Source organism: Nannobrachium achirus (genome assembly GCF_963921795.1).
Source record: "Nannobrachium achirus genome assembly, chromosome: 14".
Lineage (NCBI taxonomy): Eukaryota > Metazoa > Chordata > Actinopteri > Myctophiformes > Myctophidae > Nannobrachium > Nannobrachium achirus.
In genome coordinates this window covers 64,211,147-64,283,235 of record NC_137821.1, presented here as the reverse complement: position 1 = coordinate 64,283,235, position 72,089 = coordinate 64,211,147, and the positions used below count along the sequence as shown (strand labels likewise).

General features: G+C 42.0%; 1 protein-coding gene across 1 annotated transcript; it reads left to right on the top strand.

Annotated features, from left to right (window-relative positions):
• Nucleotides 1–22,709: 22,709 nt before the first annotated feature.
• Nucleotides 22,710–46,919, top strand: LOC308297715 (uncharacterized protein). The gene is made up of 10 exons (XM_080741270.1): nt 22,710–22,801; nt 26,926–27,111; nt 28,763–28,859; nt 29,949–30,052; nt 33,010–33,093; nt 34,625–34,692; nt 35,696–35,785; nt 41,688–41,742; nt 43,874–44,062; nt 45,465–46,919. Exons 2-10 carry the CDS (start codon nt 26,995–26,997, stop codon nt 46,320–46,322), a joined length of 1,662 nt encoding a protein of 553 aa, XP_080597396.1. The 5' UTR covers nt 22,710–22,801; nt 26,926–26,994; the 3' UTR covers nt 46,323–46,919.
• The last annotated feature ends 25,170 nt before the right edge of the window (nt 46,920–72,089 follow it).

Genomic DNA, 72,089 nt, shown 5'->3' with positions numbered 1-72,089 from the left:
CAAAACTATTATCAGAGGTACAGTGGGACATTGTTAGTTGATTCCAATTGGAATGGTGAACAAACCTATGAAGGAGGTTTTTTGGTTAATGCTCAAAGTCTAGAGAAATCGTCTAAAATATGTACTTGTAGGCCACTTTGGAGCTATATTACTCCACATTTCCACTGTAAAACCTTACAAAACTATTATCAGAGGTATATTGGGACTTTGTTAGTTGATTCCCATTGGAATGGTGAACAAACCTATGAAAGAAGTTTTCCATAGAAAGTCTATATTACTATATTATTACTATATTACCTGTAGGCACTTTCTACAATAAAACCTTAAAAAATTGTTATCACATGTACAGTTGGATAATGTGAGTTGATTCCAATTGGAATTGTGAACAAACCTATTGTGGAGTCTTTTTTTATTTTATTTTCAGATAAATTGTCTAAGTAATATATGACAGACAGACAGACAGACAGACAGACAGACAGACAGACAGACAGACAGACAGACAGACAGACAGACAGCCAATGCCTGGTTGGTTGTTTAAGTTGGCCAAAATCTGGCCATATTTTCCTAAATATGGAGATGACTGATGTCTCACATCATAGATGTCTGATGTCATAGACCACATGAGATTGACACAATAAGTCCATATATGGGCATTCCCAGATTTGGGCTTAATATTTATGACACCAGGGTACTTCATATATGTGCATAAAAGAGGGACAAGGACGGAATTCCCTTGCAAGTGTGAATCACGCTGCGGCAAAGGACAGCATTAATTTGCAAGGGTCTTGGCCGTAATGGTTAGATAGATAGATAGATAGATAGATAGATAGATAGATAGATAGATAGATAGATAGATAGATGTCAAATATCATGAATATTCAAATATCATGACTATTCAATCAAAATGAGGTCACTGATTTCTTTTTTTCTTTTTTTCTTAAGTTGCTGTCAATGATTAGCCAATTAATTATTATTATTATTATTATTATTATTATTAGGCCTACTATTATTGTTGGATTATAGTATGAGGTAAAACCAGTGGTACTCACATTCATTACTTGAGTAAAAGTATAAATACTGCAATATAGAAATACTCTGTTACAAGTAAACTAGACCAGGTCAACCTGGTTGTGCCAGACCCCCTGTCTGTCATCATCATTTATGACATCATGCCTTTTGTAGGCATGTCATCATCATGTCATCATCATATATACCCTTTATATAGAAAAGGGACAGACCGACATTTGCTTATGTAGGCCTACCCATTTCATGGGTCTGGCAAAAATCAAAATGTACTTGAGTAAAAGTACAAAAGTATTGGAATAAAAGTAAAAGTAGAAAAAGTAAAAATAGGCCTACTAATGTTTGAAAATAGCAGATCTACAAGCTGAGAAAAAAAAATACTCTGGTAAATTAAAAGTACTTGAGTAAATAATTAGTTACTTTCCTCTGGGTAAACCCATAGAGTTATAGGGTAAACCGTAGAGCTGCTTTGTGTTGATAAAACACTCAAAAGATACATTATGTATCTTTCAGGACCATTGCCTGCTTTCGTCACAGCCCCAGCGAGCTCCTACGGTAATTACACTACATGATGCGCAGCGAACTTTGATCGTCGGCTCACTTCACCTCCCGTTTTGCAAAGTCGGATGGCTTCACTCCAGTCTTAAATTGGCACTTTAGAAACGTGAAGTACCTCTATACACTTAAACTTTATGTTAGTTTGTTTACAGTTGAGTGAGAAAACAATGTTTTCACATTAAGTTAATCATCTGGGGACCCCCCAAAATAATTGGGGGGCGTGTGTGATGTGATGACATCATCAAACAATAAAGTCGACTTCAACTCTAACTTTTTACTGAGTCGAGTCGACTTGCAAAAATCACAAGTCGTTGTTGTATTCCACAGCTGTCTTTATTGAGTGACACGTCCACTAAATTACTGTGTTTAAATAAAAGTCCTGTGTAACTTCATAACATTGAGCCAGCTCTCTGCTCTCTGCCAGTTATTTTCACCGTAAGCAGGTTCCATGCATCACCCGACAGGCTAAAATATCTTACCGTCTGTCGAGGTGCTTCCTCCTCAAGGGGAACCATGTGGTGCTCCTTGTGGTCAGTGTCAGAGCACAGCAGACAGATGCACATCTCTTCATCTCTGCAGTACAGCTCCAGCATCCTCTGGTGCTTCTGACATATCTTCTCTTCCATGTTCGCCAGCGGCTCCACCAGCTGGTGTGTCCTCCAGGCGGCCACGCTGTGGTGAGGCTTCAGATGTGTCTCATACATCGACGCGACACAAACGAGGCACAACTTCACGGCCCTGAGTCTCCTCCCTATGCAAAGGTCGCACGCCACCTCCTGCCGGGCGTGCGTGGGGGGACTATCATCAGGCTCCTCTTTCACTTCGACCTTTCTCCTCTTTGTCCGCGTGGCGATCTCCTCCGCGAGCGAGTTTGTGGAAACCTCTGGCCTAGCGTGGAATCTTTTGTTGCATTTGAGGCACTGGCACGTCTCGCTGCTGTCCCAGTGCTCGCCGATGCAGGCCTTGCAGAAAGTGTGTCCGCAAGGAGTGGTGACGGGGTCGCTGAAGACCTCCTGACAAATGCTGCACTCGAAGCGCTCCGCTGGCAGAATGCCCAGAACGTCCAGCGAAGACATTGCTGTGGGAGTGAGACAGAAAAGCGTGAGAGTACGAAGTGTACAGAACCAGGCCAAGGTACGGCCTCTCAGCCGTACCTTGGCTGAGAGGCTGAGTGGTTCATTTAAGCAGCACCACCTGACCTAAGGCAAACTGATAGGATATATGCACAGCAGCCATGTCGGAGAGAAGTTGGGTCTCTTCACACTTCCTTCACAGGTGTAACCAATAATACTAACTAGAGGTTCGGGCCCTTACATTGTACTGCATAGTTGTGTACATGTAGTGAGTAAGAAAGGTGTTGGTTTGAGCAATAGCGTGAGTATGAATGATGCATAGGGTGTATATATATATATATATATATATATATATATATATATATATATATATTGGGCAACAGCAACATTCAAAATGTGAATAGTCTCTATAGCAGTAGTAGTAACAACAGTGTAACCTGTTTTATGTAAAAAGCAGTGTTGTAAAGTAACTAAGTTCATTTACTAGTTCATTTACTAAGTAGGCCTACTGTACTTAAGTACAATTTTGAGGTATTTGTACTTTACTTGAGTATTTCCAATTTCCAATACTTTTACTTCTACTCCACTACATCTCGGATCCAAATATTGTACTTTTACTCCACTACACTTATTTGAAAACTTTAGTTACTAGTTACTTTGCAGGTATTAATTATAATATTATAAAACATAAATTATTACACTTTAGCCCTATTTTATACCGTTGCTATTTGAGAATAGCCGATCTACAAGCTCACAGCACATCGCATGTACTTTTACTTTTGGTATAGGTACATTTTGATGCCAATACTTTTGTACTTTCCAGACCTTTACTTGTAACGGAGTATTTCTATATTGCATTAATGATATTATTGTAAAACATGTGAGTACTTTTTTTGTTTGAATATTGTCTTTGGATCCATGTTGTTTCATACACAAGGGGTAGGAAAGTGGGACTGAGTTACTAGGGCCCAAGGTGGAGGGGTCCTAGTATCTTTAGCTATTGAAAAATAGCAGATATACAAGCTCACAGCGCTTGTATATCTGAGTGCCGCACTGCGAGCTTGTAGATCTGCTATTTTTGAAAAGTCGTGAAAATGTGCGCAAATCTTTGAATATATGTATTTTTTAAGTGAACATTTGTAACTCAAATTTTGCTTCTGGGGGGTCCCTGGAACAAAATATTTTTAGATGGGGGCGGGGTCCTTCACATGAAAAAGTTTGAGCATCACTAACATGGAAACAAAGGTTTCTTGGCACACATTTTCACGATTTTATATAGCAGATCTACAAGCAGATCTACAAGCTCGCAGAGCGGCACTCGGTGCCGCGCTGTGAGCTTGTATAGACTATCTGCTATTTTTCAATAGTTAACATTCATGGGGGGCCCGCAGTGAATCCTTGTACCCAGGGCCCAGAATTTGGTGTGACGCCCCTGCATACAACTACTGTACATTGTGCAAGTAGGCCTACAGTAAGGGCAGGGGAAGCAGAGAGAACACAGGCCCAAATCTGAGCTTAATGCCGTGAACATTATGCATAATGAGTACTTTATTACATTTTGATACCGATACTTTAATACTTTTACTCAAGTAAATATAGAATTTCTGACTTTTACTTCAGAGTATTTCTACATTGCAGTATTGATATTTTACTTAAAATAAAAATGGAGTAGGTCTACTTTTTCCACCACTGCTTACACAAGCTTGCCAGTGGCATCAGTTCAGAAAAAGCTAAGGTATGGCAACATGGTGTCTTGCACGCGAAGGCGCGCGTGCAAGACACCAGTCATGTTGCCATACCGTAGCAACAGGCATGATACATTTATTTTAAGAAGTAGGCCTACATTTTATTTCTACGGTTTCTTGGGCTGGATATGGCAGCCTGGAGTGGTTGTTCAAGTGCAGCTAAACTTGGCATGTTAGTACACGAGCCACAATTAACAATAATGAATTGCACCTGTGCAGCTGACTTGCAGAACCTGGGAATATAGGCTAGCATTGTGTCAAGATGGGGAGAATAAAAGTGTGGAGAATATAATTATAATACCTTGTTAAAGTGACCTTTTTGTAAAACTTTCCATTTCTAGTTATTTTACTGTGATTTAACAACATAATAACCAGAACAGATAGACAAAGAGACATTCATGGATTTATATTTAAAAGTAACTTTTATTTTCCCCCCTGGACGCAGGGTATGGCAGCTGCATATCCCTGCCATACCCAATTGACGCCCCTGGGTACCATACCATGGACTTAGTTTGACAGGCAAACACAAGATGTGAGGTGACTACACCCTATATGACTCACATGCATGTAACCAGACGCCTAACTAAACACATTTTAAAGTCTTGCAAGTTCATCAAACAAACCGGCAGTGGTTCTCAACCTTTCCAGGCCGTGACCACCCCAAAATAAACATATTTGAACTGGGGACCCCCCCAAAATAATCCAGTTTGAACTGGGGGCCCCACACCCTACAGTAGGAGTTGAGGCATTACATTAGTGACTCGGTTCCACAGATAAATATTGTGAAAATACCCGATCTACAAGCACCACAATGTTAACGTCTTTCTTATATTATTTGACAATTTGGTATTTTTTATAGTAGTTTGTTGATTACTTTTGAACGTCTTTTTTTCGATTATTTTTTATTGTAATCACAAATATCTTAAAAGTCCTTAAATTGACACTTTAATGTCATGTTAGTAGCTAGTAATGCCACCACCAACCCGACATTCATCAAACATTGGTTGGTTGGTTGATTGATTGATTGATTGATTGATTGATTGATTGATTGAATACTTTGTTTGTGGTTTGCATAGGAAAAGATACAGTTTCATGAGAGTACAGTTCACTGGCACAAGGTCAACTAAGATCCTGGAGATCCTCAACTCATATAACAATTTGTTATAAAACAGAAACAGAAACACACACACACACACACACACACACACACACACACACACACACACCCAGAGAGAGAGAGAGAGAGAGAGAGAGAGAGAGAGAGAGAGAGAGAGAGAGGAGAGAGATACACCTACCTTTGATTGATTGATTGAAGGCTTTATTAGAAGTTTGCATAGGAAAATGTACAGATTCATGACGGTACAGTTCACTGGTACAAGGTCTACTAAAAGGAGATCCATGAAAAGACTAAGCTTATTTCAACAGGAAACCATTTAAGTATCTCATATAACATTGAATGACAGACAAATAGAACACAGTACTATGCAGTAGATATGTAAAGAAAAAGGGGAAAAAAAAGAAAAGAAAACAGTAAATCTAAACAAACAGTAAGTATATACAAGGAATATACAGTAAATCTAAACAGACAGTAAGTATGTACAAGGAATATACAAGTATACAAGTATATACAAGGAAGGGGCAGGGAGGGTAGGGTTGGGCTAGGTTTTTTACCAGTTGCGAACGGCTGCTGCCTGTAAGTGGTTTTTCAGGGCAATTTTAAAGGATGCTAGTGATCCACACTCCTTTATGGGTAAGGCATTCCACATTTTTGTGGTATAGCAGAAGAACGAGTTCGACCCTTTCTTTGAGTTGACTCTGGGTTGAACGTGATCTGTGGCACTGCCTCTGGTGTTGTAATTATGGACATCCTTAACGTTTATAAAGTATTTTGACAGGTACTTGGGTATCATAGTGGTGTAGTGTATCTTGTACACCAGGCCCATTGCAAGTTGCTGTACTCTGTCATCTACTCTGAGCCACCCCACTCTTAACTGGTGAGTAGCGGTGAGGTGAGTCTGATAGGGAAGGTTAAGCAGGACCCTAATTAGTTTATTTTGGGCTGTTTGGAGTTTAGTTTTAAGGGCTTGTGGGGCGTCACGATACCATACGTGGACTCCGTAGTCAAAGAGGGGCTGGATTATTGCACCAGCTATGGTCTTCAGTGTGTTGAAGTTGACCATTGGGGCGATCCTCTGTAGGAAACAAGTTCGTTGGTTGATTTTTTGTATTACTTTTGAAGTCATCTTTTCGCTGGAAAGATTAGCTTCAAGGATACATCCTAAGTAAGAGATTTCGTTTTTTCGTGTTATGACCTTGTCACCCACTTTGATTGTGAAGTCATCTACCTTTTTGAGGTTATGATTTGATCCAAAGAGGATGGACTCGGTTTTTCCCAGGTGAATTGATAATTTGTTGTCGTTAAGCCATGTGCAGATCTTACTCAGTTCAGAGTTAAGTGTCTTTTCAACCTGCAAGTGGTCCTTGCCCGAGACTAGGAGAGCCGAGTCATCCGCGAACAGGAACAGGTTGCAGTCGCAAGCAGATGCCATGTCGTTCACGTATATTAGGAACAACAGAGGTCCCAGTATGCTACCTTGAGGAACACCACAGCTTACTGGGAGGGGGGGGGACAGGGTTCCGTTAATCTCCACCACCTGTTCCCTCCCCACCAGGTAAGATTGCATCCAGCTCACTGCTGCGCTGTCAAGACCGATGGCTTTTAGTTTCTCAATCAGAATAGCATGATCCACGGTGTCAAATGCCTTCTGGAGGTCCATCATGACCATGCCACTATATTTGCCCTGATCCGCTTCGCGTTTGATTTGGTCAGTCAAATAGAGAAGGCATGTGTCAGTGGAATGGGATTTTCTGAATCCAGATTGGAACTCGTAAATCAGATTATTCTCATCGAGATATCTTGCAATCTGTTCGTAGACTATTTTCTCCATGACTTTGGATATGGAGCTAAGAATGGAAACGGGGCGGTAGTTTCCAGGGTCTAGTTTGCTACCTTTTTTGTGCAGGGGGGTTACTTTTGCTAGTTTGAAGTCCTGGGGGACATGACCCTGTTCGATGGAAAGGTTAATTATGTGGGTAATGATTGGAGCAATGGTGGCGGCTGAATCTCTGAGAAATCTAGCTGGGATTTTATCAAGGCCTTGTGCTGAGGTAGGGCGCTCAATTTTTTAAACACTTCATCAGTTGTCACTGTGGAAAGTTTAAAGCTGTCTTTTTTGACGCCCAGTTTTTTGTAGAATTTTTTAACAAATTCTTCACCATACCGCCCAGATGGGGCGACCAGTCTTTCGACCAGTGAACGGGCTGTGGTGGTAAAGGTTTTGTTAAGATGGGTAGCCACTTCACCTTTGTCAGAAATGAGAGCGGCGTCCGTTTTGATGTTTTTGTTGTGGCATATGGTTTTTGATTTTAAGCCTAATTGGTTGTTAAGCAACTTCCATAGGTCTCGTGGTTTGTTTTTGTATTCATCGATTTTGTCGTCGATGTAGTTTTTTTTGGCGGATCTAACTAGGGCGGTTGTCTGGTTTCTAAGTTTCTTGCATTGAGCAGTAAGATGTTCAACGTGGATTTTGAGGCCAGGGTTGAATTTTTTACTGAGCTTTTTGCAGCACTTTCGTTTTTCATCGTATTTTTTGTCTCTGAGTTTAGCTGATTCTGCAATATCTGAGTTATACCATGGCTCTTGGCGGGCTTTAACCCTGGTGGTATTCAAGGGGGCCACGTCGTCTAGAGCATTGGTCAATTTGGTTTTAAAACCACACCATGCTTCTTCGACATCTGTACACTGCAGCTCTGGGGAAAAGTCTACACCCGCTAGTTTGAGATTAAAAGCCTCACTGGAGTAGTTCTTCAGGCTTCTAGCAACGACAGTTCTGTGGCCACTAGCCTTGGGTTTGTGTATTTTTCGGGTAGAGTAGATCATATAATGATCACTAAGACCGCATACAATAGCCCCGCTAGCGGTGACTTTGGACTTGTCAGTGGTTACGACGAGATCTATGAGGGTTTGAGAGTGCTCTGTCACCCTGGTGGGTACTGTGACAAGCTGAGTGAGGCTGTACTGATTGCATAACACATCAAAGGACTTGAACATGGGTGCTTCTTTACGCAAAACATCCACATTCCAGTCGCCCAAAATGTGATACTCAGTACCGTCCACCTTTGCTAAGCTCTCATCAAACAGCTCAAAGAAATCATTCTGATCAGGTGGTCTATAGACAGCGCATATTAGTATGTTTTTTGCATGTTCAAAGATTACCTCAATCCATACAGTTTCAAGTGAACTGTGGTGTAAGTCTGGACGGGGGATAAAATTGACATCATTATGTACATACATGCAAACTCCGCCTCCATACCTGTTTCTATCATTCCTGATTACAGTATAGTTGGCAATTTCAATGCTAGCATCCGTAAACGAGTCATCAAGTTTAGTTTCAGAGAAGGATAAAATCTTTGCCTTACCGTCATGAAACATTCCCTTAATTTGCTCCAGTTTTTTGGGATTCAAGCTATTGATGTTTAAGTGGACTAGATGAAGTCCTGGTTTTGCAAAAACAACAGAGTGCATGTTCTCTGTAGTGATCGAGCCATCGTCGGAGCTGGGGGGCTCTTTGTCTACGACCGAGACAGGAAAGTTTGTCGTGGGGGGGAGGTGGTCATCATAGTCCGGTTGTAGTTGAGACTGAAGTGGGGGAGCGGTGGGGGTGGGGGTGGTGGGGAGGTCAGGTTCCTTTGTTGACTGAGAGCTCAAACAGGAGGAGATCCATGACTTTTCGACGGCACGGGGGGTCGGTGTCGCGACGCAGACAGCTTCAAAGCCAAGATATGCCGCCAGCCACGACTGATCACGATCCCTGGGGGGTGGCGGGACCAGCGGGGGGGCATCCGGCTCGACGGTCATCTCCGGCGATCCAGCGGCCGCTAGCTGGGCACCAGCATCCTCGGTGACGGGGGGGGGGGGGGGGGGGGGGGTCGGGACATCCAGGTCAACGTCGGCGCTGTTGTTATCGGGCGGCGGCTCGGAAACCACGGCCGCGAGCTGGTTGTTATCGGGCGGCGGCTCGACAACCACGGCCGCGAGCTGGTCACGAGTAGCCTCGATGTTGGAGCTTTGCTGTAGAGAGCCGGGTGGGCAGCCACAGCACTCGTCACCAGTAGAACCCGTATCGATGTTTCCTCCGCTGGGGTTCTTTGTCTCCGAAAGCAGCTGTAGTTCTCTCGTGAGACGGGCGGCAGCTTGCCGAGTGACCACCGGACCTGGATTAACCTCAATATCACCAGAAAGAAGCAGGATAAAGTAAATGATGGACCGTCTGTCCATTCTGCCAATCTGGGGCTTGTTCTTAGTCAGCAGCAGCGTCCCAAGGACAGTCAGTTTACCGAAACCGAGATGTTTTGGCTCCGACCCGACGTGGAGGAAAAAAAACACTGCGTGATTCCTCTCCATCCCGCACATAATTCTCCGTATATACAATTATGAGCGTTCCGTGGTGAACTGAGACACGAGTCGGCAAACCATACAAGAAACAATAGGAAAAAAAGAAGAAAAAGTATCCCTCCTTTCCATTGTCCCTGGATTCTAGCTTGGTGGGACGGAGCGAACGAAAAAAATGCGACCGCTCACGTTGACTGCTGCTCTCATTTGACGTTCAGGGTCGTTTGTGATGTCAGAGACTTATTGTTTTAAAGTTAAAGTTGCTACAAAGCCAAAAACTCCACACAACATGGGTGTGACTGTGAGCGGATGCTGTCTGAGGAGATTAAACATCTCCAGAGGGTGTGGCTAAGTGACATCACGTTGCTGAATGGAAACCTAAAGAAATTCCCTTACAGTTCCTGTGAAAAAGATTTATTCAAATGTAAAGACCACATTTTCTTCTAACTCAACGCATAAAACAGACCAGTTTAATTCAACACGCAGTCAATAAAACTAACGAACAAATTATACTACATTTAAACATTTATTTTCTTCGCAATTCCAGTTTAGTACAGGGGATAATGTTGCTATCAGGAGAGGGAACACTGGACATCTCTGTCCGGATGGGGACACAAATGCATCCGGAATCAATGGGGGGTACGAATGCGACAAAAACAAAAAATATATAACTCCATGGCATGAGTAATCAATAGAAATAAAAAGTCATTGGGGGTGATCTACTCCTTCTGTTCACGTACGCACCACGCACATTTGCATATCTTTATCTTAATTTTTTTAATGAATGTCAATCTCCTGTAAATGTGATCATTTAAACCCATTAAGACCTGATGCCGATTCTAGAAATGTCTTAAAATCCTAACAGTTTTCTGAAAAACTAATATTTCGATATCAGTGTTACTTTTTCAATATTAGGCCTATATGTATTTGGCCACGGATCCCTATAACTATCTCAAAATATTTCGTTCCAGGGACCTTCAGATGCAAAGATTTCAGTTAAAAAAAAATATATAGTCAAAGATTTGCATAAAGTATATATCTACAAACTCATAGCGCGGCTCAAAGTGACGTGGTTAAAATACAAAATTACACAGACACTTTGATTGATCGCTTGAATACATTATTTGCAGATTGGAGAAAAAGAGGATTTTAAACGCTAGAAAGGAATCAAAAAGAAAAATATGTACAGTGCTTCAAATTCAAATTCGAGACAACAAATGTATCTTCATATAGACCAAACACAAACAGACACTTTTGTTTTGTTTAAATCACAAAAGGTGGTTTTATAGAAGAGATAACTAAATGTTTTGTTGTTTTTGTTTGTTTTCTATTATGTGCCAACTTAATTATATATATATATATATATATATATATATATATATATATATATATATATATATATATATATATATATATATAATCAGTATTATGAATTCATGCTGGCTAATTCTGACATTGTGTCATACTGACATGAGGGCCTTTTTTTGTAATGTTGAGATTCATTGACCTCTGGCGCCCTCTATTGTCGTTTGTGTGTCATAGTAAGGTTTGATTGATTGATTGATTGAAGAATTTATTAGAAGTTTGCAATAGAAAAAAGTACAGTTTCATGACAGTACAAATCACTGGTACAAGGTCAACTAAAAGGAGATCCTAGAAAGCCGAGGCTTATTTACACAGGAACCACACTTTAAGTATCTCATATAACATTGAAAGACAGACGGATAGAACATAGTACTTTATCTAGGATAATATCAGTTTCAAAAGCATAACATCAAATACAAAGGCAAAAAAGAAAAAAAAAGGGGGAGGGGGGAGCATGCGGGCTTAATCTATTTACAAGTCACGGGTAGCAGCTGTCTGAAGGTGACTTTTCATACCAATTTTGAAGGAGGCTAGGGATTTGCTCACCTTTGGGTTGTAAAGTAGAGGTATTTTTGCTTTCATGACTCAACTAATATATAAACTGTATTACTGTAGGTCCTTCTTAGGGACACTGCTGGGATGTTACTGACTAATTTGAATATTTATTACAATGACTTTTTTTTATATTTGAATATTAATATAATTTGAAGCTTTGCAACCATTGTCTAATAACTACACACTGAAGACACTTTGAATTAAAATAAATTACATTTAATGCAGAGACAAATTACAACCAAGGTTTATCCAAGGCGACTTTGCGCAATCTCTTAATGTTGGATTTGTACATTTTTAACTGATCTAAATAAAAGGCCTGGTACGATTCCAGGCCTGGCGAGCAATGTGAAGAGGGGCAGACCTCCATTCAGAAACACCCCCACTTAGAAACATCCCCATTCAGAAATGCCCCCACTGAGGTTAGGGTTAGGTTTAGGTGACACCTCCATTTAGAATAATGGAAGTCAATCTTCTGAATGGCAATGTTTCTGAATGGAGATCTGAGATGTGTAACCATCCAATAGGACTGGTCGTAGTGTCCTTGAGCAAGACCCCTAACTGCTCCATGCCCCTTGAAACCAGATTTATATGATTGATTGATTGATTGATTGAATACTATACTTTTATATATTATTATATTATACTTTATTAATAATTTGTAAGTACAGAGGTACAGTTATAAAATAGTGCTATAAAAGGAAAAAGCAGACAATATAGTCTCATTGAAATGGTTAAGAAATGTGCTGCATTCCAATTAGAGAATCTTATACCTAAAATTCAGTTGTGAGCTCTTTCAGTTCATTCACAAATTCTTGCAGTTTTTCAACTTCCTGTCTGATTGACAAGACAAATCTCATGGTCTCCGATCTGATGTTTGCTTTCTCCAGATCAGCATTGGGCAGTAACTCTGCATCAGAGTCGGCCCTACCCGTTTCACGTGCAGCCTCAAACGCCTGTGCCTGCCGGATGTGGTGGATTTCCTTGGCATCCATGGCGATGAAGAAGACATCGACGGCGATGAACAAAGCGGACAGCACGCCCGTCGCCACCTCGGCCACACGGACTACCCTGGCCGCCTGGGCGGCTACTTTGCCCAGTCTCCCCACTTGGACCAGTCGGACCAGCTCCGCAATTCCACCCAGGCCTCTCCCGGCCCTGGCGCCGATCCTCGCAAAGCTATGCGCGCCACTCTCTGAGTCGGGCAGCTCTTCGTTCTGCCTGAGCTCTAAGGCCTGACTGATTTGATGAAGAGACGTCACCACCGACTTCATGTTCTCGCCGAATTCCTTCATGATTTTTTTGATGGCCTGCCGATCGCTGGACTCGTTCACCATGTTGGTGATGTTTGACATGCCGGCGGTGGCGCCGCCGGCCACGGCCACGCCGACCCCGACTCCAGTGACGATGAGAGAGGCTCCCAGGGTGAAGGGGGCCAGGATGAGACCCACGATGGAGGTGATGCCTCCTGCTGCTCCGATGACCCCTCCTGTCAGGCTGCCGATGGTGGTGCCTTGGTGCACTCTCTCCAGACCATCAGCCAAGGTCTTCAGCTTGTCCAAGTTGGCCTCGAGTTCTCCTACGGTTGCTTTACTCTGAGAGGGGGAGAGAGGGAGAGAAAGGGTTGCTGTATAGACCCTATTCACGGCCCGCCCACGCACGCGCACTCAGCGAATTTCTCAGCAACTTCCGGTGCTGACATCAGCTTTGGAGGGTAAAATAAAACAGAAATTGCTGGACTTAAAGCCAACAAATCATTATTTCGAACGGTAAAGTAAATTATAGCGCTTTGTGCCTTTTATCTTGTTTTCTTGATCATGCTAGCCATATTTTATACATTACCTTTCGGAAATTGCATTAAATTTGCGATTTCTGTGTTAACTCTATGGGATATTAGTCGTTTTTCCCCTTCAACCGTGACGTCAGCACCAGGAAGTTTCGTAACGTGAATTCGGTCAATAGGTGAGAGGATTGAAGGGGCTTTGACAGAGACAGCAAGACTGGGACAAACCTTTCTCATGAGAAAACTCAGGATAAAAGGCCTTCCCAGGATTTCACCGGCTGCAGGCCTCGACTCAGGGTCTCTCTGGAAGATGTCGTTCAGTAGTTCGTGGAAGTCTTGGGAGAAACCCTCTGGGAGCGTTGGATATTCCCCTCCCAGTGTTTTGCTTGCAGCAGACTGTTTGGAAATGACAGTTAAACCCATTTAGACCTGAGGCCGATTCTAAAAACGCTTTCTAAATCCTTGGTTTTCAGAAAATCCTAGATTCAATGTATACATTCCATACCATTATTATTTATTGTAGCCTACAAATTGAAAATCCAACAAATTTGAAATGCTAGTTTGTTTGTTTCACTCTTAAATGTGTTGTCTGTGTGAAGTTTTGCTTGAGTTTGCATACACTAATAATGAGAAAATATTTGTCAATTATAATAGGTAAAGGTAGTTTTTTTTTTTTTTTTTCAAATCAAACATTATCCCAAAACATATTATGAATAATTAAATTGAAAACATTCATGGTCCACTTACTGCCAAATCCAGTGTGCAAAGCTCATACAGTACACAGCCTAAAGACCAGATGTCACTGGAGGGCAAAGAATAATAATAAAGTCAGTATTATTTAATATTGCCCAAGTCATTTTCTCTTTAGCAACAAACTATACATTTCCTTATTTTCTTCCTTGGTTAGTCTACACCAGGGGTCTTCAAAGTTGTTCATGCCAGCAAGGGCCCTTTAGATGAAACGGGGACCCCCACTACATATTGTATACAATTATGTTGCAGATTAAACGTTTTCATAGACTTCATAGATACTGTAGCTTCATAGACTTGTTTGACAGCACTATACACTATCATCAGTGTATGTTGGATTCATGTTTATGTTTATTTTCACACATTTAACCGCTTAAAGGGATATTTCACCTTCAAAAAATGTTTGGTAATTTTATCATCTAATCAGGCTTTTATGAACACCCTGAACAGTTTTTAATTTGCTTGATTCAATATTTAGATATTTGATGTAAATGTTACCAGGCCCTCCTCCTCCAGGGCTTCTCCCCATACACACCCACTGTAACTTCAAACTACATTTTAACCATGATAGATGAATTAAAAATAGCCATTGAAGAATCAAAGAATACTTTGATACTAGTAATACTAGTATCAAAGAATTATTAAAAACAGTTATTGAAAAAACACAGTCTGCTCACGTATTAGGAGGCTAGTATGAGTCACCAGAAAAAAAAATACCGGTAACTGGTGTTTTTAATGAAACTATCATGGTTAAAATGGAGTTTGAAGTTACAATGGGTGTGTATGGGGAGAGGCTCTGGGCGTGGAGGGCCTGATAAAATTTACATCAAATATCTAAATATTGAATCAAGCAAATTAAAATCTGTTCAGGGTGTTCATAAAAGCCTGATTATACGATAAAATGACCAAGTTTTTTTTTTAAGTGAAATATCCCTTTAACCAACAAGCAATACTTTACATACAATATAGGCCAACACAAAACCTCTTTGCAAAATATAGCCGATCTACAAGCTCTACAACGCTTCTTGCTGAGAGGCATTGTGAGCTTGTAGATCTGCTATTTCTGGCTGAGGTTCTCCACAGAATAAGGATGCCATACAAGGGATTCATGTACTGTCCTATCACATAACGATTTGGCCACCCCCACTGTTGTAACTCTGAGGACCCCCTATGGGTCCTGGACCCCCTGTTGAAGACCCCTGGTCTACACTGTTAAAAACATAAACAGATCTATAGACCTCTGTACCTTTTGGCATCATATCTGCCATCTGTCAAAGTTTCAGGACTTGAATATGGAGAAGTGTTGACAGCATCAAATCTGTTTTGGTTAATTGGAAGGTAGTAATTAAATCTATGAATAGATACTTTGATCATTTAACTGAATGGTTTCGTGAAATTATGTTTCTAATTCAACATGTACAATACCTCTCACTGAGTTCTCCAAATCCTCCCAAACATACGGTTCCAAATTCTGTGAGGAGTATCCTCTGAGACATGACAAAAGAGAAGGCTGTGAAATCATATCATGTCACTTGTTATAGCATAGCTTCACCTGTCAAGGATCCAACCAGCCGAACTATACACCACAGTAGACTTTAGTTTATGCACCAACTGGCGGGGTTAAATTGTGTCGACAGCTGAATAAAAATCAACAAACAACTTGGCACGAGTTTAATTCCCTCGAGGTGTTTGAATAAAGGTACAATCAAGGTGGCAGTTAGGGAGGGGTCGTTTTTTATTGAGGGGTGTTACTGGAGAAAATGTATAAGCCCTTTTATAAAATGCCATGACCCTCCCTCTCAATTGGGGAAAAAATCAGTGACCCTCCCCAAGCATTAAAATAAAAAAGATTGACCCTCCCCTACAACATGGCATTTACCACAGTAAAATTATGCCTATAAAACCTATATTATTATATTCCTAACCAGTGGCGAGAACAGAACAGAGATTTTTTTTCTTTCTTTCTTTTTTTACTGTAAATCATTAGGATTTTTTTTATGGTTAAAAAACGGGTGCGGGCGGCAGCAGCAATGAACAATAATGAATAGGCTAATATAATGCATTGAGATCCCAGCTGCACTTCATCCCAAAAACACATTTCCAAATATAAACTAACACACCCTCCAAACTAAAGTAACACACAGTGAGTAGCCTATAGTGCTGCTAGTGTAAAAGTCAACGTGGACATCAAATAAAAGGTGAGAAGTTCTCACAGGTTGAGAACAGGTTATTTGACATCTAGGTAACAGATTAAACAGTTGACACATGTGCACAACAGAGAGAAGGCTTGTAACTGCTGCCATTCATTTTGTGCTGTTGATTGCCTGTCGTCAAATCTGGGTCAAATGCGCATTTTCAACGAGCGGTCGTTAATTCTTTTTAGCACCTTTTCACTTTTTACTTTAGGGAGGGGGGATACAGTTCTGACAACCATTGTTTCTGCCTTACACAGCTCTCCATTGTTTTAGGAAAATAAATTGTAGTATAAACACAGCCACTTCAGTTCATTCACACTAACTGCAGTGACTGTGGGGCATTTCCAGGGATGGCACCCAGGGTTTGTCATTAAATGAAGCAGAAGGCTGTTGACAATGGTTGCATAAGTGCCTGTACCTCTGGAGCCATTGTTTGCTTTTGAAAAATTGCATGACCCTCCCTTGAATTCAAAGTGAAATCAGCAGACCCTCCCTAGGACTGAAATTGAAATAGCATGACCCTCCCCTATTTTCCTCCAGTAACACCCCTCAATAAAAAACGACCCCTCCCTTAGTGTCCTGTACACCCCCCACCCTCCCGGATATGTAAACTGAAACGGCTCAAGAACGTTTTGGGTACATTGTCTAGAGTCCAGACGTTCCTGTTTTACAAGTTTTGCTTTGATGCGTTTTGGAAGAATGCTCTTCCCCACTGTGATCGGGCATTGAATCTAAACAGGTTGCTCTTGCCTTCCTAAATAAAGGGCACTTCCGTTCCGGCATTCTTCTGTTTTGTATTAAATCGATTATTATTTCTGATTGAGTTTTGCTCACATTCTTTCTATTTTGATGGTCAGGGCACATGGCCTGTAGTATTCATGACCTTTGGGTTGGCTTGGCTGTTCTCTCTGTAGGTACTGTGTGTACACACAGTGAGTGCATGTGTGCGTGCGTTGCATGAGTGCGTGGTACCTGGGGTGAGAGATCTTTGTGGAGGAGTTCTCTTTCGTGAATTGCATTCAGAGCCATGCAAGTCTGGACAATCCACTGTAGTATCTGTTAAGAAAGTATCAAGAGCATGAATATCTGTGTAACAGGGCTGCAAGGAAGTTCATTTTATATTTGCAAATAGGTTTGTAGTTGCATCCCCTACAATACAGTTCTCTTGGGTTTATTTTGTCAATGGAAATAATAAGTATTTCATGTCCACGCTTACTACAGTAGCTACAGTAACAGGCCTATGTCACATAATTGATTTATTTATGTATTATTCTGTCAGTGTCAGGCTTAACGCTACTGTAACACTAATACTAATCACTAAGCCAGCAATACATGGATATTCACTCAAAGATCCTGCATATGGTCTTTGTTGGGTGGAAATCATTACAGTATGTCCAAGACAAAATTCAAATTCAGAAATAGCAAAAGTAGCAGCTCGACAAGCTCAAAGTGCGTCCTTCGCACCACGTTACAATCTCCTACTTTTGGTGCTTTATTGTGACGCTGCAGTATGATGATGAAGTAGGGCGTTAATCTATGGGGGAAAATATCTAAATCAATAAAATGAAATATGGAGACAGGAGATTTCGGCCAGACAGCAACATTCTATCTACTACAGCAGGGGTTCCCAATTTTTTTTTGTCTCAGGGCACCCCATCAATATTGTTTTAATCCGAGGCACCCTACATTATAATTTTCACTCCCAGTACCTTATATTTATAGCATATCTCGGGTGGAAACCTTGTATGTCCTAAACCGTATAAAATGTACTAAACCAAAATCTATAAAATGTACTAAACTAATTAAAACAAATGTACTAAACCAAAATCTATAAAATGTACTAAACTAATTAAAACAGCAGATCTACAAGCACACAACGTGCTTGTAGATCTGTTTTCACTAGTTTTGTGAGACGGTCTTGTATGATGAAGCAGGGCTTTGCTTTACCAAAAGACTTGGAGATACAAGGTTTCTGCCCGACAGTGATGATATTTTAGTGATTATGTTGCGAGGAAACCATTGAGATAATAGCCATTTTGGTTAGAACAAGTGTCCAAATAAATTCCAAATATTATCAAATTATCTTGCGGCACCCCTGGACTGCCGTCATGGCACCCCAGGGTGCCCCGTCACCCACTTTGAAAACCCCTGTACTACAGTATGTGTCATGGAAACAGCTAGTTTACCTGGTCTTCCTCAAATGAACCTCCAGACCTTTTCTGTTCCTGAATCTTTTGAGCCAGATTCCCACCCAGGCAGTGGTCCATCACAATGTAGAGACAGTTTCCATCTAGCAAAACCATTTTTGAAAGACACTCATTCACTTTTAACATTATGCACAAAAGTACTCAAATTATTTACTTGATATAAGTTATACTGCAATGCAGAAATGTTACAAGTAAAAGTCGAGGACTCTATTTTGATTGTCTTAAAGGGGAAGACCACCCATTTTCAATATTGAACTATGTCATTAATATACCTTAGAGGAGTTGTGTGGAAATAGAAAAAAAAGTCCCCCCCCCCCCCCTTCTGTGTTGCCTAGAACTGGAAGATTGATTTTGGGGTTTGTATTGTAAAGTACAACGGTGTGATGTCATCAAGTTGTACTTTACCATACAAACCCCAAAATCAATCCTATCCAATCCAATCCAAAGCTGCACGTCGGAAAGTCAGAACTCTCCGATGAATATTTCGGTGGTTGGAGACAGTATGGACAGGCCGTTAAGTTAAGGCATAAGAGCTGGTACTTAAGAAAATCAAAATACAGCCCCGAAGTCAAAGTTTACTTGCGTAAAAGTACAAAAGTATTGGTATCAAAATGTACTCATGTAGATTTTCTCATTTCAAGTTTTCAAAATGTATAATAATCTTTTGACAATATGGGATCTACAAGCTCACAATGTGTCACGTTTGTTGCTTGGCTGTTTTCAAATGTCCGAAATGTATAAAGGGCTGAAGTGGTTAATGTATATTTTGTAATAATCAAAATCAAAAGGTTTTCAAATAATTGTTGTGGAGTAAAAGTATAATAATTGCCTCTGAGATGTAGACGTAAAAGTAGGCCTACAGTGATGAAGTATCTATATCTATAATATCTATTGACAGGACTTCTATTCACCAGTGGATCTTCCATATAGAGGTTTATTTCATGCAGTTAGTTAGGTTATGAGTAGCAGAGCATAAGCAAGCGGCGGTCACTTTTACAACACTTCACACCAACAAAATCCCTTCTCTCAGTAGGCAGTAGGTCTTGGCCTCCCTTCTCTTCCAGCTATTTCTTAATATTAGGCAATATTATCCATCTTGTGATGAGGTCAGATGGATATCTGCACGTGATTTCTAGGTGTAACAAATTACATCAATTTCCCCATAAGTTCACTTTAACCTAGTGCAGGGGTAATGAATTGCATTTTTATAGTAGGCAACCTTATAGGCACAGGTGCCAACAATGACACAGTGCAGGGTGATCACTGGCACTGACTTTCATCATAATTTTTCTGTAACTCCACTGACACACACACACACACACACACACACACACACACAGACACACACACACACACACACACACACACACACACACACACACACACACACACACACACACACACATAATGCATAGTGCCAGTAAATGCGGTTTAATGCTGTATTAATTTAGTTTCATGTTGCAAATGACACATCGTGAAAAGCTCAGGTCGTTTGGAAATACGCTTTGGATTGTATTAGCTTTCCTGATATTTTCCAAAATATGTGTAAAAACTGTATCTGCCTCTCAAAATTCCCATTGGTAACATAGAATTCAGATTTATTTCAGCTGGGTAGGCCTACAGGTTGATGCTGAGTGCATCTCTCCATTCCGACATCGACATGTCTCCATTCCGACACTAACCCTATCTCTAACCCTAACCTTAATCTCAATGGAAGTGTTGCCACTCCGACAATAAGAAATCACTGTCGGAGTGGTGACATGTCGGAATGGAGAGCGCCCCCCGTTGATGCTTTAATTGAATAAAATGTAAGCCTACCCTCCTCAAAGGATTTTTCATAGCTCACAACATGCAGATGGTTTGCATCTTTAAGCGTATCAGTTTCAGACTTGATCTTCTGATAAGTATCATCAGAAACCTGTTGATTAAAATGTGATGAACATTACTTCAGGCCATAACGTCACAAATATACTTTTTCGTCCTAGTTTGGACAAATTAATAAATAATATAAACATTGAAGGTGCTGAATGAAAATTATCACACAGATAAACAGAATCTGCATTCAAAAGTTCTAAACTTCAGATACTATTCAATGACACAATACTAGGCAACTCAAGCATCTTTATTTTATTTTATTTCATTATAATTCATCTGTTCATTTTTAAGACACACTTCTTACCAGTGCAATGAAAAGGACAAATTCAAGTGGGAATTAAGATAACTAACTAATAAAAGGAGCAGTTCACCCAGAAAATGATTTCCCCCCCCCTTTTTTTGTCCTTTAAGCTGGTTAAGTAAATTAATTACCCCTCATATTCAGAGGATAAGGTGCAATGGAAATATCACTCATGAAGAGAGAGAATTTATTTGTATATTCCTTTAACCCAACTTGAATAATAATATTGTAGATGCAGCTGTTACAGTAGCAATATCAATCAACTATGATGCATTGTATAGAAGAATAACTGGAGGAACCAACCTGTGACATTTTGATCTCTCTGATGATAAACTGGTCACCTTCCTTAGAAGTGGCAACAACTCCTGTCTCACCAGCAGACTGGACAGTGTATCCCTGCCTCTCATACACACTTTGAGTTTTCCCCATCTCGATGTCAGCTGTACCAACTTAGTTTCTGAAAGGCTAACTCTAAATGTGTGCGTGCATCTAGTGTGTTTATACTTACTGTAGTGTAAAATTCACTTTCACTTTCCATTCTTCTGCTACAGCTGGATGTCACAACAGGTGAGAAGTCCATTATCTCTGCCAAACAGTGCCATAAATGACTTGGCACCAGTGGTGGAAAGTAAGTACATTTACTAAAGTATATCCTACTTAAAGGGGAAGACCACCCATTTTCAATATTGAACTATGTCATTAATATACCTTAGAGAAGTTAGAAATAAATAAAAAAAAGTTCCCCCTCTTCTGTGTTGCCTAGAACTGGAGGATTGATTTTGGGGTTTGTATTGCAAATCACAACGTGATGACATCACACCGTTGTACTTCTGAAAATGGGTGGTCTTCCCCTTTAAGTACAATTTCTGGATTATTTCCAAATTTCAATAGTTGTACTTCTACGTTGCAAATAGTTTTAATTCACTACAATTTTTGGAAAACTTTAGTTACTAGTTTCTTTGTAGATTTTAATTATCATTACAGGGACAACTTTTTCACAATAAGGGTTCATCTATCGTTTCTATCGTTTTAGGGATTTTAATGATTTTGAATTCAGTGGGTGGGGGCATACGTACTAATATGGGGGCATTACTTACTAATATTGGTACTTTAAGTAGGCCATTTTGATAGAAATACTTTTTTACTTTTAACTCAAGTACATTAACATTCCAAACTTCTACTTGATTGCAGTATTGATATTTTTACTTACTTGTTCTCACAGATAAATATTGGGAAAATAAATGATTAGTCTATTAATTATAATTAAATAACAGGTGGGCTAGATAAAATAAGTAGAATAACGGACCATGTTTTACAGGACAGGGTCGACTGCGGTGGTGTAAAGTAGCTACAGTAAGTACATTTACTTGAGTAACTACTCACTACTGCACTAAGCAGGCTACAATGTTGAGGTATTTGTAGGCCTACTTTACTTGAGTATTTCCAATTTCCAATACATTTACTTCTACTCCACTACATCTCCGATCCAAATTTGTAACTTTACCTCCACTACATTTATTTGAAAACTTTAGTTACTAGTTACTTTGTAGATTGATTATTATTGCAAAACATACATTAAACATTTCGGCATTTGAAAACCTTTTCTTATTCCCACATAACAACTCAAAGTATATTAATGACATAGTTCATTATTGAAAATGGGTGGTTCTCCCCGTTAGGTATTTCTACATTGCAGTATTGATACTTTTATTGTACAAAATCATATAAAATGTGAGTACTCTTTACCACCACTGGTCTTATTGTGAAGTCCACATTGAGTATACAGGAAGTCCTGGCTGGTGACACGAGATCAACTTGACGCTAAAGGGAGGAAAACAGAGCAGACTCAGCAGAGGCTGGACTCGGGATTGAGAGACTGAACTTGCTCAACTTTACATGTCATGTTTACCATGTGAAAACCCGTGAGTAATAATAATACTAATACTTACATTCTGGTCAGAAAATGAAAGCAAAGTTGCAGCTTTTGTGGTTGTCTGTCTGTCAGTGTGTATGCATCCTGCACGTTAATGTTGCTTTGTCAGGAAGAAGCTGTTCCTGTGTTGACAACACTGAGGCTATACTATATTGTTCTACAGAACGAATTCACGACATGAATTCATTATCACATTTTTTTTAAGAACTTATTAGAAGGTTGCATAGGAAAAAAAAGTACAGTTTCATGACAGTACAAATCACTGTTACAAGGTCAACTAAAAGGAGATCCTAGTAAGCTTTTTGGCTTATTTACGCAGGATGGCATTGGTCCGAAATCTCATTGTTCCTACATCCCATTAGTCGGAATATGGTGATGTTAACCTGGTGATGTAGGACTAATTAGATTTCGGACTTATGGTCAGTCCCCTCTCAGGATAACATTGAAAGACAGACAGCTAGAACACAGTACTTTGCATAGGGAATTGTCAGTAACAAAAGAAGGGAAAAAAAGTAGTCATAAAACATAAAACAGTAGTCATAAATGTCAAGGGAAAAAGTAATAAAGTGAAAAGGTGAGATATTTCCAAAGGAAAAGGGGAGGTAGGTATGGACTTAGTTTAGTGGCGAAGAAATAACACAACATTGCTCCCCTACTCAGTGACACTGAACATAAACAAGTGATACTGTGAATACCATACATGATTTGTTAAGTATGTTAATTACCGCAAATGATAGCCCATGCACATGATAGCCTATGTATGTACAGCATGTTAATTGGCTCAAATAATATGTACTTATTCGAACATGTGGCTTACACTGTATGTCAAGCAAGCCCCAATAAAGGGCAGATAATAGACAACATAGTCAGGGTGAGAAAGAGTGACTTGTCACTTAATGATGACAAACATGAGGAAACATTGTTCAGGAGCAGCTGATCTACAAACAAACACTGTGACTCATTGCAGAGGGTTAAACAATCACACATGTTTGCACAGCTTATCCACACAGACAAAAAAGTTCCTGAAACAGTCATGCAGGTTCCTCAGGCTCACTTCTCGAACTTTTTTTAATTTCAGTGGCTCCTATAACCAAACTTTTCAGGCCTTGACTGAATGACAAAATGATCATATTTGAACTACAGGGATCCTCCCTCCCACCTCGACAAGTTGAGTTGAGGCATTACATTTAGTTTGAATCTGTTCCACAGATAAATTGTGTGGACAAAGCTCACAAAGTCTCACACTGCTTGGCGTTTTGAGCTTGTAGATCTGCTATTTTCAAGATTTTTGCCTCTTTCTCAGGTAATATTGAAAATTGAAAATGTTGGTCTAGCCTTCCCTACCCTGTATTAGGGCATTCACAAATAGTGATTTTTAGTATTCGAACTATTCGACCTATTCGAATAGTCAAATATTCGACAGGACTGGCCAAACTGTTAAATATTAAGTAAGCAAGAGGAGAATATTGTGAAAATAGACGATCTACATGCTCACAAGGCCTCGCGTTGCGAGGCCTTGTGAGCATGTAGATCGGCTATTTTCACAATATTTATCTGTGGAACCGAGTCACATTAAATGTAATACCTACAATTCCAAGTGCTTGTCAGGGTGGGGGTCCCCAGTTCAAATATGTTTATTTTGGGGGTCACGACCTAAAAAGATTTGAGAAGCCCTGGTATAGAGCATTAACAAATTCATCCACCAGGGGCATTGACAATCATTCTTATGACTTCCTATCTAGCCAAGTTTTATAAACTATATATATTTTTAAAGAGAAAACAATAAAAATAGAATAGTGACTTTGATATTCGAATATTTGAATATTTGGTGAATGCTCTACCCTGTACACACTAGAGTAGTACAGGTCAGGTTCTACTTCCCCAAAGGTCATCCTCCCCATTTGCCCGATCAAATGAATGTTAAATCCCACGTCTAACTGGCGAGTAGCGACAGACACTTAGAAAGTCTAATCTGCCTGTCAGAAGGGCTTTGTAGGCGTGCCCAAGCTAGGTCTGATTGACAGCTTCCTCACACTCCCTATTTTTGTTTTGCTGCAGCTCTGGGTAGGGATGGGACGATATGAAAATGTCATATCACGATTATTGTGACAAAAGAAATCGCGATGTACGATATTATCACGATAATCAAACTCCATTATCTTGGGGCGGAACATTTGCCGACGCGTTGTGAGCTTGTAGATCGGCTATTTTTTGGAAAGGCATTTGATAGAGCGTGAAAAAAACACTGTATCAAGTACGTATATTTTAAGTACCTTTTACCAATTACAGAGGGCTTAAGTGGTACCGGATACGCAGCTCGGCAAATAAAAGGTGAAATGATCCCAGTGCATGACGGAGGACGATATCACGATAAATTAAATCTCCACAATACGATTATTGTCAGTGTTTTTTATCCCGATAAACGATAATATCGCGTATCGTCCCATCCCTAGCTCTGGGCAGGCCTGTCTTTCACCCCTCCTGTTTTTTATGCAAGAACTCCTGGGAACTCCGATTAGGGCAGGCCCAATGACCTTGTTGTGTTAGGATTATCCTGGGCTCTTGTTTTCTGTACATTTGTATTATTTTGCCGACATCATAAAATACATTGTCAGCATAGATCCACTCGCCTTCAACCTGACTAATGTGTAATCAGCAAGAGTTAAAGGGCCAGTTCACCTCTGGGACAACCAAATCTTATTCTATTGTTGTTTGGGACACGATCAACACAATCCTGAGTTATTTTTTTGTGTTCAATCTGTGTTTTGAGATATTTTATTATTTCAGCATGACTGGTGATGCATTTTGACCCAAACAACAATAACATAAGATTTGGTTGTCCCAGGGGTGAACTGGCCCTTTAACTGAAAACTGTCTAACAAGTTGATAGGTATTAAAGTGGCAGTTGCTTCATGTAAAAGGATCTGGTGCCAGGGTACGCCATAAGAGAAGATCATAGTTGCTGAATTAGATTAAGTACATCCTTCTAGTACGGTTCTCAAGGTGGATTTCAGGGACTCACTAGGTTCCTTTATGGGGGTCTAAATTGACCCTTACAAGCCTGTAACTTTGACAGTGTACAAATGGACCCTGACAGGTCCATTTGGTTCCATTTGTACACTGTCAAAGTTAAGGGGAGACCTCACCTTCACATGTCAAAGTTTGAGAAACACTGTTCCTGTACAACTATCTATTACCAGTGGTCTTTATATATATATATATATATATATATATATATATATATATATATATATATATATATATATATAATATATATTGTATTTTCAAAGATTTGTAACTTATGATCTGAATAGTTATTGTTATAGACTATGTTACTTAAGGCCATTTAGGCCTAGATTTGTTGAATGCTTTAACTATTGAAAAATAACAGATCTACAAGCTCACAGCGAGTGCCTGCGAGCTTGTAGATCTGCTATTTTTTTTTAATCATGAACATTTGGGCAAATCTTTGAATATCTCATTTCTAAAGTGAAGATTTGTACCTCAAATATTTGCATCTGGGGGGTCCCTGATACAAAATATTTTGAGACGGGGGTCGGCGGCCAAATACATATAATTCTAGGGGTCCTTGACATGAAAGAGTTTGAGAACCACTGACGTAGAAACGTGTTTCAAAACAGAAAAATAGAAGGATTTAGAAGACACTTATAGAATCAGGTCAAAATCGTGTCAAAATTCAAATGTTCGTGATTTTTCAAAAATAGTAGATCTACAAGCTCTACAAGGTTGTAAATATGCTATTTTTCAATAGTTAAAGCATAAAATAATAATGCATACCCAGTCTAAATGGCTTTATATTGTCAGCTACAACGTTTGAAACTGTTCCTTGAATATGTACGACAGACTCGATGTGAGGTGTGTGTTTTAGTCTCACACTGTGACTAATCTCTCAAGAGCTCTGCAAAAAAAAGATAGCATTGTGAGTCACGTGGCCAAAACAATGTGATACTGCCTTGACTTGCACGACCAGTTATGGAAAAACAACCCGGAAACAAAAGTGAAACTTAACTCCACACACACACACACACACAGTACATAGAAGCAGCAGTTCCACGGCATAATCTCTTCATCTCTTTTGATTTGGATTCACAGGCAGGTTGGTTAGACAGACAGACAGACAGACAGACAGACAGACAGACAGACAGACAGACAGACGTCGACATGGGCCAAACGCAGAGCATCTATGACCAACATGGCTACAGCGTCCAGTCCAACACGCCGGATGGGACTGTGGCCACTTCCAAGGAGGGTGACGAGGTTGTCATTAAACAGATCAAGGTAAGCTATAAGCTCACGGTTGTATGTATACAGTATCTTTCAAAACAACATGCCTGTTTCAGTTTCAGTTGTACCTTTATTTATTTATCTATTAATTCATTTATTTACAAGAACCCAATTCTACAAGTGCCTTCCTTAAAGGTGCTATAGTCAACTTTTTCTTGGAAAAACGGATGCTAAAATAAAAATAAAGTTTCGAAAATATTTTATAAAAAAATAAGCTTCATAAATGGGTTTCAGTTAAAAGATTACCAGAAAAAACGTAAAATAATGATAAAATAATCATTTTGGCCATTGTCAGACTGACACTTTGTTTACATTCTAGTCTACTAGACTAGAATGTAAACATGTAAACAAAGATGTAAACAAAGTGTCGGCCCGACAATGGCCAAAATGATTATTTTATCATTAATTTACGCTTTTTGAGGTCATTAAACACATAAAGCTTATTTTTTTGTAAAATATTTTCGAAACATTTTTATTTTAGCATCCGTTTTTCAAGAAAAAGTTGACTATAGCTCCTTTAACTAAATCAGTATTTCTTACACTTTCAAGATACAAAACAAATGTTAAAAAAAATAGCCGATGCACAAGCTTGCAGCGCGGCATGAAGTGACGCACTGTGATCTTGTAGATCTGCTATTTCTAATAGCCAACGCAACAATCTAAAATGACACGAATGTTTTTTTTAACACCCTTTCAACAACAATGTATTGACAAATAAATAGCCTAGTTACACTTATCAATGTATTGAAGCTGCAATCTGTACAATTCAAACCCGGGTGTCTTGCTAACATGTTGACATCTATATGACTGCCTTCTCCTTGGAGAGAAATTGAATACATTTTGACTGTTCAGGCAGTACCACTTGACAACCAGTAGGGGTCCTACCAGACTACACAATCTTCTTTTTTCAATGGAAGCTCAGGGAGACAAACTGCAACCACCAGGATTTGCTCCATTTAAACCTTGGTTCCATTGATGTTCATTGATATTTGATCTGTTATTTTGTATTTTAGCATACAGCAGCTGTCAGGTTTTGGAGTGAAAGTATTCAGTCATTCAATTCATCTGCATTCGTCTATAGCAGGGTTCCCCAATTAGTTTTCCCCAAGGGCCGAATCATGTCTAGGGTACCAAGCCGAGGGCCACAACATTGCAAAGGGCGACGGTGGCATTCCCCCTACTCCAGCGACAGTTCAGATATCGTTGTCGGGTGAAAATCTTGTATGTCCAAAACCGTTCGTTTTGCATTTATCATTTTAAAAATGATTTAAACTAGTGAAAACAGCCGATCTACAAGCACACAACGCCTCGCAATGCGAGACGTTGTGTGCTTGTAGATCTGCTGTTTTCACTACTTTTGTGCGACGGCCTTGTATGATGAAGCAGGGCTTTACTTTGCGAAAGAACATACAAATTTGGAGATCCACCCGACAACAACGATATACTAGTGTTGTTGCTGCTCTTATACCACCATTATTACTGGGGTTGGTGGGGGCCAGACAGTAGCACCCCGCAGGCCGCAAATGGCCTGCGGGCCGCCTATTGGGGAACCCTTGTCTATAGCAATAACATGTAAAGATTGTGCGGACAATTGTTATGTAAACCCCTGAAATACTGATGCTGATGATTAAACCATACTCAACAGGTGTCCAGCACGGCGTATCAGGAAATAGTCTCGGAAACTGATGCACTTGAAAACACGAGCCATCCACATATTGTAGGCTACGGGAAGTCTTTTGAAGGTAGGAATGGCATTTATTTACCATCTTCAAACCAGTTCTCTATTCTAATGTATGTATATGTTACAGTTAGTTTGAGAAACCAGTTAGATTGGGAAAGGAGCGCTTGTTTTTGTTCACCTGGATGTGGAAGAAGCCCATGTCTCAGTGGTAGCTGGTGAATGCTAACCTGGTGAATGCTACTATGCCTAAGCCTAACTCTAACCTCAGTAAAACTATGCCTAAACCTAACCCTAACCTCAGTAAAGCTATGCCTAAACCTAACCTCAGTAAAACTATGCCTAACCCTAACCCTAATCCTAACCTCAGTAAAACTATGCCTAACCTAACCCTAAACCTACCCTCAGTAAAACTATGCCTAAACCTAAACCTCAGTAAAACTAGGCCTAAACCTAACCTCAGTAAAACTATGCCTAATCCTAACCCTAACCGCAGTCTGCTATTTTTGAAAAATCGTGAAAATTAGAATTTTGACCCGATTTGTGTCTTTTGAATCCTTCTAAGGTTTTTTGAAACACCTATGTTTCTATGTCAGCAATTTGGCTTAGCCATCGTCAAAGAAAAGGTACTTTTCACTTAACTGGAGCTCAGTTAGTCTGTTCTTGAGAGACTACTATGTCAGTGGTTCTCAAACCTTTTCAAGTGAAGGACCCCCAAAATGATATGTATTTGGCCACGGTCCCCCATCTCAAAATATTTAGTTCCGGGGAACCCACCAGAAGCAAAATTTGAGTTGCAAACGTTCGCTTAAAAAATATTCAAAGATATGCACACATTTTCACGACTTAAAAAAAATAATAGCAGATCCACAAGCTTGTATATCTGCTATTTTTCACTGGTTAAAGCATTCAATAATTATTGGCCTAAATGGGTTAAGGTGAGGACATGTAACAAGTTACAAGTTATGGCCTCAACTGTACTAACAATTGGAAGTGATGTTGACTGCTTCTAAACACTTTCAAGTGGACATCCTTATTTTAAATTTCAAATGAACAACACCAATGTGGGCCACCCTAAACTAATACAAAATGGTGCTTTAAAAAAAAAAAAAAAATCAGTTACAGTGGTTTGTTCTTCTTTTCTTTTGGACAGAGGGAGACTGCCTGCATGTTGTGATGGACCACTGTAAGGGAGGGAATCTGGCTGTAAAGATCCAGGAACAGAAGGACTGTGGAGGAGGATTTAAGGAAGAGCAGGTAAAGACTGGGTTGCGTAGTGCAGATAATCGCTAAAATATAAGGTGCTGGGAGTGAAAATGAATATACTGTAGGGGTGCCTCGGATGAAAACAATATTTATAGGGGTGCCCTGAGACAAAAAAAGACTGGGTTGCGTAGTGAAGATAATCGCTAAAATATAAGGTGCTGGGAGTGAAAATGAATATACTGTAGGGGTGCCTCGGATGAAAACAATATTTATAGGGGTGCCCTGAGACAAAAAAGTTTAGGAACCCCTGGTGTAGTGTACTGTAGATCAGTGGTTTTCAACCGCGACCCCCAAAATAATCATATTTTAACTGGGGACCCCCCCACCCTGACGAGCACTAAGAGCTGAGGCATTACATTTTGTAGAACACGGTTCTATTGTGAAAATAGTAGATCTACATGCTCACGAGGCGTTGTGAGCATGTAGATCTGCTGTTTTCACAATTTCTGCCTCTAATATTTGACAATTTGACCCATGTTTAATTTGTCATTTGACTCATTTTAAAATCTCATCTTAAAATTTCACTTTAGAATTGTGCATATACCCTCTATACACTCAGTGTTGTACCCGAACGCGTTCAATGAACGATCGTTCGTGAACACGTTCATATTTTGGGCGAACATGAACTGAACGCTCTTTGTTTCCGCTTGATGAACGTTATTGTCGAACGCGTTCATTCTGACGTCCGTGAACGGCGGTCGTCGGCCCGTTCAGCCCGTTCGTGCGGCGGTCCGCGGTCGCCTGTCCTCTCGTCTTTCTTTGCATTCACATGCTCCAATAGCACCCAGCTGCAGGCTCGCAGACCTCGCGGATGGGACGTTGATATGAGCGCCTGCCTGAGCGGTGCTGTCTGCAGCTGTGTGCTTCTCTACATGAAGCGCTGAGTCTCCTCCTCGTTACGTTGTCTCCCACCCAAGTAAAGCGTCACTACACTTCGTCGTGTGACGTGTGTTGCATGCCAAAATAGCTGATCTGCAAGCTCACAACGCATCACATCCACGAGACAACGTGAGCTTGTAGATCAGCTATTTTAGCCAACGCGGACGGTTAGAAACGTCTGCCTTCACAATAAGGGTGAGGAGAACTGGGCACTGGGCACCTAAATAGTGTGGGCACCTCAATGTTAAGTTGGATGAAATAATTGCTGTGTGTGGTTCTATATAGGGCGGGCTGTGTCAATAAATAAAAAATAAAAATAAAACGTTTGAATAGCCAAAAGTATAAAAATATTATGGTTAAAAAAAGAACGAAAAAGAACTAAGTTAGTTCGTTTTGAGGAACCATGAACTTTAGTTGTAGAATTATGAACTATGAAATGAACTAGTTCATTTTAGAAGTTTTGAACTTGAACTAGTTTGTTTTGAAAGTGAACTTTCCAAACACTGTATACACTTTATGATTGTTTGTTTACTGTTCAGTCAGAAAACAATCTTGCACATTAAGTTAATCCTCTGGTGACCCCACAAAATAGTTTGGGGACCCCCCTGGGGGTCCCAACCCACAGCTTGAGATGCACTACTGTAGACAAGTTGTTCCCAAACCTTTTAGCTCAAGACACAAAAGAACAATTCTACGTTTGGGACCCAAACTAGTAAGCACGCCACGTTGTGAGTTTGTAGATCTGCTATTTTCACTAGTACTTAAACATTTATCGATTTAAATTTATGGAGATTACTGGATTTTATTTTATTTATAAAAGGGGGGGGTTTGGATACATACTGAGAACAGTGAATGTTGTTGGTTATTGCTGGCAACTAAAAAAAACAATAGTACTAGACTCAAGGCCATGATAAATCGATTAGAGCCCGGCTACAGGCTTTTAATGGACTCTGCTTCATGTTGTGACAACAGTATCTGTAGCCATGGCCACGGTTTTCAAAGTGTGGTGTGCTGGGGAGGCTATTGGAAATGAGTGGGGATTATTATTATATTATTGTCCGATTATTATTATTTGTTAAAGCTATATTTCACAATGCTATGGCTGTTTGGGGGGGGGGTCCTCTGCATGGAAAGGTTTGGGAATTGCTGGTATAGAACAGGGGTTTTATAAAAACTGCCAAAATCGAATAATATCGTTTGATTTTGTATCGAATCAGCAGTGCCAAAGAATCGATTGTATCGATACTACCTACTTGTGCATTGTATTTAGCATTTTTAAAAATATTCTTTTTAAAGGAGGGGTTTAATTACCTTTCCTTTCCATATATATACACTGGTCTATCGATAAATGTGTGTAATCTCTGGGTTCATGTCAAGGTGCAGGTTTGTCAATATACAATGTCCATGTATTTGCACATTATTACAGTGTTTACTTATTTATATGCATAATACATGTTTCTCTTAAAAACCTGCACTATCCACACCTTTCACACATATTTAATTTCTTTGCTAAATAGTTACTATATCGATTTTAAATCATTGAATCGAATCGTATCGTATCGCCAAGAATGAACCAATATCGTCCATGTATCGTATCGTCAACCATGTATCGTGATATGTATCAAATCGCTGTTAAAATGGATCGTTACACCCCTAGTAAATAACTTTTTCATCCACGGCACCCCTGAATTACACTGTTAATTTTTAGACTCTTACATCCTATTGGAGAAATATCCGTATCCATCAGAACTGACTGAAAATAACGTTATACTTGACGTTTAACCACTTGAACCCCAGCATGCCTTTTCTGGGGGGAAGGTTCACCGAAAATAGCCGATCTACAAGCTCACAACGCGCCACGTTGTGACGCGTTGTCGTTGTGACGCATTGTCGTTGTGGCGCGTTGAGCTTGTAGATCCCCCGGGTGCCCCGTCACCCACTTTGAAAACCCCTGGTATAGAATACCAAACCCTTGTTTATTATTACTTAAATCATTTTTTTTTTTAATAACTAAATGTTGCTTCTGGGCAGTTTGTATCCAGAGTCCTGAATGGTGCTTTTCTTAACAGATACTACAGTGGATTGTCCAGACGTGCATGGCGCTGAAGTGCATTCATGAGAAAGCTCTGCTCCACAAAGACCTCACACCCCAGGTACAACTCCCATTTACACAACACTCTACAGCAGTAGGCTGGGACCCCCAAAATAATCATATTTTAACTGGGGACCCCCCACCCTGACGAGCACTAAGAGTTGAGGCATTACATTTTGTATAACACGGTTCTATTGTGAAAATAGCAGATCTACATGCTCACAACGCCTCGCGTTGCGAGGCGTTGTGAGCATGTAGATCTGCTATTTTCACAATTTCTGCCTCTAATACTTGACAATTTGGCCAATGTTTAAGTTGTCATTTCAGAGGTATTAAAAAATCCTTAAATTGTCACTTTAGAAATGTGTAGATACCCTCAATAGAGGGTATGCACGTCCACTGGGACCCGCCCCCTAATCTAGAGTGGCAAAAGATTGAGCAGCATGGAGCATTGGAGTTTGGAAGTGCTAGTTGCAAATCACTCAACGGTCCTGCATACCACCTGTTTCTAAATTGCACATAGTGCAGGAGGCAGCAGGATGTTGTGTTGTTGAAAATGAGCGCCTCCAAACTCTGAAAAATAATCCCCTGCACAGAATGTGTTGACAGAAAGTAGCTCATAACATGCCTATGGTGGATTTTTATGAAACAAAAACATTGCAGATAGAAAGAGGATAATTCAAGCTTTCAGTACAGCTGCAATGTTGGTGAGTTTAACTTTGTTTAATACAATCAGAAAGGACTTTTCTGTTTGGATGTATGGGCTGTCAATGGCAGAAATTAGTGTTTTGCCACTCATTAGGCGTTCCCACTTAACTTCCAGCAACAGTGATGTCACGCGCATACCCTCTATACACTTAGACTTTGTGTTGGTTTGTTTACTGTTGGGTGAGAAAACAATGTTGCACATTAAGTTAATCATCTGGGGACCCCCCAAAATAATTTGGGGACACCACTGGGGGTCCCGACCCACAGGTTGAGAACCACTGCTCTACAGAAAGGTGGCTGACACACAGTTTCATACTTTCACATTCATGTACAGTGTAAGAAATGAGCTCTAGAAAGGAGACGGTCCCGCCGTCGGTAGTCCTGTCGCCTCACAGCTAGAAGGTCCTGGGTTCGATTCCCGCTGGGGGACACGCTGGGGGCGTGTTCCCCCCTCCGCGTCATCAGCGCACCACTCCCTAGGTGGGGTGGGCAAAATGGCCTTTCTTTGTGGAGTTTGCATGTTCTCCCTGTGTCTCCTAGGGTAGATACCCTCACAAAAACATGCAGTAAAGCCTCCCTCTGGCCAGTCGGGGTGCCTGATGGAGGGGAAAGGAAATGGTTGGAATAACGTGTTCCTTCCACGCGCTACGTCCAACCGGGGAAGCTCCCCTGGTCAGGTGATAAGAAGCGGCTTGCTCACTCCTCATGTACTGGCGTGGCAGAGGGAGAGCAGAGCCCAGGATTACAGCTTAGGCAATTGGCACTGGGTGAAAAAATGGGTTACAAAAAAAAAGTAAATTAGCTCTATGAAGTGTATTTGTTTTTACATTTTAATACATTCTTCTTCTTCTTCTTCTTCTTCTTCTTCTTTTTGCAATTCCCAGAGGATACTTCTCACCGAATTTGGAACCATTTGTTTGGGAGGATTTGGAAAACTCAGCGAGACTGAGAGGTATTAATGTACTTACAAAGCTATTTAGTAGGTCGTTTGCCTAAGTCATCTATTTGACTTAGGCAATCATGAGATCAAAACGGATTTAGCTTAAGTCGCTTCATCTGCCTTTATCTGCCTAACTCTACTCTCCTAACACTGCTGATTCATCTGCCTTATTGTCTATGTTCAACTTCTCATCAGAATGATAAACTCAGAAATTAGTTTTGCTTGTAAACTAAAAAAAACTGTAAAAACCTATGTCAAAAAGTGGTTGACTGACCTTGACAGAAAGTGATTTTGGAATGTAAAAAAAAAAATCTGATTGGCTTAGGACATAGGCAATAATCCACAATAGCTCAGCAATGTTAAGAGAGTAGAGCTAGGCAAAAAACGTCAATTTGACCATAAAGTGATTCAGGCAATTATGCTATGAGGCTAACCAAGTGATAAACACATCTACTTAACCATTTAAGGGGCACGGTGGCTCAGTGGTTAGTGCTTCGCCTCACAGCTAGAAGGTCCTGGGTTCGATTCCCGCCGGGGGACGCTGTGGGTGCTGGGGGCGTGTTCCTCCCTCCGCGTCATCAGCGCCCACACCCTAGGTGGGGTTGGCGATAGTGCCTGTCTGTGTGGAGTTCGCATGTTCTCCACGTGTCTCCTAGGGCTGATACCCTCACAAAAACATGCAGTAATCCTTGTCTCAATAATGCCTCCCCCTGGCCAGCCGGGGCGCCTGATGGAGGGGAAAGGAACTGGTTGGAATAACGTGTTCCTTCCACGCGCTACGTCCAAACCAGGGAAATCCCTCTGTCAGGTGAAAAGAAGCAACTTAGACTCCTCATGCATAGAAGGAAGCATGAGGTCAGTTCGTTGTCTCCCCAGGCGCGGCAGAGGGAGAGCAGAGATCAGGATTACATAGGCAATTGGCACTGGGTGAAAATGGGTTACAAAATCATGGGATAAAAATTAAGAAAAAATAAATAAAGTGCTGCCTTCCAATGAGCTGTTATTCTTCCAACAGAATGGATGCAGCAACTACTCACTCGCAGGATGCTGGCTTAAGCTACATAAGTCCCGAAACCTTGCAGGATGGCATATATGACGAGAAAAGGTACAGAGGACCACACCATAGATCTGTTACGTTACTCACTTGATGTCAACTCTTGTACTGCCATTTATATGATTTTATAAGGATCTAAGTTTGTCTTTTAATGCCATAACATTAGCTTACCTTTGCGATTGTATTAAAACATATCCATCCATTGTTTCCAACCGCATTTTTTTGTAAAAGCCCAGTGTATCCCTCATCGTGTTGTAAAAAAAGGGGGAAAAAAAGGCAAACGGGCGCTTCCGTTCCAATGAACGAGGCTGATGTTTGTCCATCGGTTGCCCCAGTTGTAGACATTAGTGGCGTTTCCATAAAGCCTCTTAATGTGCATTAAGCCTTTTGCGCTTAAATCTTTTTATGGAAACACTTCAAAATTCGAATAAACTTTCATTTTCCGCAAAAACTTTTATCCGCTTGGAGGAGGTGGATTTTGAGGCTTTATCAAATAAACTAAATGTGCATTTGTGAATGGAAACGGGTCAGACAATAAATGCGAATAAATTATGTGTTCTGGTCCATATCGTCCTCCTATAACACTTTACCCCGCCGCTTAATTAACGTCCATTGTATAGCGTTAGCCTACAAAACAAACCGGTTGTTACACACGGAGTGACCCTTCGTCATCACACTGTGTTGCGTGCCAAAATAAAAGTGGCTGATCTACAAGCTCACAGCAGCTCGCATCTGCGACGCTGCAGGATGAGTGTGAAGCGAGTCACACTGACAGCAGTGCTGACGTCTCTCGGTCTGAAAAAAAATCAGCCCCTATCCCAGCTCTGTGCAAGCCCGTGGGAAGTATTTACAGCACGTCGGTCAGACGGACCCATGCAGGATCTCCCAAGAATCGCATTTCATCAGTTTAATGGAAACAGGCTAAATTCGCTTTGTCTTAATAAGCATTTCTGATAATTCGCTTCCCTAATTCGATTTTAGGCTTCGAAGTTTATGGAAACATGGCTATAGAAATACAGAAACTAGATCCAGCCATAGAAATGGAGGAGAAAAGTGATCCCGCAGCCATTTATGTGCGCTCCAGATTTGAGACTAGCGTTACGGGAGCTGCTGCTACTGTACACACCCGCGCCACCCCTCATCTGCTTACAGTGCTCAGACAGGTAAAAGAACGGACCAGAACTCATAATTTATTCGCATTTATTGTCTGACCCGTTTCCATTCACAAATGCACATTTAGTTTATTTGATAAAGCCTCAAAATCCACCTCCTCCAAGCGGATAAAAGTTTTTGCTCGTTATGGCACGGAGGATAGAGCTGGGAGGATTAAAGAACGAGCGTTCGTTCGGCGGCAAAAGAGTTAACACTTCGATTTTCACACTCCAAAGTTGCTGAATGGTGCTACATCTCAGGTCCTGCTACATTATCTCACCAGTGGCGTCAGTTCAGAAAAAGGTAAGGTATGGCAACATGACTGTGAAGGCTGCGTGCAAGACACCAGTCATGTTACCATACCTTAGCAACAGGCATGATACATTTATTTTAAGAAGTACTTTCTATTTTTTCCCCCCAAAATGTCTATGGTTTCTTGGGCTGGATATGGCAGTCTGGAACAGTTGTTCAAGTGCAGCTAAACTTGGCATAATATAGTAAACGTGCCACAATTAACAATAATGAATTGCACCTGTGCAGCTGACCTGCGGAACCTGGGAATATACTATTCTGTCAAGATGGGGAGAATACAAGTGTGGAGAATATAATTATAATATCTTGTTACATTTTGCATTTGTAGTTATTTTAATATAATTTAACAACATAACCAGCAAAGATAGACCCCTGGACCCAGAGTATGGCAGCTGCATACCCCTGCCATACCCAATTGATGCCCCTGATTATCTCACTCCCTGTACAACACCCAAAGGCTCAACATTTTATGTTGTAAGCAGTTGAACCCTAGCGTCCCAATTCTGGCCATGCCATTATGTGAAAATCTTTGATTAATTAGATGGGGAAGATAGCATATCTACAAGAACATCAGCCAGTAAAGGCTATTTTCAGGGAATACAGTATATTTGGTGTAGAGGGAAAGGGGGAGGGGGCAGACTGACTCCGAGTACAGACACCTGGCAGACCCCAGTCAACATACAGTAGTATATACGTCACCACCTGTTGTGAGCTTATAGATCTATTTTTGTCAACTGTCCCCATTTATGACATGATGCCCAGAATATGCCCAGCAAGTGTTCACGTGGATATATCACTTTCAGGTGTTGACACTAAGGTCTCATTGGCACTTGCCAGTCGGGCAAGTACAGGTCATGTTCTACTTGCCCAAAGGTCATGCCCACTTGCCCGAAAAGTATTGTCCATTATAAAATGATAGGTAACATTTGAATTGCTGTTCAATTTAACACTTTTTCTGGGGCTGTGTGATAAAAAAAATGTCATACCTCCATTTTTATCCAAATACCTACATAGCTATGATTGAATATGACTATGGGTTCACAGTTCACACTTTTTTTATTTTCAAGTCTAGCAACAGTGAAAACAGCACATTATAGCTAGGGATGTGAAAAAAATCGAAAATCGACTTGAAAATCGACTCATGCTCACCGCAACTCCAAAAGTATGAGTCGAAAAATCAAAAAAAGTTTTTTTTTATTTTTTATTTTTTTATTATTATTTTTTTCAAAAGTTTTTCCCCCAAAAATGTTTTAATCGCTTGTTCGTTATAAGCGTCAATGTTTTCCAAATGTGAGAGGACCTGTGTGTGTGTGTGTGTGTGTGTGTGTGTGTGTGTGTGTGTGTGTGTGTGTGTGTGTGTGTGTGTGTGTGTGTGTGTGTGTGTGTGTGTGTGTGTGTGTGTGTGTGTGTGTGTGTGTGTGTCGGGGACGAGTGAATGTCTGTGTTGCATGCATGGATCGCAGATTCATGTGGCGCTGGTCAGGTCCGCGGACTACTGGTTGAGAAACACTAGCTGGTCTGTTCGTCTCCACGCGTCATAGCAGTGCGCGCTGACTGGATGTGTTGTTTACCTCCTGCCATTGCATGCATGCTTGACACGAAAGCTCGCTTATTTAATGGCAACGTCGCCTCGTGTGCAGTGATTTTGTCAAGATTGACAATAAAACACAACACAAAATAAATACACTACTAGCCGTTAATGCGACTCACCCGTGGACACGGACGGGGAGGGAGTGCGAGCCAGCGAGGCAGACCAAACAAAGCTCCACATTTGATACATGGACTTTGTCTCTCCGCTTCTAGTCTATAGAGAACAGACTCCATGCTAACGCAAGGAAGAGCAATTGTTTATTATAATTATTATTAGGGCTTTGATGTTCTGGTGGGTGCTCCTGCAAGTTGTGTTGCTTAAAGTAATGCGCCGTTGTGGTCTCCTCGCAGCTGCAGCTTAGTATTAGTATAGCGGGGGAGAAAAAAAAGTGAAAAAAGTCGATTTTCGGCCGCGACGCGTCGATTCTCAAATAATGCGTCGATTAACATCCCTAATTATAGCTAAACACTGCTCTTATTTTACATTCTACAGACCAGAATACAAAGCACTCTGGCCACGTTCAGGCGTTTAGACAGATATCTCATGTTGTGTTTATAGACAGCTGCGTCCCCTCTCAAATGAGCACTTGCCCGGTTGGGCAACCTGAAAGCAAACTCTACCTGCCCGAAAGATTTATTTACCTGCCATGGGCAGGTGGGAAACCCTTAAGCCCCTATCAGAGTCGGTACCGCGGTGAAGAGCTATCCACCGCGGTGTAGTCTTTTTGAGTCATAAAACTACAACGTTACATCATTCCTCGCGGTGAAGAGCTTTCCACCGCGAGTCCCGACACATCTCTCTGTTTTTACTTTCAGACAGATAGGCTCTACACCCCGTTCACTGATTGGTCGATCTAGACCAGTCAGTCACGGTGAATAGGACTTCACCGTGACTGACTATATGGCCTCCACTTATTTTCTGACTTGAGGTGGAAAGCTTTCCACCTAAAATTTGCGGTGGATAGCTCTTCACCTTGGACTATGATAGGGGCTTTAGTGTCAATGCCTGACTTTGGTCCGTCTGGGTGTGAGGAACAGATTGAGGTGCTTTTAGGATCTTGGTGTCATTTAGTTGTACTACCGGGGGGAAATACAAAGAACTTTTCCAAAAAACAGGTATACAGATCCATCTAGAAAATGTATTGTGTAAAAGTAAAATTTCTGAACCTTTTTTGTTTTCATTTCCATTTTCATGGCATACAGCTCATGAAAATCAAAAATCCATATCTCAAAATGGAGAAAGGTTATGTTAATTTATGCACTCAGCACTTGGTCTGGAATACGTTTGAACACATTTCTTCATCAATGGGCGTGGCATAAAGGTGGTTAGCCTGTCATGCTGCTGAGGTGTTCTGGAAGCCCAGGTTTGCTTTGATAGAGGCCTTAAGTGTGGTTGAGTCTGGTGTCTCTCAGATTCTCAGATTCCTTTATTTACCATTGTGTAATACACATAGGAATTTGTTTTGGCAACAACAAGTGTGCATTCAATCAGTCCACTTTTTTCACATACAACAACACAAAAACCGTGCAAGAAATAAATAAATATATGATAAAGTGCCGTAGTGTTCAGTCCAGTAGTGCAACATAGTCAGTCACATTATAGTCCTTTTTCTGGTATCCCTAGGGGGCAGGGGAAAAAGGGAAACCAGCGTCCGTGAGCAGCCTGGCGGCTGAGGGGAAAAAACTGCGTTTGTGGCGCTCTGTCTTGGCCCCCAGATGCCGCATCCTTCTCCCAGAGGGGAGCAGGGTGAGGAGGCCGTGGCCAGGGTGGGAGGGGTCAGTCATGATCTTTCTAGCCCTCCTCAGCGCCCTGGAGTCGTGCAGGGACTTGAGGGAGGGCAGGGGACGGCCAATCACCCTCTCTGCAGAGCGTATCACCCGCTGCAGCTTGATGAGATCTCATCTTCGTCTTGACAACACAACACAGAGGCCGGCTTTACACTGCAGTCAAATCCAGCCCAAATCCGATTTGGTTCTCAAATCTGATCTTTTGGCCCGACTTTTCACACTGCATTTGCAAGTGACACAGATCTGATCTGTGCGTTCTGACTGATTTTAACAGCGTCAGCCCAAAGCTGCCCTGCGTCTACATATCTGCTTTGGTTACCGTGGTAACGACGTCGGCGCCATGACGTCACGTCACAACGTTGATGCTAGTTGATCACGTGTTCAGGAAATGCGACATAACAGACAAGCGACAACAAAAACTTTTTCTCTCCTTTTCTTCACTCTTGTTTCGCTCTTCTCTCTGGTTGTATCTATTTAGCTCACATGTTTTCTCTCTCCTCTCTTGTTTTTCTCATGTGCTCAGCGTGCTGTAATATGCGCTGTAATCAAATAGTAAATAATCGCGCTCTGTAATGACGTCGGCGCTCCGCGCTCGGGTTGCGCAGCAAGTGACGCTTGGCCACTTTGATGTGACTTGCATGTGACCTGCATATAACTCAATGGGGTGGTTGCTGCTTTCAGACTGAGTCAGATGTCCTCAGATCCGATATGGATCGGATTTGAAACCACCTCTGGATGTGGTTTTTCAAAATCGGATTTCATGTGACCTGCATGTGACATGTTTGGATTTAGACTATTTAAAAAAAATCGGATTCCACTTTTGAAGTGACTCAGATCTGATTCAGGCTAGATTTCAGTGGCAGTGTAAAGCCGGCCAGATTCTCTGTGGGGTTTTGGCTCTGTGGGCAGGTGCCAAGTCAAGAGCTTCTGGCTAAATAATCAGCATCTCCATAAAGCTTGTCAACCTACGGAAGCACAAAGTGCTCTAAAATCTCTGGGCTGTGTTGACTCTGAACTTGATAAAACACAGTGGAGCAAAACCAGTTTTGCAGGTGCTAGTCAATTGAAGTTAAATAATTATGCTGTTTTTCTCTCCCTCCCCCCCCTCCAGTGACATCTGGTCAATGGGCTGTGTGCTGTATGAGCTTTGTACATTGAAGAAAGCCGTAAGTGAACTTGTACAATTATTCTATAGCCATGTTTCCATAAACGTATTCGAATTAGGGAAGCGAATTATCAGAAATGCGTATTAACTCATCTGCTGCCATTTAACAATACCTTCGTACTCTAATTATGCCAAACTGTCTCCATAGACTTCCATGTAATTCATAGTGCACGGATCATGCACACCCATGCCTAGATAATGCACCACGTGTGTCCACATTGCTCACAGCTTTCAAACAAAAAAATCCGAATGGAAATCCGTTCAGGCATTCATGAGATAGCAGCCATTATGTTTTCCTAAAATGTAAACAAAGATGGCTGCCATGTTTGAAAGATGGGGTTGCTATGGGGGTTAAACATGCAATTTCGCGATCGCTATCATGCCTACTAAATGTTTTGGGGTCAAAAAATTTTTTTTGAAAAAAAAATGTTTTGATTTTTTTTTTTTTTTTTCAAAAATTCTCGGGTTCCTCGGGCGTGGCAGGGTGGTACATCGCGAAATTCTCGGGTTCCTCGTTTTTGGCAGCAAATGAGTTAAGACAAAGCGAATTTAGCCTCTTTCCATTAAACTGATGAAATACACTGCGAGGCGTTGTGAGCATGTAGATCTGCTATGTTCACAATATTTATCTGCGGAACCGAGTCACATTAAATGTAATACCTACAATTCCAAGTGCTTGTCAGGGTGGGGGTCCCCAGTTAAAATATGTTTATTTTTGGGGGTCACAGCCTAAAAAGGTTTGAGAACCATTGGCAACTCATTCTTATGACTTCCTATCTAGCCAAGCTTTATAAACTATATTTTTTAAATAGAGAGAAAAAAAAGGCGAATATTCGACTTCGGTGAACAACGTCGAATAGTGACTTTGAAATGCGAATATTCAAATATTTGGTGAATGCCCTACCTCCTACAGTTGGTCAGTAATTTGGCTGCTGACTTTTGCACTAGTTGGTGAAAGGAGATGGCCTTTTTGCTGAGCCCAGAATACAGGGAGTTGCGTTAATCTCATAGCATCATGGACATTATTTAGCAATCACTTTGCCGCTTAACCATAGTGACCCATGCTGGCATATCACACATGGGAGGATGGAGCCTCGTTTTCACCAATTTGTAGACCTTTATGTTTTAGAGCAGGGGTCTTCAACAGGGGGTCCTCCAAATCGTTGTGTGATAGAATCTTTTTTTCCCTCCTTTTTTATATTAACCTCTTTAACCCTAACGTCCATATTCTGAGAACTTTAGCCAAAAATAGCAGATCTACAAGCTCACAACTCCTCGCGCTGCGAGGCGTTGTGAGCTTGTAGATCGGATATTTTCGGCAAAGAGGTTTGGTGTAGAGGGGAGAATGAGCAGACCAAGTACAGAGTGAAAGGTCAAGTTTATTAAGTATTGACGGTTCAAGTGGTTTAATATCTGAAAACACAAACTGACGTGAATCCAAAATACACTGATGATTGTGCTGTCAAACGATGAAACTATGGGATCCAGGAAAAGGTGGGGGTCCCTGCTTCATCTCTCTCTCAACTAAGGGGTTGAAGACCCCTGTTTTAGAGCGATGGGTTGCATAGCTGCCTGGCATGATGCAAGGCATGTCAGTCAGACGTCTTTATCTTTAAGAGGTGATTGACATTCACTCACACTGTGTGGCAAAAACGTGTCTCAAAATCACACTTTTAGCGCAGAAATAGCTTTAATATCCAACGTCGCTTAACAACTTGTATTTAGGGCTGTCACGGTTATGACATTTTACATGACGATTAATTGTCACTCAAATAATTGCGATTAACGATTGTGTTTTTTGTTGTTTTGTTTGGCTTTTAGGCTTTGAAGTTGCAGATATGACACAAAACCTAAATGTACAAAGAAATTGCTGACATATTTGACAACTTTATACTTAAAAAAGAACATTGATAGTTGAAATAGCCGATCTACAAGCTCACAACTCGTCGCAATGCGACACGTTGAGCTTGTAGATCGGCTATTTCCACTATTTTTTTAATTAAAAAAATATATATAATAACATTGTTCGACTTGGAAACGATTATGACGATTCTGAAAAATAATTATGTCAAATAATTGCGATTAGACGACTATGTAATAATTGTGACAGCCCTACTTGTATTTCCAAACAGTTCACAGCAGAGACAACGGTCACGCTGATCCCCAAAGTACTGGGAGGCACGTACCCAACTCTGCCAGGGCATTTCTCACCAGAGCTGCACCAACTACTGAACGACATCTTCCAGAACAAACCCGAGTTGAGACCTACGGCCAGTGAGATTCTGGGAAGGCCTTTCATCATCAGTTTTCTCATGAGAAAGGTTTGTCTTATCTGTCGTTCCCTCCCTTCCAGTCTTCCCCCTGTGAGTCAAACACTGTTCATTTTGACAGCAAACTCTGTCCGTCTTTTGAATATTTCATTTCGTATTTTAGTCGTCTGGAAGGTTTGTCTCTTGGTTGACTGAATATCATAAGATGGTTTTAGTCTACTAAATCAGTGTTTCTCTAACTTTTTTCTGCATGGGCAAACTTTTCATGTCCCAAGAATCCATGGGCACACCAACATAATACGGGGGTGTACATATCGTCACTGTCGGGAAGAAACCTTGTATCTCCAAGTTTCAGATTTGTACGTTTCTTTGCAAAGTAAAGCCCTGCTTCATCATACAAAGCTGTCGCACAACACTAGTGAAAACAGCAGATCTACTGTGCTTGTAGATCGGCTGTTTTCACTAGTTTAAATCATTTTTAAAATGATAAATACAATACTGGCTTTCAAGCAGTTTCAAGGGGCACACTTGACCCTTCTCAGGGGCACACCAAAGGTCCCCAGGCACAGTGGTTGAGAAACACTGTACTAAATCTACAGTTAATTGTAAGCTTATGCAAGTGTATGCAACACTGGAGCGCAACCAAACATAAAATGACTTGTCTTTTAGTTCTACTGGATCTCTTCTCCACTAGTCCCTCCCTAACATTTTAAGTTTGTATTTGTTGATAAGATTGTTAGTCATAGTTTCATCATAGCTTAGTTTTTATTTTGTTTTCATATAGCTTTTGTCAGTGAAAAAAGGTAGTCGAACATTTTTCCTCATAGTTTTAGTAAACAAAATGAACACTGTCAGAGCCCCCCATTCCTCTCACCATCACTGAGAGTCGACTCATCACTTTTGTCAGTTATAGCCCAAGGAATGTGTTTTGTGCAAAACAAATGCTTGCAATGGATTCAGAATCATGAAACACCCCAGTTTGACCCCTCAGATGCTACTTAAAGCAGATTTGTTCATTTTTTTTTTTATATTTTTCTGTTCCTGTGTAGTGGAGTCAATAGGGTGTGCCAAATGTAGTTCTAAGAGCGGCCATTTCTTGGGTAAACACAGCCTTACACAGGTGTTCTGATTAGACTATAACATTAGTTCTATGCAATCAAACAATTGAAACACCTGTGTTTTAACCCAAGAAATGGCCGCTAAGGACTACAATGACGTAGCCGCTGGCACACACTATTGGACAGAGAATATAGAAATGGCCATAACTTCTTTTCGCGATGTTTCCGGCAGAGAAGGCCTTAATTCTGTGGACCTTAATGACCAAACTAATAGATAAAACAGAAATAAAAAGTGTGGCAGAACATCACAGGTCCTCTCCCATTTTGAGGGACTGGTTCCCTGGCTACCAATACATCGACCTCTTTCTATCTCCCTCTCTCTCTCCCCCTCTCAGAGTAAAGCAACCGTAGGAGAACTCGAGGCCAACTTGGACAAGCTGAAGACCTTGGCTGATGGTCTGGAAAGAGTGCACCAAGGCACCACCATCGGCAGCCTGACAGGAGGGGTCATCGGAGCAGCAGGAGGCATCACCTCCATCGTGGGTCTCATCCTGGCCCCCTTCACCCTGGGAGCCTCTCTCATCGTCACTGGAGTCGGCGTCGGCGTGGCCGTGGCCGGCGGTGCCACCGCCGGCGTGTCAAACATCACCAACATGGTGAACGAGTCCTACGATCGGCAGGCCATCAAAAGCATCATCAAAGAGTTCAGCGAGAAGATGAAGTCGGTGGTGACGTCCCTGGAGCTCATCAACCAGGGCTTGGAGGAGTTAAAGCAGGACGAAGAGGAGCTGCCCGACTCTGAGGCTGGCGCCGAAATGTCAAAGAAGCTGGTGAGGATCGGCACGGGAGCCGGGAGAGGCCTGGGCGGCATCGGGGAGATGGTGCGACTGGTCCAAGTGGGGAGCCTGGGCAAAGTGGCCGCCCAGACGGCCAGGGTGGTCCGCGTGGCAGAGGTGGCGACGGGCGTGCTGTCCGCTTTGTTCATAGCCGTCGACGTCTTCTTCATCGCCATGGATGCCAAGGAAATCCACCACATCCGGCAGGCGCAGGCGTTGGAGGCTGGACGAGCATCCAACAGGCCTGCCCTGGAGATCATGGAGGCCGACTCTACCGCCGCGTTGCTGGCCAGCTCGGAACCCGACGGAGAAAACATCAAGTCGGAGACCATGAAGTTTGTCTGGTCAATCAGACAGACGGCTGAAAACCTGCGAGATATCGTGGATGAGCTGACTGAAGTCACTTCACTTTTTTAAGGCAATCAGTACATGTTATATAATTCTAGGGCATTAACGACTTTTGCAAGTCGACTCGACTTAGTAAAAAGTTGAGTTGAAGTCGACAAACTCTGCCCTCAAAACATATCTCGTTTTACATCTCCTGAGATTATGTCATTTTGATGGTGACCGTTTGATACCCAAATCTTTTTAGGGGAACTTACTGGTCATTCCCGCCAAGTTTCACGGAAATCCGACCATCTTTTCTTGAATTTGAACTTTATTGTTCACCTCGACCTTTTAACCCTTTCAACCCAAAAGTGAAATCATGTTTTCTTGCCAGCCTATAGCTACTGATCATTCCCACCAAGTTCATGAAAATCTGTCCATCCCTTCTCGAGTCATTCTGTTAACAGACACACATACAGGACTGATACTTAACAGTATACTTTGCTGACATTTAGAATTATGAGTTGTCTAAATGGTTACCACTGCAGCTTGTAACACGCCTATTCATTCTTCACGTTCTTACAATGGGAAATGTGCACGTGAAAAAAAAAAAGTTTATTATTATTTGTTCACGTTCTAGGGAAATGGTTAAGTGTGTGTAAAAAATATTATGTAAAAGAAATATAGTATGTACATTTTGCATGTAAAAAATAAAAAATAAATGTTGCAAAGTCTGCAATAACTTGAGTCTTTCTGTAACCACCCAGATACAATGTGAGTTTGCGTATAACTATGAAAATAGTGCTACCACCACAGATTGAGCCATTGTTAATATTGTGTAACTGCCAGCATCCTCGAGTGAGCATATCCACATGTGGCAGAGAGAGTCGCAGCCCCAGCCTTAAGTTCGGATCACCTCCGTTACACACACTGTCAGAATGAGCATCCAGACATCATGTTCTGTGGCTCTGAGATTTAACGCCTCAAAGTGAACGCTAGATGTCGGTGTTGAGCTAAAATAAAAGCCTTAATGTAGTGATAAACTCAAGACAAGCTATGATTACTCACTCACACATAATATTCTCTGCTCTGCCTACTATGGACTAAAATGCAAACACTGAACTATTTACGAGATTAAAATGGGGTTCACTAGCCTATCCTGTCTATTAAAAAGTTAACTTTAAAAGGTTAGGGTTAGGCACAAATAGCCTATCTTATATCTAGCCTATGTCTTTAAAAAGATTAAACACATAATTGCTGTTTTTTGTAGGCGACAATATGAAACCTAGAGTGCTGACTGAATGGCACCCTTACGAACTACATGAGCTTTTAAATGTTGAGCCGCCGATTATTTGAATAGGTTTTATGAATGCCCGCGACCGTTTTCACTCCAATTAAACCAAATGAAAATGTGGGTTTAGGCCTACCAAAGGGAGAGGGGGGGGGGGGGGGAGAGTAAATTAGAGCAGCCCATGATTGAACCAAGCAGATGCAATTATATTAACACTTATTGAGGCAATAAAGTTGAGAGGAGAGGGCTGGATGGGTGGGGTAACAGTGTTCCATTGTCTATTCATTTATTTGCCTCTCTGGAGGGAGAGGGGGAAAAATGGAAAGTTTGAGCCTGCAGCGCCCCGGCGGTTGACAGAGTTGCTGGAGATCAGGGGCGTCACAAGGAGGGGGGGAAGTGGGACTGAGTTACTAGGGCCCAAGGTGGAGGGGCCCGAGTAGCTTTAGCTATTGAAAAATAGCAGATGGGACATGCTGGGCCCCTGATTCAGCCCGGGAAAAAGAGTTGTAGAGGCCCTCATTGTGCGCTATAGAGAGAGATCTCTCCCTATAGCGCTGCTGCTACTCAAAGATTTGCCATTTCAGATCATGACAAGTGACAAGCCAGTGGGCCAATTATGTGAGTTATATTTCGTCATTGTCGGGTGGAAACCTTGTACATCCAAAACCATTTTAAAAATTATTTGAACTAGTGAAAACAGCCGATCTACAAGCACACAACGCCTCGCACCGCGAGGCGTTGTGTGCTTGTAGATCTGCTGTTTTCACTACTTTTGTGCAATAGCCTTGTATGATGAAGCAGGGCTTTGCTTTGCGAAAAAAAATTACAAATTTGAAACTTGGAGATACGAGGTTTCTGCCCGACAGTGACGATTTACTTTGTTGGCCGCCCAGCCCCCAAAATAGAACGAAGACCGACATTTTATTATTATTTTTTTCCTAATGGCCGGCCTGGACCGGCCAGGAATGAACCAGCCGTTCGGGAGTTGTCCCGCTTTTCCCAATGGCCAGCACGTCCCTGAGCAGATATACAAAACGTCGTGAAAATGTGTGCAAATCTTTGAATATTATGTATTTTTTTGAGAGAACAATTGTAACTCAACTTTTGCTGGAACTAAATATTTTGAGATGGCGTGGCAAAATACATATAATTTTGGGGGTCCTTGACATGAAACATTTTCAGCACCACTGAGGTTTCTGAGGTTTTCAAAAATAGCAGATCTACAAGCTCACAGCGTGGCGCTGTGAGCTTGTAGATCTGCTATTTTTCAATAGTTAACATTCATGGGGGGCCCGCAGTGAATCCTTGTACCCAGGGCCCAGAATTTGGTGTGACGCCCCTGGTTGGAGACTAGTGTTCTTGTTTTCAGTGATGGAAACAGTAGGCTACTCAAATGTTTTAAGTAAAAGTATCAATACTGCAATGTAGGCTGGCTATGTTAAGTCTGGAATAAAAAAATGTGGCTACTTGAGTAAAAGTACACACATATTGGTATTGCTATCAACATATACTTAAAAGTACACATTTAAAGTTCATTAGGAAGAATAATGTCCCATTCCAAGAGTTTTCAAATGTATTCAAAATCTTTTGAAAGTAGCAGATCTACAAGCTCACAATGCATGGCATTGACACGTTGTGCGCTTGTAGATCTGCTATTTTCAAATGGCCAAAATGTATAGGAATAATAATCATAACCTAAAGTAGCTTTAACTATTTTCTTCAAATAATTGTAGTGGAGTAAAAGTGCAATATTTGCCTCTAACTTTGAGATGTAGTGGAGTAGAAGTAGGCTAGTTTAGGCATAGCCTACACACTCCAGTATAAAGTACAAATAAATAGCCTACCTCAAAATGTTACTTGAGTAAATGTAGCTACTCTCAGTTGCTTTTACTCACTGAAGGCTGTAAAAAGCAGATCTGCAAGCTCACAACGCCTCGCGCTGCGACGCGTTGTGAGCTTGTGGATCTGCTATTTTTCTTTCGGACGCACCAAAAGCACAACGGCAGGCTTTTAGGTATGTGTGGGAGAGGGGAGGGGAGGGAGGTGTGGGGGCGTGCACGAGGCGTGCGCGGGACTCGCTCACTCTCTCTCTCTCTCTCTCTCTCTCTCTCTCTCTCTCTCTCTCTCACACACACACACACACACACACACACACGGCAGACGGAAAAAAAAGGGAAAAAAAAGGAGAAAAAAAGGGAAAGGAAAAGAGAAGTGCAGTTTGCAGTAGAGATGGGATTTATGGTTCTTTGAAGTGAGCCGGATCTCTGGGATCCGTTCCTTTCAAAGAGTCGTTACAAAAAAGACTGGTTCATTTGAGTTACTAGTTAGCCTACTTTGTAGATTTTGATTATAATTACAAAAAACTTCAACCCTATATACATTTATTTCTGACATACATAGGTTACAAATTCTGCCATTTGAAAATAGCCGATCTACAAGCTCACAATGTGTCGCACGTGACGTGACGCATTGTGCGCTTGTCGATCTGCTATTTTCCAATGTATTTTCTAAATTGTATTCATTGGAAAACCTGTGAAACAGGACATTCATGTAGGCTACTTTAATTACATTTTGATACCAATAAGTTTGTACTTAACATTCCAAACTTCTACTTGTGGCAGCTTATTTTTTCCACGTTGATTGCAGTAGGCTATTGATATATATATATTTTTTTACTCAAATAAAGCAACTGAGTACTTTTCCCACCACTCTTGTTCATTTAGAAAGGAACGGCTCCCTACTGCGAACCGGATCCCATCGTTCATTTCAAAGAGCCGTTCAAAAGACTCAATTCGTTCGCGAACGTCCCGTCTCTAGTTTTGCAGTATTTCGCAGGCTGGGAAATAGCGGCCAGTTGGGATCGAGGAGAGATGCAGCCTACTTCTCAAGACAGTACGATCTGAGGGAGGAGAGTGTGTAAATGCCATGGCACCAGCAGATGGATATATCGTCTTTTAGATAGTCTACATTTTTGGTTTTGTTTTGTCTTCTTTTTTTAAGGGGAGAGAGTTTGGTTCCAGAGTGAATGCAGAGAGGACGAGAATGAAAGGAGCCGACAGCTATGTAGGAATTCCCGACTGAAGTAATGGTAAGAGAAAGTCCCCCCCTTATCCCATCTTTTTGACTTTCTGACTGTGACTGCATGAAAACCATGACTTTGTTTTGTCGGGGGCTAAAAAAGAAAGGTGGGGTCTCTATGTTTTTGGTGTAGGGTTGTAGTCCGAAGGTGCATTAGTCGAAGGTTCATTAGTCCGAATCTAGTTAGGGTTACTGAGGTTAAGGTTAGGGTTAGAGTTAGACATAGTATTCTTAACAAATTCGGACTAATGAACCTTCGGACCAATGACATCTGAATTTCAGTCTAAAACTCTCTCAGCTATTAAACATGCTTATTCAGTCTAAAACTCTCTCAGCTATTAAACATGCTTATTCCGATGCCTATAAGAGAGTTTTAGACTGAAATTCAGACAGGATATATGGCATTGGCAATGGCAACACATTTTAAATGTCATAAACTTGTAAAATGGCTCACTCTAAGGCATCTCTAGGCCTAACATCTCTGGTCTTTGATTTGAGTATTGCTCCACTATGTTGTGGAGCTCAGTGGTTCTCAACCTGTGGGTCGGGATCCCCGGGGGGGGGGGCGATTATTACAAGGGGGGGCGATTATTTTGGGGGGTCCCCAGATGATTAACTTAATGTGCAGCACTGTATTCTCTTCTCACTCAACAGTAAACAAAGTTTAAGTGTAGGCTATAGAGGGTATCTGCACATTTCTAAAGTGGCAATTGAAGGACTTTTTAATATCTCTAAAATGACAAATTAAACATTGGCCAAATTGTCAAATATTAGATGCAGAAATTGTGAAAATAGCCAATCTACATGTGAGCATGTAGATCTGCTATTTTCACAATAGAACCGTGTTATACAAAAATGTAATGCCTCAACTCGTCTCTTAGTGCTCGTCAGGGTGGGGGGGTCCCCAGTTAAAATAAGATTATTTGGGGGGTCGCAGCCTGAAAAGGTTGAGAACCACTGCAGTAAGGCATAACTGCTATCTTGTGTTTATGAAGCTGTCAAAGTCATACAGATCTTAAGAGTGAATTATGATGATGATGATATCTGTAGGCTACAGTGTGTCATCATCCGTGAACTTTGAAGTTCAATGAATCAGAAAGGAAGTGAGATGTCTTTTTTAGGACAAGTCTCATCTCATCTCTCGATCATTGTGTTGTTTCTCATCGTCTGATCTCTGTCTGAGCAGTCTATATGACTCTATACCAGGGGTCCTCAACGTTTTCAGTAGGGATGGTCCGATCAGGTTTTTTGGAACCGATCACCGAGCACCGATCACAAAAGTTTGATCACCCGATACCGATCAATCACTGATCCGATCAAGTTATTATTTATATTTTCTAAATGTTAATGTTTTAACTTTAATTCATTCATTCACTCATGAATTCATTTATATATTTGCCTTATAGTTATTTACCAGCATTACTATGTATTTATTATCATAGCAGTAACTAATTATTCCTTCAGCACTGTGGAAATCAATACCCCAAAATGGCCTCAAGTGGGCATACTGAACGGCTGGTTGATCGGATGCACCGATCGGATCGGATAATTTACCTTTTGATCTAAACCACCGATTATCGCCTTTCACGCTTTGATCGGCCCGATCCGATCCATTGCCGATTGATCGGTAACATCTCTAGTTTTCAGGCCAAGGACCCCTTAGTTGAGAGAGAGATGAAGCAGGGACCCCCACAACCTTTTCAAGATTTCATCGTTTGACAGCACAATCATCAGTGTATTTTGGATTCATGTCCATTTGTGTTTTCAGATGTTTAACCACTTGAACCGTCAATAGGCCTACTTAAAAAAAACTTGACCTTTCACTCTGTCTGCTCTTTTTCCCCTCTACACCAAACTTCTTTGACGAAAATAGCCGAGGCGTTGTGAACTTGTAGATCTGCTATTTTTGGCTAAAGTTCTCAGAATTTGGACAATAGGGTTCAAGTGGTTAATATAAAAACTGAGGAAAAAAAGGTTTCTATCACACAAAGATTTGGAGGACCCCCTGCAGTAACTCTGACGACCCCCTAGGGGTCCCGGACGCGAGTTTCTAAATTCTAGGAGAGCTAAGGCAAAACCATGCCCCGGACTCATTTTTGAAGCTTGTGATTGGCTGAACCGGAGATAGGGAGCGCTACATTGTAGTCACTTGGACCGCGGAGGTGCACCAAACCCTAACCCTAACCCTAACCCTGAACCTATCCTTAACCATTCCTAACCCTAACCCCAACTCTAACCCTAACCCTAACCCTAACTCTAACCCTAACCCTAACCCTTAACCCTAACTCTAACCCTAACCTTAACCCTAACCCTAACCTTAACCTCAGTAAAACAGACGCTGAGTAGCTAACCTGCCGACGCTGGTGAAAACGAGCGCTCCTTGCCTTAGCTCTCCTAGAATTTAGAAACTCGCGTCCCGGACCCCTGTTGAAACCCCTGCTCTATACTATAGGGAAGTGGTTCTCAACCTTTTCAGGCAATTTTTTTGAACTGACAAGCACTTGGAAATGTAGGCATTACTCGGTTCCAGAGATGCATATCGTAAACAAATAGCAGATCTACAAGTGTGAAATTGTAGATCGACTATCTACAAGCTAGTTATTTGACCATTTGGCCAATCATGCTAGAGTTTTTTGACCATTTGGTTATTTGACCATTTGGCCAATCACGCTAGACCAGTATTTAGGTTGTTGGTTACTTTTGATGCAATAATGGCCTTTTTTTCTCCATCTTCCTTAATTCTTTCTTTTGAGCTTTTAAAAAGTTCTTAAAAGTCCTGAAATTGTCACTTCACTGTCATCCGGGGAACCCCCCGTCCCCCCTGGGGGTCCCGACCAAACAAGTTGAGAACCGATGCTATAGGGCCGGCTACACAGACGCGCGCACGCACAGACGCACAAAGAGGAACGCAGCACACAGACGGAGGCAGACACAACAAGGCAGACTCGGTGGTGAGACACAGAGAGAGAGAGAGAGAGAGAGAGAGAGAGATCATTTTAGTGTTTCCCCTTTCTGTGCAGTGGCGTCAGTTCAGAAAAAGCTAAGGTATGGCAAAATGACTGGTGCGAAGGCTGGCGCGAAGGCGCGCGTGCAAGACACCTTTCATGTTGCCATACCTTAGCAACAGGCATGACACATTTATTTTAAGAAGTACATTCTGTTTTTCCCCGGTTTCTTGGGCTGGATATGGCAGTCTGGAATGGTTGTTCAAGTGCAGCTAAACTTGGCATAATATAGTAAATGTGCCACAATTAACAATAATGAATTGCACCTGTGCAACTGGCCTGCGGAACCTGGGAATATACCATTCTGTCAAGATGGGGAGAATACAAGTGTGGAGAATATAATTATAATACCTTGTTAAAGTGACCATTTTGTAAAATGTTGCATTTGTAGTTATTTTACTGTAATTTTATTTAACAACATAATAACCAGCACAGATAGACAAAGAGACAAGAGACATTCATGGATTTATATTTAAAAGTAACTTTTATTTTCCCCCCTGGACCCAGGGTATGGCAGCTGCATACCCCTGCCATACCCAATTGACGCCCCTTCTGTCTGTGTGCAGGGCAGGGCGGAGCAGCTTGGCACAGAGAGAACGAGAGAGAGAGAGAGAGAGAGAGAGAGATGGGGGGGGCAGAAAGAAGTAGCGTCGGAAAGAGAGGGATGAAGAGAGGAAAGGCAGCAGGGTTTACTTTTTTAAATTTTAGGAACCTTGGACAGCAGCGACAACAGTGTGGTTACAGTGATGCCACATTTTCCACATTGGATCTGTGTGTGTGTGTGTGTGTGTGTGTGTGTGTGAGTGTGTGTGTGTGTGTGTGTGTGTGTGTGTGTGTGTGTGTGTGTGTGTGTGTGTGTGTGTGTGTGTGCGTGTGTGTGTGTGTGTGTGTGTGTGTGTGTGTGTGTGTGTGTGTGTGAACAAGGGGTGGCATGACTGCAGTGGGGTTTTGTCTTGCTCTTTGCACAAATGGGAAAGTTTGGTAGAAATGAAAACAAACACATGCATCTCGTGGACACCAATCCGGAGGAGACCTCAGAACGGTCGCCACCAGTCGGCCAATCTCAGTAAAAACTATGCCAAACCCTAGTACCAGTATCAGTGGTTCTCAACCTGTGGGTCGGGAGTCTCGGGACCCCCAGAGGGGTCCCCAAATGATTAACTTAACGTGAAACATTGTTTTCTCTCTCAACAGTAAACACACCGACATAAAGTTTAAGTGTATAGAGGGTATCTGCACATTTCTAAAGTGACAATTTAAGGAGTTTTTAATACCTCTACAATGACAAATTAACCCATTGAGGCCGGGAATACATTTTGCTGTATGGGAGGGGCTTACAGTACATTTACAGTATGTAGCAACATATTTGTTTTTGTAAGCTAATTTCTGATTTAGACCTATAACTTAGGTTAGGCCTAAATGGGTTCATTGGGCAAATTGTCAAATATTAGAGGCAGAAATTGTGAAATAGCCGCTGTGAGGCGTTGTGAGCATGTAGATCTGCTATTTTCACAATAGAACCTTGTTGTACAAAATGTAATGCCTCAACTCTTAGTGCTCGTCAGGGTGTGTGTGTGTGTGTGTGTGTGTGTGGGGGGGGGTTAAAATATGATTATTTTGGGTGTCCACAGTTAAAATATGATAATTTTGGGTGTCCACAGTTAAAATATGATCATTTTGGGGGTCACAGCCTGAAAAGGTTGAGGACCTCTGCCTTACAAAACCTAAACTTAACTTCAGTAAACCCATGCCAATCCCTTGTCACGTGACGAACCGTTACGTCAACGACAGTAAACGTGTGAAGTGTGCAAATGACACGCCACCATCATTCTGAGGTTATGGTGGCGGAGAATTATGTCCTCTCGCGGGTGTCTGGGAGCTGACGCCAAATCCTGGGAGACTTCCAGAGCTACTGCTGGGAGCAGTGGGATGTCTGTGCGCGTGTCACGGCCAAAGAGTATACACCCCGCCACGGATATTATTCATTATCTGCACGGTCTGTGCTCGTGTCTGGGAAATTAGCTACACTTGGCAACGAGCATACTAGCTAAAGCTCAAACATTTAGCAGCGTCACAACACAGGAATAAGTGCTGTGTGTGGGTTGACTTGCCTCGTGGTTCTCTGTAATGTCATGGATATCCAGTCATATCCAGTTTTCAGGCTGTGACCCACCCAAAAAATCATATTTGAACTGGGGATAGTGCTGGGACATTACATTTAGTTTGACTTAGTTTGACTTGAAAATAGCAGATCTACAATCTCACAATGCCCCTTGTTGCGAGGTGTTGTGAGCTTGTAGATCGGCTATTTTGGAAAGAAGGAACACGTTATTCCAACCAGTTCCTTTCCCCTCCATCCCGCATGCCCTGGCTGGCCAGGGGGAGGCAGTATAGAGACCAGGATTACTGCATGTTTTTTTGTGAGGGTGCTACCTACCCTAGGGGACAAAGGGAGAACATGCTAACTCCACACAGAAAGGCCTTTTTGCCAACCCCAGCTAGGGCAGGGGTTTTCAAAGTGGGTGACGGGGCACCCTGGGGTGCCGTGACGGCAGTCCAGGGGTGCCGCGAGATCATTTGATAATATTTGGAATTTATTTGGACACTTGAAAAAATATTTAGTATCATTTTAAAAGTACAGTTATATAACCAAAATGTCTATTATCTCAGCGTTTTCCTCGCAACATAATCACTAAAATATCGTCACTGTCGGACAGAAACCTTGTATCTCCAAGTTTCAAATGTGTACGTCTTTTGGTAGAGCAAAGCTCTGCTTCATCATACAAGACTGTCGCACAAGACTAGTGAAAACAGACGATCTACAAGCATGCTTGTAGATCTGCTGTTTTCACAAGTTTAGATCATTTTATAGACGATAACAAAACGAACGGTTTTGGACATACAAGGTTTCCACCCGACAACGACAATATGCTATAAATATAAGCTGCTGGGAGTGAAAATTATAATGTAGGGGTGCCTCGGATTAAAAGAATATTCATGGGGTGCCCTGAGACAAAAAAGTTTGGGAACCCCTGCCCTAGGGTGCTGATGAGAGAGGACACGCCCCCAGCGCCCACAGCGTACCCAGCGAGAATCGTGCAGGGACAGATCGGATATTTTCAATATGTTGCGTTTACCTCCTTTTGGAAATTATTTGACAATTTGACCAATGTTTCTGTCTCTATAATCTATTCCAGGGGTTCCCATACTTTTTTGTCTCAGGGCACCCCATGAATATTTTTTTCATCCGAGGCACCCCTACATTATAATTTTCACTCCCAGCACCTTATATTTATAGCATATCGTCGTTGTCGGGTGGAAACCTGGTATGTCCAAAACCGTTCGTTTTGTATTTATCATCTATAAAATGTACTAAACTAGTGAAAACAGCGGATCTGCAAGCACACAACGCCTCGCATCGCCAGGCGTTGTGTGCTTGTAGATCGGCTGTTTTCACTAGTTTTGTGTGACAGTCTTGTATGATGAAGCAGGGCTTTGCTTTACCAAAAGACGTACACATTTGAAACTTGGAGATACAAGGTTTCTGCAGCTCGACAGTGGCGATAATTTAGTGATTATGTTGCGAGGAAAATGTTGAGATAATAGCCATTTTGGTTAGAACTGACTGAAAATAACTTCAAGTCTTCAAGTCTAAAATAATACAAAATATTTTTTCAAGTGTCCAAATAAATTCCAAATATTATCAAATGATCTCGTGGCACCCCTGGACTGCTGTCACGGCACCCCCAGCCAGGGTGCCCCGTCACCCACTTCGAAAACCCCTGGTCTATTCTATAGTATAGTTTGTTGGTTTACTTTTGATGAAGTAATGGTCTTTTCTCCCTTTCTTTCTTTCTTTCTTTCTTTCTTTCTTTCTTTCTTTCTTTCTTTCTTTCTTTCTTTTGAGGTAATAAAAAGTTCTTAAAAGTCATTAAATAGTTACTTCACTTTCATCCTAACCCTAACCACCGTCGGGCTAATGGGACATCGGACGGTCGAGATTTTGCCGGAGGGTGTTGCTGTATGCAGCGATGTATCGGCCGCCGGTGCTTGGTTTTCTGCCGTATCCACTGGTGTGTAGGGATGGGACGATACGCAATATTATCGTTTATTGTGATTAAAAAAACACTCGCGATAATCGTATTGTGGAGATTGAATTTATCGTGATATCGTCCTCTGTCATGCACTGGGATCAATTCATCTTTTATTTGCCGAGCTGCATTTCTGGTAGCGCTTGAACCCTCTGGTAAAAGGTACTTATAATATACAGTGCGTACTTGATACAGTCTTTTTTTCACTCTACTATCAAAAGGCTTTGCCAAAAAATTGCAGATCTACAAGCGTTGTTCCACCACAGGATAATGGTTTTTGATTATCGCGATAATATCGTAAATCGTGATTTCTTTTGTCACAATAATCGTGGTGTGAAGTTTTGATATCGTCCCATCCCTACTGGTGTGTTCTTGATTATTTGGGATGGCATCTATAATTATTCGCTCCCTGCCACACGCATGGCACGTGCACGCGTATATATGCGCACGCACATGGCCACCGAATGAAGTTTGAATACTATGAAGCGTGGCACCACGTCTATTGTTTAATGTGTGAATTCCTTCGCCAGCTGCCGTTATCACCTCGATAAAGACGAGATGCTATATCCGCTTTCTCTCAGACATTTTTTGAATGGCTATGCTCAGGGGTGTAGCACCACATTCTGGGCCCTGGGTACAAGGATCTACAAGCTCGCAGCGCAGCACTCAGAATTTCATGGCCGCCGTTGCCCCTCAGTGTGGCCTTGTGCCCCTCAAACCAATGGCATGACCTGAGGACACAGTGGCCTTAATGCCCCTAAACCAATGGCATGACCTGAGGCCACAGTGGCCTTAATGCCCCAGCTGACTGTACCACTTTCTGCTCTGTCTCTGTCTGGTCAACATGTAGACAGTAGACACCAGTGTCTCTTTCTGGTCATTATGTAAACAGTAGACACCAGTGTCTCTTTCTGGTCAACATGTAGACAGTAGACACCAGTGTCTCTTTCTGGTCAATATGTAGACAGTAGACACCAGTGTCTCTTTCTGGTCATTATGTAAACAGTAGACACCAGTGTCTCTTTCTGGTCATTATGTAAACAGTAGACACCAGTGTCTCTTTCTGGTCAACATGTAGACAGTAGACACCAGTGTCTCTTTCTGGTCATTATGTAAACAGTAGACACCAGTGTCTCTTTCTGGTCATTATGTAAACAGTAGACACCAGTGTCTCTTTCTGGTCAACATGTAGACAGTAGACACCAGTGTCTCTTTCTGGTCATTATGTAAACAGTAGACACCAGTGTCTCTTTCTGGTCATTATGTAAACAGTAGACACCAGTGTCTCTTTCTGGTCATTATGTAAACAGTAGACACCAGTGTCTCTTTCTGGTCAACATGTAGACAGTAGACACCAGTGTCTCTTTCTGGTCATTATGTAAACAGTAGACACCAGTGTCTCTTTCTGGTCATTATGTAAACAGTAGACACCAGTGTCTCTTTCTGGTCAATATGTAGACAGTAGACACCAGTGTCTCTTTCTGGTCAATAGACAGTAGACACCAGTGTCTCTTTCTGGTCAACATGTAGACAGTAGACACCAGTGTCTCTTTCTGGTCAATATGTAGACAGTAGACACCAGTGTCTCTTTCTGGTCAATATGTAGACAGTAGACACCAGTGTCTCTGTCTGGTCAATATGTAGACAGTAGACACCAGTGTCTCTTTCTGGTCAATATGTAGACAGCAGACACCAGTCTCCTTCTTGTCATGTAGACACCAGTCCAGTGTCTTTTGTTGAGATTCTGAAATCTTAACTCCCCCAAGTCCCCATCTTTAAACCAATCCAGTGTCTTTGATTGGTGCTGGAATGAGCATGGATCAGATTGTGAATACCATCATTATCAATTATCCAATTTTTTCAATGGACTAAAATCTTTTTTTATTTGATGGACTCCCTGCCCTGGCATTTGGCCTTTGTGCCCTCCCTGCATCCAACACCAAAGGCCAAGTGGCCTTGCCCCTAAAATGACGAAAGTCATGTTGCCATACCTTAGCAACAGGCATGATACATTTATTTTAAGAAGTACATTCTATTTTTTTCCCCAAAAAATGCTATGGTTTCTTGGGCTGGATATGGCTAAACTTGGCATAATATAGTAAACGTGCAACAATTAACAATGATGAATTGCACCTGTGCAGCTGACCTGTGGAACCTGGGAATATGCCAATTCTGTCAAGATGGGGAGAATAAACGTGTACCTTGTACAATGTTGCATTTGTAGTTATTTTAATGTAATTTAACAGCATAACCAGCACAGATAGACATAGAGACATTCATGGATTTATATTTTAAAGTAACTTGTATTCTCCCCCCTGGACCCAGGGTATGGCAGCTGCATAGCCATGGCTGTGTGTGAGCCCAGGTCTGCATGCTAGAATATGATACAGCAGGATTTAGGAAAGGAAACCAGTCTCTTACAGTCTATCCTCTCTTCCTATTGTATTATTGCGACCGCCAGGTCACAAGTTACTATGAAAAGCTCCACCGGCTGTCAGTCTGTCAGTCAGTCAGTCAGTCAGTCAGTCAGTCTGTCCGTCACGTCACACTTTTGCCCTATACTCATATCTCCGCCAACCAATAGATTTTGACCTAAAATCACGTAAAGCGGTACACAGTATCTCTAAAGTTGGGGGCAGACCTCTATTCAGAAACACCCCCACTTAGAAACATCCCCATTCAGAAATACCCCCACTGAGGTTAGGGTTAAGGTTAGGTTTAGGTGACACCTCCATTTAGAATAATTGGAGAGATAACATGGATCTGTCCCATTTCCCATATTCCCTCCTGATTGGCTACCATTGCCTTCTAAAGTCTCTCCTCTCTCTCTCTCTCTCTCTCTCTCTCTCTCTCTCTCTCTCTCTCTCTCTCTCTCTCTCTCTCTCTCTGTCTCTCTCTCTATCTCTCCCACATTCCTGTCCTCTTCCCATCTCTCCCTCAGCCCTCTCCCCCTCCTCTTTTCGTCTGTTGTAACCCCCTTCGTTTTCGCGTCGTTCACTCCTACACCCTCTTTCCATATCTCTCTTTCTCTCGCCATCCTCCTCCTATCCCCTCTTTCTTCTCTTTCTCTCCCCCCCACGTCTCATCTATTTTCAACTCTCCCCTCTATTCTTCCTCTACCCCTCTTTTTCATCCCCTCCCTCCTCTCTCTCCCCCTCTCTCTCTTATCTCGTCCCTCCTCCTGCATAGCTTCTCTTCCTCTGCCTTTTCGCCCCCTATTCTATTCCCCCACCTCCTTTTCTTCACTTCTTGTCTCTCTCTCTCTCTCTCAGGGGTGTCGCACCAAGTTCTGGGCCCTGGGTACAAGGATTCACTGTGTTACTTTGTGTTTTAACTGTTGAAAAATAGCAGATATACAAGCTCACAGCGCGGCACCGAGTGCCGCACTGCGAGCTTGTAGATCTGCTTTTTTTGAAAAATCGTGAAATGTGTGCAAATCTTTGAAGGTTTTTTGAAAAACACAGTGGTTCTCAAACTTTTTCATGTGAAGGACCCAAACAATGGGGCCACGCACGGACCCCCATCTCAAAATATGTAGTTCCAGGGACCACCCAGAAGCAAAATTTGAGTTACAAATGTTCGCTTAAAAAAAATACATATATTCAAAGATTTGCACACATTTTCACGACTTTTCAAAAATAGCAGATCTACGAGCTTGCAGCGCGGCACTCGGTGCCGCGCTGTGAGCTTGTAGATCTGCTATTTTTCGGTAGCTAAAGTTACTAGGGCCCCTCCACCTTGGGCCCCGGTAACTCAGTCCCACTCCCCCCCCCCCCTTGTGACACCCCTGCTCTCTCTCTCTCTCTCTCTCTCTCTCTCTCTCTCTCTCTCTCTCTCTATCTCTCTCTATCTCTCTCTCTCTCTCTCTCTCTCTCTCTCTCTCTCTATCTCTCTCTCTCTCTCTCTCTCTCTCTCTCTCTCTCTCTCTCTCTCTCTCTCTCTCTATCTCTCTCTCTCTCTCTCTCTCTCTCTCTCTCTCTCTCTCTCTCTCTCTCTCTCTCTCTCTCTCTCTCTCCACATCTGGTTTCCATCATGGCTGCCGCTGCTTTTGTTTCCCATCAATCGTTCCCTTCCTCCCTCTCTCTCTCTCTCTCTCTCTCCTCCTCCCATCCCTCTCTCCCACCCTTTGTGTGAGCCCCCCCCCCCCTTCTCCCTCCCCCTCGATTCGATTCAATCAGATTTATCTACGTGACGTGCAATACAATATGAATTCCCATCATTCCTGTTTCCCCCCTTACCAGGCACGAGCACACATAGACATCAAAGGGGGCTTGAGCCCTGACCTTTTACCCGTCTGTAAAAAAGTGCAGTCTTCCAGACCATGAATGCAGTTTTTACTATGGTGAAAGAAATGCAAATGCCCTCTTTCCATGCCATACCTGACGGCAGCATTGAAGAGAATTGCCTTGTCCAAACTCTCCTGAACTTGAATGCAGCATCTTATGTTGAAAGAATTGCCCTCTTTGTGTAGAAATACATGCCGTTACGCCACATCTCCAGTATTCAATTGATGATGCTTAGTTCAGTGTGCACACACCGAAAATAGCTCACAACGTTTTGCGCTGCGACACGTTGTGAGCTTGGAGGTCGGCTATTTTCAATATTTCCACCAAAGTCTGGGGCACGGAAATAGAAACGATGAGTGCGAGATAGAGCGGATGTGACACAACCGCTCCCTTGGTGCAGTAGCAATAACAATTCCTACTGGAAGCGTTGTCTCCTTTCAACATTTTTGGGGGCGTTATTTCGTCTTTCTCTGGTGTTGTTGGTGTTACTTCCATGATGTTTTCAATGTTTTTACTTTTTTTTCTTAAACTAGACACCCATTACAAGAATAGGCTGCTCGAATGACTCTGTCTGTGCGAGTGTGTTCCAGTGGGACTACAGTTCAGTGCAGCAGTGGCTACTTCCGATACTCGTCCTTCTGGAGCTGCCTTTCCAGACTCTATATAGCAGGGGTCTTCAACGTTTTGCAGGCCAGGGACCCCCAAACTGATGGGGAGATGGAGCAGGGACCCCCTACCACCTTGTAGGTTGGGGGGTCGGGGCTACGACATATTTTTTATTTTAAACATGTAGGCTACAATTTATAGCGAGCAGGGTGGCCATAACACTACCATTTCTAAACATACTAATTATTAACTGAGAACCAATGTCAATAATTTCAACAACTGTCAATTGCATAGTAATCATGTATTCAAGCTATTCAAAATGGACAGAATCATGATTTATTTTTTATGTGGAAAATGGCAAAAAAATTGTATTTTTGAAAATAAAAAAATATTTTTTTATTGTTTAATCAAGCAACAATTTTGCGGACCCCCTGCAGTACCTCCGCGGACCCCCTAGGGGTCGCGGACCCCCTGTTGAAGACCTCTGCTATATAGCATTCGGAGATTGTGGAATATTTGTCTGGCTACGCGAGACTACTGCCTCTCTAACATCCTCTGCACATCCCTGCCCCTTACACACATCAGGCGTGTGCACAGACGGCACGCACGCTGTTCTCTTTCCCCTGTATCTCCGGCTCCTCTCGCCATCCCTGCGGGACTTTTTCCCGGTCGCCCTCCGTCGTTCTCTCTCTCTGACAGGCATCCGTTCAGAGGAGAAGCGCGGCTCTTTTCCGTTTCAGTCTGTCTGCGTACGGGAGAGAGAAAGGTTCAGTCTGTCTGCGTACAGGAGAGAGAAAGGTTCAGTCTGTCTGCGTACAGGAGAGAGAAAGGTTCAGTCTGTCTGCGTACGGGAGAGAGAAAGGTTCAGTCTGTCTGCGTACGGGAGAGAGAAAGGTTCAGTCTGTCTGCGTACAGGAGAGAGAAAGGTTCAGTCTGTCTGCGTACAGGAGAGAGAAAGGTTCAGTCTGTCTGCGTACAGGAGAGAGAAAGGTTCAGTCTGTCTGCGTACGGGAGAGAGAAAGGTTCAGTCTGTCTGCGTACAGGAGAGAGAAAGGTTCAGTCTGTCTGCGTACAGGAGAGAGAAAGGTTCAGTCTGTCTGCGTACAGGAGAGAGAAAGGTTCAGTCTGTCTGCGTACGGGAGAGAGAAAGGCAGGAAAGCCTGACGGAAGAGTGACACGCTCTGATTCAGCCTCCGTAGCGAACACTCACACACATGAGCGAGCGCACGCGTGCACACACACAATGTATGTACATACAGGGGTGTCGCACCAAATTCTGGGCCCCGGGTACAAGGATTCACTGTGGGGCCCCTGTACTTTAGCTATTGAAAAATAGCAGATATACAAGCTCACAGCGCGGCACCGAGTGCCGCGCTGTGAGCCTGTAGATCTGCTATTTTTGAAAAATCATGAAAACCTTTGAATATTTCAAATCCTTCTAAGGTTTTTTGAAAAATGCTATGTTTCGATGGCAGTGGTTCTCAGACCACTTAAAAAATACATACATTCCAAGATTTGCACACATTGTCACGACTTTTCAAAAATAGCAGATCTACAAGCTCGCAGCGCGGCACTCGGTGCCGCGCTGTGAGCTTGTATATCTGCTATTTTTCAATAGCTAAACTATAAAATAATAATTAAGGCCCCTCCATCACCTTGGGCCCTACTCAGTCCCACTTTCCTACCCCTTGTGACGCCCCTGTGTACATACACACATACAGTATGCACAGTGGTGTAAAGTAACCAAAGCCCCTTTTCCACTGACTTGGTCCAACACCACCCCACACCACACCACTCCACACCACCCACTTGTGCCAGGTTTTCCACTACAAGGACCTGGGTAGAGTGGTGTTAAAGTGGTACTAAACGTGGTACTAAAAAGTATCCAATCTAGAGTAGGTCTGAGCTAGGCCAAACAGGGCCAAACAGGGCAAAACACTTCATAATGACTGATCACTCACTGACTTTTCATTTAGACCACCAGGATATAGTTGTAATACATGATAATAGATTCTATTGTATTATAGCCACTATTATAATATATTATAAATGATCTTAGTAATACATTAATACTTTATAGTGTATTATAATCACAGTTATAATGCATTATAGTGTATTACAATTAGGATAGTTGTAATACAAATTTATATTGTATTATAAAAGTTAAAAGGGTACATTTGTTTCTTACTGATAGGGGTACTTTTGTGTAATGGAAAATGTAGATATTTTTATGTGTTGCGGTGTGGTGTGGTGTAGTGTGAAAGGGGCTAAAGTGCATTTACTTAAGTACTGTACTTAAGTACAAGTTTGAGGTATTTGTACTTTACTTGAGTGTTTCCAATTTCCAATTCTTTTACTTCTACTCCACTACATTTTGGATCCAAATATTGTGCTTTTACTCCACTACAATTGTTCGAAAGCTTTAGTTACTAGTTACTTTCCACATATACATTAATCCACTTTAGCCCTATTTTATACCTATGATATTTGAAAATAGCCGATCTAGAAGCTCACAATGCATCGCGATGTGTTGTGGGCTTGTAGATCTGCTATTTTCAAACATCTACTTTGTGGATTTTGATTATTGTTACGAAACATAGCCTACATTTACTTGGACCCTATTTAAACGTGGTTATTTGAAAATAGCCGATCTACAAGCTCACAATGTGTAGATCGGATATTTTCAAAAGACTTTAACAATTTAGACGGGACATTCTTCATACAGTAACTGGCACTTTTACTTTTGGTACTTTAAGTACATTTTGATGCCAAATACTTTCGTACCTTTACTCAAGTACATTTTGAATTCCAGACTTTTGCTTAGAACAGAGTATTTCTATACTGGGTAAAAAACTTGAGTACTTTCCCCATCACTGCATATACACACAAACTAGCCTAACGCAGGGGTCTTCAACAGGGAGTCCGGGACCCCTAGGGGGTCCTCAGAGTTACTACGGGGGTCCTCCAAATGTGTCCATATTCTGAGAACTGTAACCAAAAATAGCAGATCTACAAGCTCACAACGGCAATCTACAAGCTATTTTCAGCAAAGAGCTTTGGTGTAGAGGGGGAAAAGAGCAGACTAAGTACATAGTGAAAGGTCAAGTTTATTAAGTATTGACGGTTCAAGTGGTTAAATATCTGAAAACTCAAATTGACATGAATCCAAAATACACTGATGATTGTGCTGTCAAACTATGAAACTATATGGAATCTATGAACAGGTTGTGGGGGTCCCTGCTTCATCTCTCTCTCAACTAAAGGGTCCTTGGCCTGAAAACGTTGAAGACCCCTGGCCTAACGTACTACACTTTGCACTTTACAGTGGTATCACTTTCTCATGTGAAAGTCAATTTGTCTGAACACCTGCACATAGATATTAACATTGACAAAGACAAATGGACACACACGCACACGCACACACACACACACACACACACACACACACACACACACACACACACACACACACACACACACCCCTCACACGGCAGCCATCATCTAGTAGCATTAGCGGCTCAGAGTCCCGTTCCAAATTGGATAATTCACACTGAACCACTTAAAGGGAGGAGGCGGCGGGTTTAAGCCGTGACGCTCTCTTCCTGTCCAGGCGTCTCGAGCGGTAACCTTGTTTACAAATCTAATCACGGCTACGTTTGTTTCATGTGCACGTGCACCACACTGGTCTGTGGGAAGAAAACAAATAGGAGAAAGAAAACGGTGTTGATATTTCGACATAACATTTGTTCGACGTTCCACGCTGGTTAATGCTAACCTGGTGAATGCTAACCTGGTGAATGTTAACTATTCTAAAACGGCTAGTTACATTCCTTGATTCTGATTGGCTGGTTGCTGTGGTGTATGAGACTATAACCCACACCTTGAATCAGTTTATATCAAACCCAGGTGCGTTATTTCTTTCCACAGTGATCCACAGTGCACCAATTATCTGCACCTGTGTTGTTTCTGCAGCCTGGCCGGGAACTACTTTCTTGTACTGTAGCTGGTAACTACTTTCTTGTAGCTGGTAACTACTTTCTTGTAGAGCAGACCTTATAGTGTATTATTATTAGTGAAATAGAACAGTTTTAATTGGTACATGTCTATGATTTTCCACGTTGCCATATAATTGTAACCGTTTTAGAAAAGCAATAAGCCACGTGAGGCTTGTGGTTACCTGTATTTTACACCGGCTGAGAGGGTTGGAGACACTCGGCTGCACCTCGTGTCTCCTTACGCCTCTCAGCCGGTGTAAAATACCAGGTAACCACTCGCCTCTTGTGGCTCATTGCTTCACTATGCCTAAACATAACCCAAACCCTAACCCTAACCTTAGTAAAACTGCCTAAACCTAACCCTAAAACCTAACCCTAACCCTTAGTCAGAATAATGACACTTAGGAATAGCGAGATTTCACCAAAGAAAACTATCGCTGCTGATTGGGCTGGAAACACTGGGTGCAGTTTACACTGTAATTCAACACAGCTCTGCATCAATCTAGCCTGTCTCCTTCCTCGTTTCAGCTGCATTCCTGAAATGGCCAACATCACATTCTGTTTTTTTAATGATTTGAATTAAATTGATACTGTAGCCGCCAGGCCCCGTGGGGAGTTGGCTTACAGTTAAAGCTGCACTCTGTAAGTTTTGTGTCCTGCAGTCAGGGATTTGAAGCCAGGTATCCCGAATGGGAGACCAAAGCGCTACTGCTTCTACAGGCAGTTTCCACCTCACCGACTTCGGCCTGCGACTGCGCTGAAGAAGTCAGAAATAGTGGGAGGAATATGTAACAAAAATAGGCTAATGTGTTCACTTCCGGCAGAAAGCATGAAAATTTGCACCTAGAGGTATTTTTGTCCCCAAAAATCTTCTTTAACACATTCCCCGCCATTTTAACATACCTTCGTACTCTACGGTGCCTCTGGTCTCCATAGACTTCCATGTAATTCATAGTGCACGGATCATGCACACCCATGCCTAGATAATGCACCACGTGTGTCCACATTGCTCACAGCTTTCAAACAAAAAAATCTGAATGGAAATCCGTTCAGGCATTCATGAGATAGAAGCCATTATGTTTTCCTAAAATGTAAACAAAGATGGCTGCCATGTTTGATAGATGGGGTTGCTATGGGGGTTAAACATGCAATTTTGCGATTTCTATCATGCCTACTACATTTTTTGGGGTCAGAATTTTTTTTTGAAAAAATTTCAAAATGGCGGAAATTCTCTGGACTATCGGGCCTGGCAGGGAAAGACATTGAAATAATCTCGGGACTATCGGGCCTGGCATGCAATGAGTTAAGTAGCATGTGAGCGGTCTATTTCGGGGTCTTTCATGATTATGAATCCATTGCGAGCATTTGTTTTGCACGAAAAACATTCCTTGGGCTAAAAATGGACCCTACAAAACTGTGAAAAGTGATGACTCATCACTAAACCATACTAAACCATAGTTTTGTGGGGTCCATTTTTAGCCCGATGAATGTTTTTCATGCAAAACAAATGCTTGCATTGGATTCAGAATCATGAAAAACCCCTAGATAGACCCCTCACATGCTGAAGATTTTTTGGGGGTGTCTTTTTTCCCTGTATGGTAAGTAAATTAGAGACACCAGATCCCTTGGGAAAAGTGCTTGCATCCGTACATTTTTGAATTCAGCGCACACAAATACCTCTAGGTGAAAACTTTCATGCTTTCTGCCGGAAGTGAACACCTTTTTCACATATTTCTCCCACTAAAAGCGTCTGCTGCCGACAAGCTTGCTGTTGCTCGCGCTGTCGGAAGCCGTCGATGAAGAACTGAACATGTTCAGCGTTAGTAGTGATGAGGGGGTAAATACTCCACTGCAGAGTGGACCTCTAGTCCAGTGGTTCTCAACCTTTTCAGGCCGCGACCCACAAAATAATCATGTTTTAACTGGGGACCCCCGGTCACCCCCCCTCCCCACCCTGACAAGCACTAAGAGTTGAGGCATTACATTTTGTATAACACGGTTCTATTGTGAAAATAGCCGATCTACATGCTCACAACGCCTCGCAACGTGAGCATGTAAATCGGCTATTTTCACAATTTCTGCCTCTAATATTTGACAATTTGGCCAATGTTTAATTTGTCATTTTAGAAGTATTACATAGTCCTTAAATGGTCACTTTAGAAATATGCAGATACCCTCTATGCACTTAAACCTTATTTATGTTGGTTTGTTTACTGTTGAGAGAGAAAACAATGTTGCATTAAGGTAATCATCTGGGGACCCCTGGGGATCCAGACCCACAGGTTAGTCTAGTCTGCTTCCCAGACAGCTGAAACAAATATAAGCCAGAGACATTTTCCTGTCGCACATTTGGACTAAATACCTTATCAGCGCCGGCTTAACCAAAGTGCATTTCCCCAAAAAAGTCCTTTGTAATCGGTTTGATGCATTAATGGTCTTTTTCTTTCATTTTCTTATGAGGTATTAAAAGTTGTCATCCGGGGACCCCCCCACCCCCCAAAGTCAACGCACAGGTAGAAAAGCACTGCTCTACCATACAGATTAGTTAAGATCATGTAAATAAGTTCCGGATTGCCGCTTTTTAAATAAAGCAACCTGGGAACTGGGAAACTGGGAATATAATCAAATCAGCGAGCCGGCCTGCCTGAAAAATGGCAACAAATATGCACCGATACGCATCCCTTTATGTGTTCAGGGTCAGGTCACACACTGAGGATGCAGCTGTCTGCTCGCAACCAGACTGAGGTTTACCACACCCCGTTGGGGAGGAGGGAGGGCTAGGAGGACAGTAGAGATGTTCCCTGGCAGGGTGTGGGATATTGAATCATCGTCATAACCTTTGTTTCAACTCAGAAGTACAATTGAGGGACAGGACCTCATTTTCAATGTAGCCGTGGTAACAATACAGAACCCAATACTCAACAGGTAGAGTCATTCATAATTATACTAGTAAGACGCCTAAGGGTGAAAAGCGACCTCGCCATCTGTCTTGGCCATATATGGGAGAACAGGAGATTTACTACCAATCCGGGTGATGTAGGGTTGATGATGTCAGTGTTGGTCAGCTCTATATATGGAGATCCATGACATCAGGGATCTCCATATATGGGTAGGTCAGCCATAGACATTGAGATCAGCTTTATCCACCTGTTTCCGCAAGACTTTACTGTAGCATTATCTGCGGGTCACTTCCGGTTAACAGCAGACATACAAGCTCACGTCGCATCGCAGATGCAGCCGTTGTGAGCTTGTAGATCACACTCGGCTGCGACGCCGGAAATGCTGCTCGCCTTCTGTGCAATGAACGATGGGATGTTGGAACGTTGTGGATAGATATTGAGGCGTCTGTAGAACCGACCGTGTGCTGTGAGACCTGAGACACGCTTACTCTGTTACTCGTTATGTGAAAGTCCTATGACGTCTGACATCATAATCCCTTTTATGCCCATATATGGAGATCCCTGCGTGTCAAACCAACCGCGTGCTATGAGACCCCAGACATGAGTCCGTGCGTGTCAGTATCTGTCTCTCAGTCCTTGTCCCCTTTTATGGGCATAAAAGGGATTCTTTTAGTGTGGTTGCCCAAAACGGCATCATCTGGGAATCAGATGTAGAGGTCAGCTCCATAAATGGAGATCTAGGTGATGATCCAGTCATCTCCATGTATGGATATCCAGGGCTTGATATATGATGAGCTGATGTCACAATGTCAACAAAGTTGAGGCATTACATAAGGAAGGACAGACAAGAGGTGCCGGTTCTCATATGAATCGTTAAGAGCATGCACAATTCGTGCCGAGGACAGAAATACATGCAAAGATAACCCGGAAATGAAAAGCCTCTTCTCCATCCGGTTCAACTTCTTCTTCTGCAGGGAAATGAGATTATCTCTGGTTCTATAGGTTTCCACAGAGCCCATAGTGGCATAGTCCATTTACACCCTAAACCAGCAGAAATATTTTTTTTCCTGTCTGGGTGAATTCCAACACGATCACAATCGTTTCCACGCAGACACGCGCACGGACATGCACACGCTCACGTGCGGGCTCAAAAATATTTAAAAACACTGAAAAACCCTGCCAGAAGCTACTGAATTAATTAATTAATTAATACCCGGCACTGTTTGTGTTCATGTAAGTGTTTCAGCTGAACGTCATCTGTAATATTGTTAACTACTATGTATTTTACATTGTTAATGTTTCATGTGGCAATCACTGTAGTGGCAACGAGTGTTTCTGAGCTTTGAAGATGTGCATTTATTTTATCCGTTTGATTCTGCTTTATCATTTCTGGGTTGTTTTATTTAGCCATAATAGTGCAGCTGCTTAACGTAGTTGGGTTTACTTCTGTGCTTTAGTTCAGGCTACTTCACGTAGCTTTGGGGGGATATCCTTTAGCGTTTTGCAATTGACTCAAGTCACGCCAGATGCTGAAGAAATATGGGTTTTAGCCTGAGTGGGAAGTTCCTGCTAGCTTCCCATGCGATCCTCCCCGGCCCCCCCTGTGCTTTTTACTAGCCGCTGTATGTTCCGCCAGTGAGCCAGAAGGTCTTTTAGAGGCCTTTTATTACTCCTACACCTCTGACACATGTGGTTTGCTGTTAGGCTGTTGTTTACCACAGCCCAGACCCTGCAAATAGAAGCAATCCCTGCATAAAGGAGGGATTTAATTCCATTGTATTCTACACACACACAGACACAGCCCACCTCTCTCTTCCAGAAACACAGGACTCTCCCGGAAAATATGAGATCGACTCGCGGACACCAGCCATGATTGACTGATCAAAAAATGTCCCGCAAATCCCACAGAGGGAGAACCTTTATGTAATTTGACTTACAGTGGGGCGGCATAGCTCAGGGGTAGAGAAACCGTTATTAGAGCACGAAGGGTTCCCGAAGGGTTCCCAGTTCGAATCCGGGCTCCCCCTGAGTTAATGTCGAAGGGTCCTTGGGCAAGACTCTGAACCCCACATTGCTCCCGGTGAGCAGGTTGGTGCCTTGCATGGTTTCCTCTGCCACCGGTGTATGAATGTGTGCGTGAATGGGTGAATGTAATGCACAATCTCTGTAAAGCGCTTTGGATGAAAGCGCTATATAAATGCACCATTTACCATTTACAGTACAGACAGGATTCATCCTGATCTACCTTGCATTTAATAACCGTGCAGATCCACCGATCTGTACAAGTACTCCTAGTTTCTGTGACACCACAACCTGTTCATAGATTCCATATACAGTATTTTCTGGACTATAAGGCGCACCTGACTATAAGGCGCACTGTCAATGAATGGTCTATTTTCAAACTGTTTTCATATATAAGGCACACCTGACTATAAGGCGCACATAATAGACGCTACCGTTGCGTTATGCATCCAACAGATGGAGCTGTGCTAAAGGAATGTCAATTTCAATGAATGATCCATATATAAGGCGCACTGGACTATAAGGCGCACTGTAGTTTTTTGAGAAAATTAAAGGCTTTTAAGTGCGCCTTATAGTCCGGAAA

Bases quoted from the DNA above. Each gene is read 5' to 3' on its own strand.
- LOC308297715 (XM_080741270.1), top strand. From the start codon at position 26,995: ATGGGCCAAACGCAGAGCATCTATGACCAACATGGCTACAGCGTCCAG. The intron at 28,860-29,948 runs GTAGGAATGGCA...TCTTTTGGACAG, and splicing joins CTACGGGAAGTCTTTTGAAG to AGGGAGACTGCCTGCATGTT. The intron at 34,693-35,695 runs GTATTAATGTAC...TTCTTCCAACAG, and splicing joins AAACTCAGCGAGACTGAGAG to AATGGATGCAGCAACTACTC.